Raw genomic sequence first — 72,089 nt, forward strand, 5'->3', positions numbered from 1 at the left:
TGCGCTGCCCGTGCACAGCCCGGGCCCCACAAAGATGACAAAGCATTCGCTGATCCCCTAAGTAAACCAGCTATTTCCCACCAGTATTTTTTCCTTTGTCTGTCATGAACTAAGTCAAAGCAATGCCGTTTCTTCGCAGGCTCCCCAGCTAAAATGCCTTTTCTTTCTTCCTATTTTCGCGAGAATGATCAAGAAGAAACCTTCCCATTTCCATAGCACCTGTGAATGAAGCTACAGGTTCACTTTGCACCACGCCAAAACATGTGGACGCTCCTTTCCAAAACATGCAGCCGATCTCTAAGCCTTGGTACTTCTGACCTTTCCCTTGTACAGGAAACAAGAGGCAAGGAGACGGAGAAGCGATAGAGCGGCGCTGGCCCTGCAGCACGGCGCTGTCATGCAAACTTCCAGCCCTTCCCCAGAATAACATATCTTGTGGGGGGAGCAGCTGGTGCATGGAAAGTTATGAACATAAACAGATGCTGCAAACAGATGCTCGAGTGCTCCAGCATACCTATCTAATTATTGTAGGCACCGAGAATAGCTCGTGCAGGGTGCAATGAGGCACGCAGGAGTTCCCCCTCCAAACGGCCACGCCGAAAAATGCCACAGATTCACCCGAAGGGGAAGCTTCTCCCGCGGAGTTTCGCGGAGCGGGGAGCCACGCATCGTTCCCCACTGCGGAGCGGGGTGGCCCTCGAGCGGCGACCCGGGAAGAGCTGCAGAAGAAAGAGGCTCCTTACCTGCCGCTGCCTTCCCAGGAGATGCGTGCGGGGCTCGGAGGGGTAAGATCCAGGAGCCGGGGGGGCGCAGCGAGCCAATCCCGGGTGCCCGCCGGCCGCACCGCTTGCAACTGAGCCACTCAATGAGCCGCGGCCCCTTTTTTTTGCGGGCTGCCATGTGATGTTTAATAGCGGCGCGGCCGTCCCCGCCCTCCGCGCTGCCCCGCGCCAATGGGAGGCGGGAGGCCGGGCCGCGCAGCGCGGCGGAGCGGAGCGGAGCGCCTCGCACGGAGCCGCCGCCGGAGCCGCAGCTCTCCCGGGCACCGCGGAGCCGCCGGGCCCCGAGCGCAGCCCGCGGCACCTGCCGCCCGCGCCCCCCTCGCCCCGCGCGCCCCCCGGGACCTGCTCGCTCCGGGTCTCTCGGGACAATAACAGGAAAAAAAAAAAAGAGTTTTATCCCTTTTGGGGACCACGCTCCCACTTTCTTTCTTTTTTGAACGGCACACGGTGCCTGGTCACAAAGAACTGAGAGCAACTTGCGCTATAAGCCACAGTCGAGCATTCTGCAACACGGCAATCACTTTTAACATTCTAAGACCCCTTCCAAAATAAGAGCTTCGATCCCCGAACTAAAGTCTCCTGAAGCAAGGCTGGAAGCAAGAGAGCTATTTGCCTGGCTGCAGTATCTGGGACCTGTCTCTTTGTTTCATGCATCACCTGTGGCAGCTCACTCAGTCCGCTGCCCGGCAGCTGTTAAGAACGGCAGAAATCAAAATGATTTTAGTAGCTTGTCCTCCCTGGAGTGGACACAGCCTAAGATATCTGACAAAGAAAACAAGCTTGAAATGTCTGGCCGAGAGCCTTGCAGGAACAAAAACAGCCTTGTAAGCATGCTACGAAGTTTGCCAAAGCCGGGCGCTGATGGACAGTGCAGGGGTGTTAGTTTCCGAGGCAGGTGTCCTCTGTGGCCGCTCTCCTGCTGCCCTTGGGAAGCTGAGTTCCTGAGCACTAACAGCTGAAACGCATCAGCCGGGCCCCGTGCATCGTGTTGGAAAAACATGAGCAAAGGTGGCCTGCCGAGTGCTGGGGGCTGCAGACCACACAAGGCTTTAGAAACAGGCAGAAGTGCCTTGAGTTGTACCCGGGATGAGGTGGCAGCCCTTGCAGCCTGCCGAGGACCGGCGCTGGGATCACTTGCGGGACAAGGGAGTGCCTTCTGCTTGCGAAATGCTGCGGGACAGAGTGGTCCAAGCAGCTCTGCTACTCTCCTTTGGGGAGCTCTCCTACCTTTACCAGCAACAGGGGGAACTGCAGCCACTAAGTGTGGCTTTTTAAGTTCCCTAAACTCTCCTCCATCCTACATTTGTGTTTCAGGTTTACCCTAGGACACGTAATGTTAGTACTCTTTAAATATTCACTGAAAATGCCCACATGCTCCCTTGTATTCTGGTTGCCACTGACCGTGGTTATGGTCATTTACAGTATTTGCCGAGTTCCCTATACTCTGAATGAGGAAGTGCTGCATTATTGCAGCAACAAATACAATGGCCAAGTGCAACTTGCCCAGTTTTGTGTGCTCAGGATGCGCAATCTTCTCTTCCCCCTCTCTATCATGTAAAGACAAGGTCTTGTATATGTTGAGCAATACAGCATGTTGGGCAATTGTATTATTTGTAAGTTATTCTTGGGTCATTCTGTTCTTTATGAATTGGAAGAAAAAGCACCAGTCAAGCATCAGTCCTATAATGCAGGTAAGTTTCCCATAAATTATAATTCTCGGAAAAAAAAATCCATTGAGAGAATGACTGCAATTATATTATTCATTTAATAAAATCAAGACTATCCATCCATAGGATCTGAAAGTCATAGAGACACATACTACACAGTTTCCACTACTACAGGGGAGGAAAAACTCATTCATTTCCTTAAATGTATGTGTCCTTTTTAGGAGCAGCTAAAACAGGAACAGTTTAACACATTTTGATAAAGTATGTGCTTGTGTGGATGCTTCTGTAATAAAGTAGAACTGAGATATGATATTACTAAGAGATGCTCTGCTGAGAATACATGCAATTTGCTGGAGGATGGTCTTGAAAATTCTCCTAAGATGTTACAGATTAACACGTGACCTGCTAGGCTCTTACTCAGTCTTTGCTCATGCAAACTGACTGATGAAAGACATCAGATCTACTGGATCCAGATATACCAGACCAAGTGATATGAAAGGCTTATTCACAGCAGAGCAGGCTTATGGGTCAAGCCATTTAGTATTTTGCACCAAAGAAAGGTTACAGCATACACATTGTGGGTACCTTACAGCTTTCTTAAAGTCCAAGCAGGGCTGCCCAGAAAGCTTTTCTTAGAATGAAATATTGATTATAAACTGTTTTCCAGAAAACTGTAATTATAACAGAGTGTTACAGTTGTCTGCATTAACTTCAGCAAGAGAAGTGCTTCCAAACTCCCCAAACAGGGAAGTTGAGTTGCAAGAGAAGTTTCTAAAAAACCCTTTCCTGTTGCAAGAAGCCAGGACAAAGAGGGCGCGAGAGATGAAAACTTAACCCTCAAGAGTGAGTAAAGGTTTGTTTTTCCTCTCTCAAAGAATAGTTTTCTAATTCAATGTGGTCTAGCTACTGTAGCATCTTCCTGGCTCCCTGTGTACCTCCTCAGTGAAGTATGAGAAGAGCGATTTGGGATGGTCTTAACTGAGGGACTTCCAAGGCAAAACCTCTTCCCTACAGAAGAAGCAGGGATAAGAAGGGATTGTGTAAAACCAGAACAATCTTGGTTTCAAACTCATATAGGAAGCATACAGAACACAGCCAGCAAAATAGCAGGACAGTGTTTCTCAGGTAACTTTTAGCCAGGCCACATCAGTGAAGACTTCTCTCCCTACGTTTTCTGCTTTCAAGCATCATTCTCACCTTTGCCCATCATGCAGGCACTCTTGCCTTCTGTCTTTGCAGATCTGCAGGTACCTGATGGCAGCAAACTTGATGGGAGCATTGCAGGCACCACACTTGCCAGCTGGGACCAAGGGGCTCCAGCCCTTGCCTTAATGCACAAGAGAAGTTATTAAATTGCTTTCTCTGCCTTGGCGGTGATATGACCTAATTATCAGATTGCATTAGTCTTCATCTCTTAAAGTGGCCAATCCTGGTTTGGTTCTCCAGATTTTATTGCCAGTTGAAAATAGCTTGATTCTATTGCATTTGCAAAGAAAAAGTGGCTTTTACTGGTAGCCATCGGTTTCCACAAGATGAGAAGAAATGCCATAAATACTATATTGTTGTTTTTCTTGATCTCACCATTTCCATGCATGTAAACTGGCAAAAGTTAGCCTTTCTTCTCTAACCATTAAGTCAACTGGAAAAAATCCATCAGGAAAAGGTGGTTTCACCATTCACACTAAACTCCTGGGGTTTAGACATTAACTGCATCTTTATAGGTCTAATGCTGGGCTCTCCAAGGGAAAATTAAGCCACATTTGCAGTAGAAGGACAGGATAAATCCAATGAAAATTCCACAAAGAGACAGTTACACATTTGATGAAAGACTTAAGAGAGCAAATAAATGTATTTTGTGCTTTGCAGGAAAATAGAATATACAGATGTGCAGCCAGTGACACAGTTATATTGTTCATATAAGGGGTGAAATATGACATAGGAAATTGAATTGTTTTATGTATCTGAGAACAGTGGAATTCACACACCATTCACATTTTTCTCCCTTTCCTTCTCAGATACTTTGTGTCTATAATCCTTGCGGAAGATTTCAGTCTGAGTCTTATTCTAAAATCAAATCTCCAGCCACTGACTATATTTTGAGATATTACTGTATATATCTTCAGCTTTTGCTACTGCAGATGCGGAAAGCAAGGTGAAGAATCTGGAAATAATAAATTATAATTAGTAATCCATAGCTAACAGCAACGGTTTATAACTGGCAATGCAAAAGCAACCCAGGAAGTTCTGCCAAAGAAAAAACTTATTTCCAACACTATATTCCTTGGGGTTAATTCTCAATAAATTAAGATGCCAGATTTCAGGCATCTTATTTTCTAGCTTTTAGACTTATTGAGATCTGACAAATACCTTCCGGTAGAAAGTGAGTGCAGTCAGATCCTAACAGATTTGAGTATTCTCTACAAGAGCAAAGGCACTAGAAAATTACTAGGAAGTTATTTAATGTAAACCTTGCACAGTCTTACTTTTCTAGAAGCGTTACTGTAGCAGGACCTGTATTAGCACTTAGTGATGCTGTCTCAAGAACTTTCATAATTTAAGGTTTATGGATAAGCTCTTTGGAAATGCAGCAAGCTTACTGCCTTTGATATGTAGTATATTTTGTGGTGTGGCAATATCCTTTATCACTGCTGATTCAGCCCTCCATCATCCTCCTCCGGTGATTTGTCCTTGATGGTAACACTGGGGAGTGTATGTTTGGGGTGTTCTCTTTAGCGTTCTCTGGACTCTGGAGCTTTTTAGCTGAACTGCTATTAGTGTAAAGGGGGAAAAACATTAAAACAACAACGACAACAACAAAAGTAGAGTTTGAAATTAGAAGTCCTGAGTCCAGAGAGGTCTCAAACTATTTATGGATGTGGTCTTATTCTCATTTACATTTAAATAGTACTGAGATTAATCAAGTATTTTAGTCCAAGTGATTAAACCTGCCTAAGCAAATAAATATTAATAAGGCCAACGTTTTCCTGTTAATCTCAGAGTTTATCTAATGATCTTCCATGACTCCCATTCTTTGTATATCTCAAGGGAAAGGGAGTTAATGGTTAATAAAAACTTGCCAGAGTGGTGAGAACATGCCCAAGGAGCTGACATCGGGAACCTAACAATTCCTGGAAGGAAAAGGGTTAAGAGCCAGCAATTCACACATACAAACACTATGACCACACTTTCATTCTCTTCCTTAGCACTTCAGTTTCTAGTGGTACTGGCCTGCCAGGTTTTCTAAGCCCAGGATAGGCTCATGCTCAGCTGAACAGAACAGGGTAAGAGCATCTTTGCATTTCTCTAGCTTGCAGACTCCTGATTGCCTGCAAACCATTTAAAGCAGGAGGCCTTTCAGGGGAGGAGATTTTCCTAGGTCCTGTGGTGATTCCTTGCTGTGGGCCAGTGAGACCAGTTACTTGCTTGAGAGCCCACAGCCAACTTTCAGATGCATCTGCAGCATCCTCTGCAGTCCAGAAGTGGTGGCTGGTGTCCATCCCTGCGCACAGGAATGGGAACTTCAGCCCTCTTCCTCAGGATTACCTAATTTTTACGCAGTTAATCCTTAGAGAAGGTTGATACCTATCCATGAAGCTGGAGAGCGCTGCAGGTAAAGATGTGTTTCTGGTCCACTTGTCTATCCCTGTACCATCCTACCCACCAAAAATACTCTCACGACAGCAAACCAGTTAGCAAAAAAAAAAAAAAAAAGAGCGGGGTGGGGGGTGGTAACTTACCTTTTGGTGTTCTGTGGGTAAGGAGGAAAGGGTAACCCTTACTCACCCACATTTCCCCCAGTTCCACTGCTGCCATAAGAGAAGGGATGCAGCAGGGATCTGCTTTGGCTCTGTGTGTTACCATAGGCGGGAATGTGGAAAATTTCCAACGGGAAAGGGAGTGTTGAGAGAGAATGAAAAGCAAATTGCAATAGAAACAGCTAGAAACCTTGTGCCTTTTTTAAGATGAATGTGAAGGATGTGCCTTTTCTGTGGCTCTCCCACTGACCCATTTGAATTACACAGCTCAGCCCACTGATGTGACTCAAGCTGGGCAGCTTCGCTCTCTTAGATGACATTTGGCAGTTCCTGAGAGAAGGGTGACGTGACCTATGTGGGCATAAAACACATCCTGCTTCCAACAGCAGAGCACTATACCCAGGAGTGATCGAGATAGCCTCTGTTTAAACCCTACATGGTTTCCTTGTGTTGCCATGCCTATATTGCATTTCTACCAAGGATCAGTTTATTATCACTGTACCTCATTACCTGTCAGTGCATCTGCTCTAGTGAAGACGCTATACATTTATAAACTCAGAAGCATCTGATTTGCATTAACGTTGCTAGATGCATAAATTATTGCTCCATTAATTTCCTCACATATTTTACCTTGTTGTATTAACTTAGATGCAAGTGTCTTCAGTGCTTTCTAGCAGTTTGTACCAGAATCTGAGAAATTGCCTGGAGTTCATGGCTGCAACGTAAACACTAATAGTGGAGGCTCTTTTTTTTTTTTTTTTTTTCTCTCCTGGAAAGCAAATAAACTTTGCTAAGGAGGGAAAAAAAAAAAAAAAAAGCATTAGATCATTGGCCATTGTAGAAGGAAAAACAGTTACATAATACTAAGCATTTTCCTGTCCCTACTTACATCAAACAGAAACCTCGGTCTTCAGGCTGGTAGCCCCTAATTCTCTGCATGGCAATGGAAGATGTGTTATACCCATCAGGCTAGCAGGGATGGGGGATGGATAACCTGGAGCTGGTACCTGGCAGCCTCAGCTCTACTGCCGGAGCTTCAGGAGCATCTGTGGTCCTGCACACCCGCATCCCGCATCCTGCATCCCACATCCACAGCTCAGGAAGCTCAGCTGGGCGCGGAGCACTCTGGGCAGTGAGCGGAGTCTCTCGCTGGCAAACAAAGGACATCCAGCCCCACATGTAGCTCCCGTGGGCTGGGAAAGGGAACAGAAAAATTAAATGAGCTGACACCTTCCTAAATTTCCCTCCGAACCTAAATTGAACATATGAGTAAAACCGAACCGAGCTCAAATTGTTGGCGAAATTTCCTGATATTGTTTGTGGCTGATGATTTGGAGCGGCTTTCCAAGGCGCACCCGCCGAAGGGCCACTGTCATTCGAGAAATCTGTCGTCAGAGCGGAAACAATCCTAAGCAAGAAAATGCCGCCGTTTCCTTTCTTCCGCTATCACGATCTCATGCTGCTTATTTGCTTTTCTGATGACATTTTGTGCCTCCGGGCTAAATTCTGCCTTTCACTTACGCAGATACACAGGGATTAAGATTTGTTCACTCACCCCTAGGCATCTTGAAATTCTGGCCAAACCATGCACCCTGTGTTCTGTTTCTGCCTGATTAGGGGGCATAAACCAAGGGGAAGGGGAGGCTCTTCTGGCTTTTATTCCAGCAAATGCCTCCCTGTGTGCTACACCATGGAGTCATGAGCCGTGCATTTCTGTGTAATCTCCCTAATACGTTAAAAGTTGGCCTCGATTCTCCAGTATTACTTGAGCCAATGCCCGAACCCTATCAAGCAATCCTGAGATGGAGGCTGGAGGGAAAAGGATTGCGCCGTTTCTCATCAAGTGTTAGAAAATCATTTGCAGTTATTGAAGTTATTGCAACCCGTGGGTGACATGTGGGACACCACCAGTCTGGGGACCTCCACAGGATTCACATTGCCGGGGACGGGTGCTGCAAGGAGCAGGGTCTCTGCGAGGGGGCCAGGCTCCCTCTGTCCCTCCTCTGCTTGGGGCTGGCTCAACACTGAAAGGCGCTTTGCGCTTTACCCTTGTGTCTCCTGACAGCACTGGGGACATAAGAACCCTTTGCGGCACAGAGTACAGGAGGACAATTCTTTTCTACCTGGGCAATTCTGGCCCCTAGAGACAAATGCCAGCAATGCCAGTCATTTCTGGGTGTTTTATCCAAAAAAAAAAATCCTTCCAATTTAGATATGTTAGAAATCACCAGAGGTGAATGTTTCAGAGGTGCATGTTGCAGAGAGCTGTTTGCTTTGCATTATTCACACTCGGCAAGCTTTGGCAGTTTGCTTCCCTGACCTTACTTTGATGTAAGTTTTTCAAGCTGAACTGGTTTGGATACCATGAATATCTGTTCTGAATCTCTGTTAGAAATTTCAATTGAACTTGAGTCTTTTTTGGAAGGTCCAGGGAGAAACAGAAGATTTCCAAGCATCTCTGTATGCTTGGAGGTGTCTTTCTCTCAGAGGAGAGAAGAGAAAACAAGCAGGCCTATTTGAGTAATTTAATCTGTATCAGGTAATTTACTACAAGGCAACACTTCAATATTCAGTGCCTATTATTTTACAGCATACAAGTATCCTTGACCTTGCTCTTTGCTAACCTCAGTTGCATTTCAAATAGCACTTGTAAGAAGAAGCCTCCCTAAGGAGCAGATCTGCAAGTCAAAATCATGACTTCCTTTGCTCAGAAAAGGATCCAGATCTGTGCATCAGTGCTGTGTCCCCTCCCTTTATGTGGTGAGGCTGTTCCAGCACTTTCATCATCTCTGGTAAAATTAGCGCTATAGTAATTACCCTCGGCCAAATATACAGCTGATGAACGTGCATGTATTTCAGAGGGAGGAGATTTGCAATGAAAAGGGAAGATTTTTTATTAATGTCCTGTTTTTTTAAAACTACCCCCAGGGGAGCAATGGTTCTGTTGCCCCTTGAACGGGCACTGGTACGTGCGGTTTTTCTTGCTTGAGCTTTGCACCCATTTTCCTGCGGACTGCTAATGCAAACTCAGGTTTTTCCAAATCACCCCTTCAGCGCAGACCGTATCAAGGGAGACCCCTTTTGCTCTCGTATCAGCTAGAGGTTTGTTGGAGGGTGTTGAGAAGTGGCTTGTGGCCTGGTGTGTACAAAGGTGTGTTGGGTTGCTGTTTTGTGGGCATTTCAGGAATAAACTGTGATTGAGGTCTAGATCTGTTGGTTCTTTTTTTTTATTGTTTTATCTAGTACCTCTGCCAAAAGAAGGATAAAATAGGAAGAAAGAGAAATGAGAGCCAGTGAGACATTGGTGGTTGCCAATGAGGAGTGACACTCCACTCTCCCAAATGAAACAAATGGCAAAGGATAGGGGCACGTTTGCCTATGGAAAAAGTGATCCTAGAGGAGAAGACATTTAATCAATGATGCACAGTGAGTAATTGCAGCAACTGCAACAAAGATCAGCAGATCTGCGTCCCAGCTCACATCCTACCATACCTCCGTCTGGAAACTGTCCTTTTGAAATTGGTGGGACCACATTTCCTCCGCATGAGTAAGGTCCTTGATTGAGGCTGACAAGGTTTTCCTCTGCAATCAAAAGGGTCTTTTTTGATTCTCACCTGGAGATCTGCCACAAGATCTACCCATTTATGCCTAAGCCCTATTTTCATGCTTGCTTTTGGGCACAGGAACCTTTCTGCCTACCACAATGATGTAAATATCAGTCAAAATTAATTGTAACACACCTAAAGGGTGACTCCACAAGGACAGCATGCTAGACATGTCCTGTAGGGTCATTTCAGTGAGTCACAGAGCACAGCAGTGGCATTGGGATGCACTGGGGACTGTCCCCCACCTCCTGATCTTCTGTACAGTGGTTACACAGAGGCCATCAGCTCCTACCAGCATGTGGGATAGGCAGGAATTGTGCTGAATGAACATCAGACCAAAAAATAGTCTGTCAGGCGAGTCTGGGAGACACCCTGTGATCAAAGATGGGGAAACACGAGGAACAAATTCAATGCCCGGTAGTCTCAGCCGACCAGCTGCCTGACACTTGTGGAGCTTCCTCCTCACGCTGCAGCAAAGGAGAGTCTGAGGAGAGGATGTGAAGAAGGATGATGATATAGATCGTTCAGCAGATGTTTAATTGGAGCTACTCCCATGCGTGAGAGAACGCACGAAGCTGCTCAATGGAAAATGTGCGTTCAGAAGTGGACATGGCACTGAATATGAGATAATTATTAAGGCATTTCTATTTTGGAGTCCTTCTGTGAATCTGTGTGTAGTTTTATATAATAAACTCTCGCATTGCCTTTCTACACGCACACACGCTCCCTGGTCCAAACAAACAAGCAGCTTTTTGCTTCTTGTCACTGATACCTCTTCAAGTAAGCATCTTTGGCTACAAATAGATCATTGCCCTATTTCAAAGGTTCCTAGTGGAGTGTGGCCAGGTTTGCCTGGCTATATATACCTACCCTGGCAAATCGAGCAACGTCCCAGCTTCTGCTTCTATATTTAAAGAGGAATGATATAGGATAAATCAGCCAGACTGAGCACATGTCAAATCAATTTTTACACCAAAACAATTTATTTTCCGAGTTTGATTTATTCTCCTGAGCCTAAAAGAGCACCTATAGAAAGTTCTAAATACGGCTCCCAGGGTTGCCTGGCATGGCCGGGCAGTCGCGGCTATTTGCTGAGAACAGGTTGTCCCTTCATGCTGTGGTTACAACTCCTCCTTTCCATGTGTCCTTTAGGAATGGTCAGGGAGTATACTAGGTGGGATGGAAGTGGAGTGCATCCGGTGCCTCCGGAGGGATTGCGACTGTCTGGCACGGCGCTGTGAAGCAGACGCCTGAACAAATGCCCGGCACAGAGCGGGGCTGTGCCCGAGGCCTCGGGAAATAGGGATGCGCTCCGGGTTTTCCTCGGCGGCCGCGCGTGGGGAGCGGGCGGGCGCGGAGGCTCCGCGGGAGGGCGGCGCGTCCGCCGGCGTCCGCCAGGTGGCGCCGCGGTGGCTGCGGCGGCGGCGCGCGGGCTCCGGGACGGGGCTGCGCGGCCGCCGCGGGGGCAGCGCCACGGAGCCCCCCGCGCTCGCCCGGGTGGAGGCAGCGAGTGGGGCTCCGTGAGGTCGGTGGTGCTGCTCGCTCCTGCTCCGAGCGACGGGATGCTTAACGCCTGCGCAACGTGGAAGCATCGCCAGAATCCTGCGTCAGGTCTGTGCATGTCACGGAATCACAGGGTAGCAGAAGGGTTGAGGTTGGAAGGGTCTCCTAGAAATTATCCAGCCCAACTTGCCTGCTCAAGCAGGGACATGTAGAGCATGTGGCACAGGATCATGTCCTGGGGTCTTTTGAGTATCTCCAATGTCCCAGATGTGGACGAAAATTTGGGAATGCCCCTAGGCCCGGGAATGTCACAGATGCTTCCGACAGTCCTACCTAACTTGACATGGTGGGGAAAAAATGCACAAAGCCAACATTGACTGGCAGGTGGCAAAAAAATTGCACATATGCAAAAAAAAAAAAAAGGAAAAAAAAAAACCTACAAGGTTTACAGGAATCAATGTGCCCCCAAAGCTCACAAAACTGAATTATTCAGTTCTTCACTGCCTGATGATGCCTGATCGGTTTTGTTTCAGCCATCTCCTCAACCAGCAGGACTGACCCCACAGAAAAGTTTAAATTCTGGAAGTAGCTCCAGCATTCCGGTTAGAGGTCGCAGGAAAATCTATGTTTTTCAGCCCAGATTAAGACTGTAATTGTTTCGTTCTTGTTTCATTTCATATTTCCTCTTGACTGCTTAGAAGCAAATTTGTTGTCAGATGCCTCCCTAAATGGGCCTCTTAGACCCGCCACAGTGACACCAACTCTATCTGCAGGTTTCCAGCTCAAAACCAGCAAAGACTTAAGAAATAAAAGGGCTGTAAGAAGCTTACCACCAAGTTTTTCTTCTACACACAAACAGTTCTGATACCTTAAATAATACCCACTATTTCTTGAAATTGGTATGGTTGTACAATTGTAATGCTTCATGATGGGTAAGCAGCTGAAGTCAGGTCTCCTGCCCAGTGTATAAAAATCAAAGAAAAAAACAAAATGGATTATACATTATGTCCCACTTCTGAACATCACCTTCACAGAAAATACACACTAAATGATATATGATAATGGGGAAGGAAACACCAGCTGCCTTAATGAATGGTGGTAGGCAGATCTGGGGAAAAAAAATAATCCCTTATTATATTCCCTTTGACATAAACTAACCTTGACCCAGAACAATAGTGCTACTTTCCAGGAGAAAATAACAGCAGCTGTAATCATGGTGCAGGAGACTAGTGCAAGCTGGTTTATATTTTTTCTTTGTTGTTAAAATTCTGATCCATATGGTCAGAGACTTACTTTTGGACTGGTGGGGGATTTCATCCCTGTCAGTGGGGATGGTTCAATGGTTAAGTCTGCTCTCCGGCTGTGAAGACTCATGTGTTATTACTTTTGCAAGGGTTCTGAGAGATTTGCTCGCTTTCCTTTGCATTGCACAGATCTGCAATGAGGATGGGTAAAGAAAATCCAAGTAAAAATCACTGCTATTCTCATCTAGAATAGCAGATGAGCGAGGATTTCTCCCTCCTATCTACCCAAAGCCCCTGGTTCACTCAGGGGATACTACATCAATGCACTGAAACAGCCTTCCCAGAGATCCTCTGGGCAAGGAGGATGCAAGAACCAGCTATACTAAAACTGCCTAAATGAGAGTTATGGAAGGAATCTCCACACTTTGTGAGTTTTTAAGTCCCTTCCACACCTCTGTCCATGCCTGCCTTCTCTCCCTGCACTATTAAAGATCCTCCAGCAGACAAGGCAATTGCAGTTACATTATGCAAGTTCTGGTACAAGCACCATGCAGAAGTGTCTGCATGTGGAGGGGAGCCTCAGGAACTCATGTGTAACTGAGATTTGTGAATGGCTTGTTCCTCAAAACAAACAGGCCATGCTTAAGAAGCATCCATTTAGAGAATATATTTTTAACTTTGTGGTTTTGCTCGTAACTCGGCCTCTTTTCATATCAAAGGACCGCTCTGCAACTCACCAATCTTTCCCTGACCTCTCAGTGCACAAGATATGGAAGTAAAATGTGTTCTCACATGGTATGTGATAGTAGCTCGTTCTTTATTTCTGTGTCTTTATTCATAAAATTGCAATGTGTGCATTGCTATACATTATTATTCATAATTCTTTATACTGTGATAAATGTAATTAAAATATCAGAGATACACAGGAAAATCCAGACTGGTTGAGAGCAGTGGTTCACCTAATATCCTGTCTCCAGCATCGGCTGGTATCAGATGCTACAGATAAAAGTAGAAGAAACCATATAGTAGCCTGTTACGAATTAACATGCCCAGGAGAGAAGTTTCTTCCTGACCCTCATCAGTTAGTGGTTGACTTATACGCCAAAGCATACATTACTATACATGCTCACATATTTATGTGCATCTATACCAAGAAGCATATGACCATACTCTGATTCTAACTCCTGGTACTTTCACTTACAGGAAAGTCATTCTAAGGAAAGAATTTTATTCACCACAAGAGGCTCGCACGAGATATACTGGGGAGAGAGGTTAGTAGAAGCTAAGTTCACAGCTTAGTAGAGAAACTACCTTTGCAAACAGCAGTTGAAATATTCCCATTTTTAAAAAATGTTTGAGAGATTTTGAGTGCTTATCTCAGTACTATCTCATACCTCTAAGTAGCATTATCTATGTAATTAAGAAAATACTTATGCATGTTACTATTTGTAGAGTGAGCTAATTAAGTAGATTTCATTTTATGCATTTTTTTTCCCTGAAAATCATAGGATCATTGTTGAAAACATGGTTGGAAAGTTCATGGTAGGATTGACTCTTCCTGTATCATTCCTGACGGCTGGTTTTCAACTGGCTCTTAAAAGCCATCACCAATATCTCAACCCCTTTCCAGAGACCTAGGCCACTGCTCTTCCACCTTCCTGAACCCAGTTTTTCGTAACGTCTAACTAAACTTTTTGGCTTCAGTTTAAACCCACTTCCTGTCCTACTCACCACATATAGGGAACAGACTGTCCCTTGAGTTTCTTTTTGTGTGTGTGTGTATTTGAAGATTGTTTCTCATCTCCTCTGTCTTCTCTTCTTTGGACTCAAGCACCTACAGCTATTTCAAAACTTCCTCACTTTCTAGATCTTGGGATTTTATTCTGTGTGGTGGCCAACATCCAATAATGCCAACAGGCCAAGATCCTGAAAAGATACTTCGAAGTGTGGAAGGATTACATGTTGTGATGATTATATTCTATTTTATACATCCTGTATGGTGTTTTTTGCAACACCACATAATTATGGAGTGCTTTATACATTTTCCTACTAAATTCTTTCCCATTTTTTTTCTTCAGATCATTTCCCCATTGTTTGGCAGCCCTGAAAACCAGGATACCTCCAGGATGAGAGGTTTTCTTCTGTCAGTTATTGACAGATGTTGCTAACGATTCAGCATATTATATAGGATAATTAAGGAGTCCAGGAATAATCACTTACCCTCAGGCTTGTTAATATGGTTGGTTTTACTTAAAGGGCTTAGATATGATCCATAATACAAGTGCTAGCAAAAATGAAATGCAAGATACATTTTTTTAAAAAAATGCAGCAAGGCTCAGAAAAAAAAATCAGCATGCCATTTTTCTTCATTATACATGAGTAATTAGTAAAAACTTTGTCACTCAGAATGATGAGATAGACTCATCTGACCCAATTTAGCACTCTAAAAATTAAAAGTTAGCCAACATTTCCACACCAGTCATCCTATCTCCTTCAACTATTAATAGAGATGGATGGACATTTCCAGGATCAGTCCAGCCTACTGCCTTGAGCTCTCTCAACACCCATATTAGAATGGGATGAGCTCTACTGTGAAGACAAAAAGACTGCCAATAACTAGAGATCCTTGACCAGTAAATAGACACTTAGCTTCTTAGTGGATAAATCACAGTTTAGGCAAAAGATCAGAGGTAATTATTTCTATGTTATCATGATAACTAAAACATGATTCAAATTAACCATAATCATCAGTACAAAGGCATGATAAAATATTATATATTAGATAACAACAGAAATGTGCAGAGTGTGGAACTTCCATGTCATAGGCAACTTCAAAATACTGACATTTAGTCTTTTTTCAAATTGAGCTGGCAGCTGAAATATGTTGAATTTCTCTGTGAAGGATCATTTTTGCAAAATCACTTAAGGTAAATTAAAATCTTTCTTTTTGACAAATCCATATTGTTTGGTCTCCAGATTGATCTTTCTTTCTTTGTAAAGAAGCATAATATACCAAAATAAAAGCAAGACTGACATTCTGAAATGAAAAGACATTTTGAGTCAAAGTCCTGGAAAGCTCATTCTGAAATCAGGCTGTTCTTCCTGTTTGAACCTGGTTTTGCTGATTTTGAGTTTGAACTTGAGGTCCTTTTTTGATTTCTGAAGGATGCAAATGAGCAGGTTTGGCCATCAGAGCCATGAAACAAAATCTTCATGCAGACCCGAGCCATCTGACATACCACATACCTCAAACTGCCGAGGGAGGGGCAGTTCTGGGAATGGCTCGGAACCAGGAAATTAGAAAAACTCTCCAGGATCCAACTGTGGAGCCGACAGGACTGGGAAGGGTGTGAGCAGGTTTCTGAGCTATCCAGTAATACTGGGCTCAGTTTTCATGCCAGTTTACTTCCTCCCATAATGAAGAGCCCACAGATTTCCTAGTATAATCCCTGGCTTTATTTGGCTTGCTAGAGAGGTGCCTTTGTCATGGAAGAGCAATCGTTCACTCTGATGCTGGGAGAGTTTCAGAGACTCCTAGAGCAACTGGGATCTGGGCTTCCAAATAAACTAGACAGCTTCGAGAAATCTGACCTACGGGGCACACTATATTGTTTTTGTTCCCTGACTAGATCATTATCGCTGTCTTGGCATGTCCAACATTGGTCCCTGTGGGGTAGTAAAGAGTTGAGAATGAGTTTGCTCAACTACAGTAGCTGTCTAGTCAACCCAGGGCAAGCTGTTTTACTGTGCCAATGCTAATCTGTTACTGATACCCACACTAAACAGTATGGAGCTCATTCAAGCAGCTGAGCTCCGTATTGCAATGTAGGCATGCTGTCAGAGTGAGGTTTATAATATAAATACTTGTGCATATGTTCATTGTTTATATTCTAAAAGCTATGCTGCATGAAGTTTGGAAGTGATTTTAAATGTAGTGAAAAGCTAGATTTGGGATTCCAGTGACAGTCTACTTAAGGTCACAGCTGCTTTCTGATAAGAAACTTCTGCAGAAGGCTCCTTGACAGCTACCACTGGGTCTTCTGGATCTTCACAACTGGTGATGAGGGCAACTGCGCTAAATGACTTTTGGTTTGTGCTAAATGACTTGATCTCCACTGCTGACGTCTCTGTTTCTCTTTCCTGTGCATTCTCAGTTCTGTTCCATTCTTGTTCCTTCCGATCTAGTTGCTTGGCACTGCAGTAAGGAGCATAAACTTCTGTGGTTTCTTCAAACTGTAAGCAATCCACTTTATAGTATTTTTTCTTTACATGCAAGACGTCGTTAAACCTGTGACCCCAAAGAATCTCTCTGGGAACATATGAGCTTCTTGACTGATGTGAGGTTCCTGTTGAATCACCTGTGTAGACAAACGTAACCAAGATTTCAAAATTATCCTTGGCCAGAGCTTTCCGGTCTAGACCGTACAAGGGGCTCTCGCTATCGATTTCATGTACAACTGTCACAGGAGTAACAAGTATGATTTGGTCATTTAGCAACTTCAAGTCCTTGTATTCCATAGTCATTCTGCCTTCCTTGTCTTCCCGGTAGCGCAGGAGCTGAGCACGCACGGAGCCCTCAACCATGTGATTTGGCCGGAAATCACCAATGCGCCACATGAGGCAAAATTTGTCATCCCTTAAGCCTACTACAGCATAGTAGCTGAAACGAATGGTTTGAGCTCTTTTGCGAGCTGTGGCCATTTTAGCCAAGGCTGCTCCAATTATGAATGTATCAATGATGCAGCTTAATACTGACTGTAGGATAACCATGAGGATGGCAACAGAGCACTCTTCTGTAACACAGCGGTAACCATAACCAATGGTCGTTTGGGTTTCAAGTGAGAATAAGAATGCTCCTGTGAAGCTGTGAACATTTGCAACACAGGGAGTTATTTCTTCACCATCGAATAAATCTCCATGTTGGATTGCTATCAGCCAGAAGACTAGTCCAAAAAACAGCCAAGAAAGAACGTAGGACAATGAGAATATCACAAACATATGGCGCCACTTGATGTCCACTAATGTGGTAAATATGTCTACTACGTAGCTCTCCCATTCCCCAAAGATGTGTTTAAAGTATACATTGCAGCTGCCATCCTTGTGTAGAAATCTCTTCTGCAATCTTTTCATCTCCTTTTCAGGCCTTTTTTGACATGAGCCTTGATAACTGAGCTTATTTCCTTTTGTGTTTACGGGCTGGTAGCAACCACTCTGTTCAGTTGTCTTTTTCATATCTGCCTCGTAACATCAGTTCACCAAACACATGTGATCCCAGTAGCTATTTGTTTTCCCTGTTCGTTGGAAATCTATAAAATAAAAGAAAAATGTTATTTTTGTTTTAATTTCCTACGCTGGGACTCTGGAACACCTACATTAAATACATCCACTGTGTAGCAATTTTTTGAAGAATACAGACTCCGACATTAATTATACAAAATAACTTAAAATTCAGAAACCTGGAAACATAAGGCAGCTAGAAATACAACTTAGCTAGAAATTTCCAGATCTGTCTTAAAACTTGGTGAAAGATGAAAACAGAGATCAGAAACCTTTGTGGTGACCCTACTCTATGCATCTCTTCTAATGTTTTGGAGAAATAGCATTCAAATCAGGATGGGCTCTCAAGAACACTCATAGGAATGCATGTACCTCCTTAAGGTAGACAACATGTTGGAGATAATTATTGGTCTGTTGTATGTTTGTTTTTTTTCTTACATTAGAAGGAATGCCTAAAAAAAATCTCCATTTTGCTGTAAGACTTCAGTGGCATGGGCAAGCAAATTCTTTAATGTGTCTTTACCAGAAAATGAAATAACCACACAACCATTCATCATTATTTGCACTTCAGTCTGTCCAGAAAAACCTGATCATGGAATTGAACTTTACTGGGCTAGTGCTAGAGACACATATTTGTTCAATTTGTAGAAACATATTTACATTTCAAATGAGAAAGAAACCTCGCTGAAGTCCTGGAAACCATCACAGATCATTCCCTAAGACAACAACAAAAAAAATCTGGCCACCACAAAGTATTCACATTTTTATTAATGACTTTGACAAAAACATTCAGTATGTTAATGAGATTTGTGGATGACACAAATTTAGGAAGTGATGTAAATTAGGAGATTCCTCTGTCAGAAAGTAAAAATGCATGCCTTTGCAGATGGTAGCTATGTGATTTTCAGTGGTACAAAGTGCCAGGCTATACATTTGGCGACTAGTAACAAGAAATTATGCTAGAAACTGATACCTCCACCAACTAGAACCAAATAAAAGAGGCAAGACTTTGTAGAAGAAATCAGTTACTGCTTGCTTATGATTTTCTGGTGGGATACGGCACTGAAAAAAGTAAATTCCTTTTCCCAGCAAGTCTCCAGACCATCATACATCACAACAGCTACCGCACAAAACACTGTCAAATCAGCAGAGTGGCAGATACTCTTTTATGGGTACTGTTGCAGGAAAAGAATCACTTGACCTCACAAAATTTTAAGTTTTCAATGGAAAATAGAAAGCGCTTTCCACATTTTTAAGGTGGTTTCAGCTGAAAAAAGGTTCACATGCAGGTTTACAGAGAAGCCAATGTATTCATGGAAAATGAATTTAGGAAAACCTCTCCCAGTGGTTGTCTTTTTCCTCAGCTCTTCATTCATTTTGCCTGAGCATAAACGACTGCACACACTTTAGGGGAGAAGAGAGGCAGGCCCAGAGTGTAATATATATTGGATGGACTAGATTAACAGACCAAGAACTCCTCTTCCATCCAAGGAACAATGACAGGCATGCACAGACACTATTCCAAAAACACTTAAAAGCCAAACATAGTTTCCATTTCTTTTTTCTTTTCTCTCTCTCTCTTTTTTTTTTTTAAGTACAGAAATGAATGTGACATATGGTGTTGTAGCCTCAGAATGTGGCCTTCATTAAAAAACACAACATTAATGTTTCCAAAAATACTTCTTGGAATACAGACTTTGGAAACATTCATATGACTTGCTTTACTCATGGCTTTAAACAAACACTGGAGCCTAGTTCATTGAAGACTCTTGACCTAACATTTATAAGTCTTATATAACAACAAACAAAACCTGGAAACTACTGAGTTATTTTTTTAAGAACCTCATAATGTGAGGTGTGAAAATGAAGCAAATTGTAATGAGGAGCCAATATAACCTTAAATAAAAAACACATTTAGGCTTATAATGTTTTTATTATTGACGGATTCAAACTTTCATCCCTTGAAAATACTCACAAACATCCTGGGACTCTAAAAGGGACAAAATAACTCCCAAATGAAAGCTACTGACTTGATTCCACTCTCTACTGCTGCGATCAGCAAATCATTATATTTCAAAAATGGTGTTTTGTTGGCATGATCTTTAAGTGTTGTTGTTGCTGGCAGCAATCATACACACTGTCACACATGCAGCTATGCGGAAAAGTTCACTTTGACTTTCGGTAGTCTCTGATGTGCCCGAGACAGAAATTTGATGCAACTGTAAAGTATCTTGCACCAGGAACTCTGACCCTATTTATGTTGTCCTCCATAGCACAGGTAATAGTAATATATATATATTTATGCTCATGACTATCTGTGCTGGGTTTTTGGCTGGTATAAATGAAGCCACGCAGTAGGATAATGGGTAGGACTTTGCAAAACAGTTAATTGCATGTCTATAATAAGAAAGGGAATATGAGTAGAGATTCCCAAACCTGCACCAAATATTCTAGCTCTAGAGCTGGATGGAGTAGTACAGAATCAGTGCAGGGCAGCACTAACACATGTATATATTGCTCTTAGGGACTGAGTTAATCTCTCTGTGTGTTGGAAATTGAATTGCTCAGAGCCACTTGGCACAGCATAGTGGAGACATGCCCCAAATGACCTAAGATCCCAAATGTGCTTGAAATTCTTAGGAAATAGCCTCCTGAGTCAATCAAAACCATCTAAAAATGTTGCCCAGTATTTTGGGTGTGCTTTAAAATGAGCCAAATTTGAACTTTTCCAGGCTACTTTTTAAAGTCCCCGGAGCAAAATAATAATTATGTGTCATAATTAATAACTCTTTTACATCGTCTGATGTTGCTCAGGACATTTTTGAAGTATAAAAGAACCTCCCTCAATATTTCTTAATTATGTAAGTCAGTGTTATGTTCCACACTTCATTCATGGGGATAATAAGAAGACACGTGATTTTCCTCTTTCAGAGGCGAGGTGGTGAGGATAGAAAGTCAGATGTTCATTGCTCAGTCTACTGAAACTGCAGAACAGTCTGAAGATGATTATTATTACCAAATCTTAAACAGACCTAGGAACCTAAGTCTTAGAGACATTTCACAGTCTTGTTTTTCAAAATGGACAAAATATTTTACACAACTTTAAGAAACCAGTATGAATTGCATTAGAGGTCCTGCTACCTGGTAAAGGTTAGCAAAGGGAGTGGGGGAGGATTTTAAAACATTTTCTGCTCACTAAAGCTCATGGATCAGTTGCTGTAAATGATTCTCAGATGTTGCCAAGAAGTGTTTTCACCTTCCTCTAACACTAGGACACAAAGCCTTGCTTATTTTTGCTTTTACTTTCTATGGAGTTGTTGTTGTTTCTGGGCATGTATGCACACATCATGGACCTCCTCTAGCACTTTGTTCAGTTCTTTAGAGCAGGAAGTGTGATGAAATTTACAGTACTGCTAATCTTTCTTATCTTTCACCCCCACCAAAATAAAAACTTATCAGATCTAAAAATGGAGCAGTAAAGCTAGGCAGGATAGAAGTGAGATAGAGAAGTCTCAGCATACCACAAATGGTTCAGAATTCCTCCCAAAGCATATAGGTATCAGTCTCAGACTTCTGAAAATCAGCAAGATATTATAAATTATCTGACCCAAGGGTAGAATATTGCTGTGTTGGTTACGGAAACATCTTCTTGGGATCAGCATACTGGCCACCAAAACTGGTATCTGTGAAAATCAACCTCCAGCTAGATATGAGAGGTAAGTAATATTTGCATATTTAGAAGGGATTAAAGCAGTGCAGTGGTTGAATTAGCAACTAAAGCAGTATCTACATATACCCAGTGAAGAGGTACTAGAAAGGAAACAGCAGAAGCAAGCCTTTCTACTGTATTTATTATTTTTATCTAGTCCCTCCTGGATAAAGTAGCTGCAGCAGCAGAACTTGAACTCTGATTTTCTTCAACTTGCTCAGAACAGCAGTGATGTAGAAGTATCTAGTTTTATCTTTTAAAGGCTTTCAGTAAATTCATTTTCCAATTTAATTCCAAATTAATTATGGCATTTTGAGTTTAGGGCTCACTATCTTATAAGCTTAATTCTCCTATTGCACCTTAACCTAATACCTTCTGAGTTGTTGTTACACCCATTTTATGACTCTATTTTCCCATTATGCAAACAAGTAGGGGTGAATTTTTGTTCAGTGACAACTTCAGTCAACAGCCTCTTTGTAAAACATTAAACAAAACAATGTGAACATCTTGGTTCCAGAATAATTCTGTTCTGAGAAGGAGATTAAATCAAAAGGAAAACAACTTGAATCCTCCAAATGAAATTGGGTATTCTCACTCCAGCCCCCCACCCCGAGCACAGCACACGCTAGCATTGGTTTAGCAGTCACCTCAGTTTCCTGCTGCATTTTGGAAACGGTCTGAAAGATTTCCAGTTTTAGTCATTGTTGTGTAACCCTGAAAAACTTTCAATTCAGAGACCAGAAATGTGATGAGCTGTAGCCTTCTGAGCTGCCTTGGAATTGACTCAAATGCTTGTTCCTTAAAAAAAAAAAAATCCCCACAAAATCTAAATAAACCTATTGCAGGATAGCATTGAAGCACTTCCTTCCTTCTTTCCTTCCTTCCTTTCACTGTTCTTCTTTGGAAAGGGATCTAGCTTCTCATAATACTTATGGCCAGTCCTTTCTGCTCCGCTCCATACTGCTCTGAAATGTGCTCCCCAGAGCAGGCTTGGAACACATCCCAATTCACCATTTTTCTGTCTCCTGCCCATGTCCTACAGAGGTGTTGGCCAACAGTTTCCAACAGGAAGGCTTCAGGACATACAAGACTTTTAAATTTGCTGCCTGTGTGGATTGCAAGTCTCATTCTTAGCCTGTAAGAGGTAGAGATCATTATGGTGCTAAAGCTTTTATGCATCTTCTTTGGAAGCATAAAAAAGCTCAGTGATTTCTCAGTTTAGAAAGTATCTGATGTTTTCGTTCTCTAACAAATCAAGCTGGAAAACACCTGAAAGTCTCACCATTAACACAATTTTATGTGACAAGTATTTCTTTTACTTCTAATGCCCAGCATCCCATTTCAGGTATCCACAAATGATAAAGGGACATCTCTATAACGGGAAGAGGAATGAAAAATCACCCAAATCAAATGCATCTGGGAAGCAGAGATGTAGTAGAGGGCTCACACAGAAGAACCTGACCAGAAACACTTTCCCATCGCTATGTGTTTCTGTGCTGACTTTAGCAGGAGTGGGATCACACCTCAGTTGGCAGTTTTGATCACAGAATCTTCTTAGGTCCATAATAAATAAAAAACTCCAAATAAAGAAATAAAAGTCTTGTTTTATTTCTTTATTTGAAGATTGAACAATCTTTGAATAGGCTAGGCTCAGGGCTGGATAAAAAGGCTATTTCCTGGATTCCATATTCAAAACCTCAACACAGAGAGAAGACTTAAAGTATCAATATAAAAGTGTTTATTAAACATTTTAGAAGACAGACATAAATAGCACAGAGCAGCAGACACTTGCGCAGATTTTAAAGCCATGCAAGAGTGCTGTAATCTACATTGGAAAAACTCACAGTAACAGATATATTGACATTTAATTCATCTAAGTGAAACCAGATCTCCTTAAAAAAAAAAAAAGGGGGGGGGGGGGGGGGAAAGGAAAGAAGAGATTTGGCACCTGACCTCAGGGAGAACAGGCTCTGAACCTGTTGCTGCTGGTGAAGGCTGGTGACCAAGTTCAGGGCCACAGGACAGATTCAAAGTGAACCAGCCCCCTGCTTACAACTCTCTGTCTTGCTAAACTCTCGAAATCTGTAGAAACCTGAAAATGTCTACTTTAATTTATTTGCACTGTATGCACTGCTTGGTTTTAGCCAGGAACAGGCAGTGGAAACACTGAAATACCATGAGAAATGGAAAGTGCTGGCAACTTGAAACTCTCAATTTTGGGCCTCGCTGCCATTCTTTGTCTCAGACAATTTGGCAGGGGTGCAGATGCAGAGCCGCTCACTCACAGGACTCTCTTCCTCCTCTTAACCCTTTCAGGAAGGAGTGGATCAGCAAGCGGATAGAGCTCCCAGCAGCTTCTATGAGGCATAGGTGTATATGAGGTATATGCATTTTCATATTGAGCTGGGAGCACCAAAGAGCCTTTATGTTTTGTCGGGCCTCTGGAGCCTTAGTATATAAAGAAAATCTAGCTGGCAGCACTCTTCCAGACTCAAAAACCTAGCAGCTACGCAAATATGGGTCAACTACAAAGATGCACTTGCTATCCAGTGTTTTTCCTGTGGAAAACCTCACCTTCTCTAACCTCATAGGAGAAAACCCCCGGGCTTTAGTGAGTACAAGTGCTAGTGATAAGGAAGGTTTCCTCCTCCCTCTCTTCCAGACACTCTGAGGCTTGAGCCGAGGAAGGCTCATTGTAGTAATTCTGCGCATTTCTGCAGTGGGGTTTCTCCACATGTTGAGCCTGATGGGTTACAATCAGTCTGCAGAGGCAAAGAAAAACTCTTTGAGGAACTTTTCCACCAGACCTTGTTGGCAGGGAACAGCAGAACAGTTTGTTGCAGCTCTTAATAGACATGACGTAATATAATTTTGCATTCAACAATAGGTAAATGGCAGGTCATGAACAATGATCGAGTCAGATTAGATAATGCTGAGCACTTTCGGATAAAAGGGCCAACACCCTCCACTCTCTTATTTGCAGCAATTCAGTGTTGTATGTTTTCTCAAAACACAACAGGTTGTTCATAATGTATGTTTTGGGGGAAGGCAGGGGGTTTTGTTCTATGTCACATTGCACAGCATTGCTCCCGAGGAAGAAAGCAGACTCCTTTTTTATCCTGTTTTCTGGAGCACACTGTAAACCAAATACCCAGTGAAGGGCACTGTGACATAAGAACACGGAGTCTTCTCTTTGCATTTAGGCTTTTTATTCAAAAAATTATAGCAAAAGAATTGCTAGGTAAGGAAATGCATGGGAGTATAAAGTCACCTCCTACACTTCAGTGTGCTCCAGTGCTCCCCTGTGCCACTACAGTTGTGTCCACGTGTGCACGTGTGAGTGCACACATCCAAAAAACAACTGAGAGAAGAAGAGGTGACGTGGCCTTATCCAAAGCATTATGTGAAGATCAGAGAACCCTCATGTTGCCTGTGCAAGTTTTCATCCTGCCAATTCAGCTTTGACAATGGAAAGACTTGTGTTGGTGTCAATGGATTTTGGATCAGCTGCCTTGCTATTGTATTTCACATAAGGAGCAGAATAGAACAGAATCATAAGTTAACAGCATGAGTGAGCTCTGCTCAACAGATGAGTGAAGTAAGATATGACTAAGAAGCATGAGGATCTTCATTTCTTTCTTTCTTTATTTATTTAATTTACTTTTCACCCCTACTACAAAGTTCACCACAAGGTAGATTGACAGCAGTTATTAACTTCTAAGGGTTGTGTGGTGCAGAAGGCAACACTTGCCAGGTTCTGCTGATCTCAACCTCGGGCCGCTGACCTGAGCCTGAATTGTATTATAATTCCCTGAAGCTGTCACATCTCACCTAATAAAATATCTCAAATGCCAATACGATCAGTAAAGTCTTTAAATTTTCAAAATCAAAGTAGGGTAGAACAGTGAAAATGTCATCTTATACTACTTTTATACTGCTTCCTTAGAAATGAGAGAAGGAAAAAAAATTCAAAGCAAAACAGGTAAATAAAATGAATACCATCCACCCTGTCTTTTTTTTTTTTTTTTTTTTTTTTAACCAAATACTACCAAAAAAATCTGTTGCCTCAGGATTTCCAGACTGATTTCCAAATCAAAGAGTTTGAGATAAGTTTTGGCTAAGGATCAAATCAAACAATATATCAGTACTTTTTTTTTTTTTCTCAATAAAAGCATGACGAAATTCTGTGACTGATATTAACACATGTAGTCAGACAAACCCGCAATCAAATACTTTGCTTTAAGAAGCCAGTTTACCAATCATGACTAGAGTCAGAAATGATTATTTTTCTTTCTAAGCAGCCTTGTATGACTCTGCTTTCATGTATGAATATGGATACGGCTGTAGTCCCCTTTGGAAACGTCTCAATAGGATTTTCTGCATGGGGCACTCAATTTGACTATCACAGTCAGGTCTGCACAGTTTAAAAAACTTTTTCACAATGGAGTAAATTTTGAATTTTAACAACTCGTCATAATTTTATCCTCCTTGCCATTGTTTTATTCCTTATTTGATTTCTAATGACTACTAGGAATATTTGATTTCATTTCCCAACATTTTCTACTACTATTTTCTGCTTTATTTCTTTACTCATGTTTCAACCTCTGCTTATCAAACTTGCATTTACCAGACTGATTTGTCAATAAATTTCTGATGACTCCTTCCATGCATTCCCCATGGAAAGAGTCTCTCAGTCACATGCATTTCTTTTCTTCAACTTCTAAAAGACTTCAGAGAAGTCCCAGGTGAGAGGTGGGATGAAGATAGTCTGAACTAGTCTAAGAAAAACACTCACGCATCTGTTTAACTATAAGGACATAATAAGAGTGAGCTAAAGCCTGTTTCCAAGCTTCCTGAGACCAGAGCCAGAGAGGTAAAATACCTGCTGAAGGCTTTGCAATGAACCACCAGAGGAATGCAGCAAACTGGTTTCTCAAACCCAACATAATGAATCTATTCAACCAGGAAATCCCTCAGATATGTCAGTGAAAGATAATACAGTGTTTTCTACACAAAATATCAAAGTGTTTGCAATAGTGGCAGAGCTTATTTAAAAATAAATAAATCAAAGTTGCCTCTAGAAAAAAAAAAAAAAAGTGAGTTTAGTTTTTTTTGTAAGATTTCCTTTTCCAGTGATTTGCACAGAGGCTGAGTACGCCTCCCTTGATGCCCATGTCCTAAGTTTCTATGGTATGGTTGATCTTTGCTTGGAAAAGTTTCACTCAGCCATACCACCAAATGGGTGAGATACTTATGGGAGGTTCAGCTCATTCCAAGATGTTTGCCATGAACCTGCTGAGACAGCCACGTTTTTCCTGTTTTACTTCCCAAAGGCAAACACTACGAATAAGTGAGCAGATCTTATCAAGATGATGTTAAGCAAAATACAGCAAATAAAAATCTGTTACATTACAAATGTCAACACTTGTGAGAAAAAAAAAATCTAAATGCAATAGAGTTGATTTTATTGCCAAAGTAATTCTCAAGGATTGTTTTGGGAAACAACTTCTCTGTTTTTCCTTATAGGTGCAATGGACCTATGAAAATAATTGCTCTCTATATTTTGCTAAACATTAACTTTACAAGAGTACTGTCAGCAAAGACTGCAACCTGCCACTGAACTATCTGCGAGACTAAAGAGAAATTCACTCTCTGTTTTGAAATTTACTTTGAATATCTCTCTGACTCCCTCCAAATTAGCTGGGAGCCAGATGAATGATTAGTCAACAAATTTAAACTCAAAAGTGATATGCTCAGAGCCTGAGTGATTTTTTATCTTGTGTCTCAGTAGGTCTTAATTTGTTTTTTTCTTGTCTCCACAGATGAAGAGTCTTTCTGACACTCAGCTAGAATCACTCAAAAGATCTGCAAATCACGAGGTGGTTAATTAAACTTCAAATGGCTTTCAAGGCCTGAGAAGCTCCAAATCGTATGAGCTTAGCTTGGTGCCATACCAGTGCTATACCACGTTCTTTTTACGCTAAAAAGATATTTGTGGAATTGAGACTGAAAAAAAAAATAGTGTTTCCCATAGAAGAAACAAACCATCCGACTTGGGTCTGTTAGTCTGGAGGCAGTTGAAATGATGACTGTGTTCAGAAGGAAAAGTACAGATTAAGCGGACTAGGAAGTAAACTGGAAGACAGCCAGAAAGCCTGTAACAAGGGGAAGGCAATTTGAAAACAGTAATGTCACAAAACATCCTGAGGAAAGAAGCAAGCATGAATCTTCAGTGCATAGGAATGCTAGAAAGATGAAGTTATCTCCCAGCTAACTGCCAGCACAAACATCATTTAAGCAGCTTGACAGCTGTGTAGCAATTAGGAGATGGACTTGTGTTTAAAGGCAGAAGTGGCAAGTGGGTTCCAACAACACTATGATGCATGTTGATATTTATGACATTACACCATTGATTTGGTCTTCGAGTGTTTTTCAAATCAGAATTTGAGATCTCTTTGTTCTTCTGTGTAAAATGCAACTTTGAGGTCATTCCTCTTCTCACACACCCTTGGCTGTTTATGAACATCCTCGCAAAGCTCAAAGTCCACTTCCCATGGCCGAGGACACCAAGCAGGTTGTGTCATTGTCTGGCTCAGTTGTTCTTTGTAACCACATAATAATTGCAAAGAGAGGAATGCTCAGTGGCTTGAAGCTTTATTGTTGTAAATGACTTCTATCATCAGCAAAAGGATATGCATGGTGCAGACATATGATTGAAGAGGATCTGCTTTTCGCATTAAAGGAAAATGAAGGACAATGACACCTATCTGTTTGAAAGGAAAATTGGTAGAAGGTACAGGGAGGCACCAGCCTACAATGAATGTCAAAGGCCATTTCTGCTACCTTGTCATCGAAACAGATGGCTTTATACCTCTGTGGGTAACAGAAGCCCCATACTGACATCCCAAAGACAGCCAAGTCAGTCTTCGTTTCTTACGGATTGGGCATAGAGAGGAAGGTTTTTGGCACCCTAATCTGACATCTCCTTAATGCTGAAGGCAGAAACACTCCCTACTCTCATCTCATGCTTTGTTTCTCTTAGCAACTCTCTGGGATCTTGCACAGTAAGAGGATCCTTATTGTAGTGGCAGTTGGAAAAATGTCAGCAAAAGGGATGAAATATTGCCCCATGCTCTTGCCATGCTGAACAGGGACACTTTTCTTCCAGTATTAGTTTAGATTCTAATTCTGCAAGATCCTGAGCATCAGTATACACTGTCAGGTTTATGAACATTAATAACCATCCTAGAAATCATTGGAAATTATGTTGTAAATTTAAAGTAAAGCAAATACTAAAGTTCTCCAACCCTCTTGGACCATAGTACTCAGCACCCTGCAGAAATGAGCCTTTAGTTCTTAGAAGCATTTATTCTGACCAGAATAAACCCATTCATTAGAGCTTTTTGCAGAGAGGTTGAATTTCACTCACTTGGAAGATATTATTTCTAACCTCCTGAGACATACAGCCTCTTTGGTTGATTTGGAAAACAACATGATTAATGGTATTTTACAAGTTTTTCCACTAAACAGATTTCAGTTAAAGGCTGTCACAAACTAAAGAATTTGCAGGAATAGCGTCTATCTGATGACATAGTGGCAATAAATCCTATTGTACTGGATTACGTTTTTAGCCATTAAAATGCTTTGACCTATTGTCATCCAAGTAGAACCACATTCCACTCGCTGCTCAAAAGGTTCTGATTTCACTCTTGATTGTTACCAGGGCAACTGCACCTCAGTCCAAAACTCTGTTGCCCCAGTCTTTGAACTTGATTTGAACAGGTTCATGTAGATAAAATGGAGCGCTAATTATTTATTTCTACTGAAAAGATCTGAATCAAATCTTTTTGAGATCTGAGCAACAGAAACCCATAGAAATTAAGGGATGTTTGTTTTTGCATGAGGCACCAATTTTCTCATTTCTATTGGGAATAGTTAGCTGGGGTGACAAAATGCCATGAAAAGACTAAAAATCTTGGTCTAGCCAAAATAAGAGTTCACTAAAATCTCACCACAAACCACTCCTGGAAAGAGTTCTCCCTCACTAGTGGAAAACTAAAAGGATATTCATTAATAGTGAAGCAGCTGGTTAAGACTTGTGAGTGGAAATAGAAATGTTTGAATTCTCCCACTGAGACTGCTGGTGGAAAGTAGGCTGTGTTTTATGGCATTTACTTTTATATGTATTAAGTGAATACCTCAGTTGTTCAGATTTGCCTCCATTCGAGCTATCTTGGAGTGGGAATGCCAGTTATATCACGTGTACATTCACCCATAGCTGCTAAAGATCAGCATTTCTTGGAAAGCAAAATGGGCCATCTGGCTATGTCCGAAATCTGGTCAGTAAAATAAGCCTGATCACTGCTAGGATGAAAGCTTGCAGAACAGGCCGTGAGACGATGCTGGTACTGCAATATAAAACCAATTCCCTTACAATGATATACACAAAATTATCTGTCATTTTGAAAATATTTTGAGATGCAACATTAGAAAAAAAAAAATGGGGAGCCCTTGCTTCAGGAATGGAGATGCCTTCAGTTCTTATGTGCAGAAAATTTCCAGGTAGCTTTACTCTTTTGTCCTAATGAGTCTTCATTTCACATTTTGTAGTGTTTGCTGGAGTGTGGGAAAACTTGTCTGAAAATGACTATTCAATTTAATTGCTACAGTGCTGATTTTGATCAAATGTTAATTCTTAGATCTTCTCAGGCGAGTATCGACCTCCCAACCTACCATATTGACAGCAAAAAGAAACAAAAAATTCAATGCTTCCTCAATTGAATCCTTCCACAGGAAATTAAGGGCTGAAAGTCTTTCCACTGTTCCAATTCTCCAGTCCAGAGTGTCACCACAAATAACATTTGAGTAGCTGAATCAGTCTTCCCTGTCTGCAGTCTTAAGGCAGGACTTCTAACTCCTTTAGAAAGAGGAACCAGTGTTACTATTATGAAAGCTAAAAAAGAATAGTTCCTCATATAAAGTAGCACAATGTCTTTTAGGGTTACAGCATTCCTTCCTAGCTGACAGGAAGGAGAACTAATCTTCTACAATATCGGAAGAAGAGATGAAGAATCAGATCAAGCTGCTATCCCAATTGCAAAAGCAAATAGAAAAGAGTTTTCTGAATTTGTCTTTCTTTTCTTTTTCTCACTTGTTTGTATTTGTTGTCTCATATTTTCATTGCACAGTAAGTTAATGGTATCAGATATACTCATTACCAAAACGAGGCTCATAGTGATAACAGTAATGGCAAGAACAGTAATTAGTAAAAGAAAGAACAAGGTATCAAGCATGCTAGGGAACTTTATTCATGCCAGAGAATATTGGCTTGGGTGAATTAGAAGCATCTCTAGAAACTTTTTCTGGGCTGGAAGTGTTCTCTAACTTCTACTCAGAAGGAACACTCAGAACTTCTTGTGGCAGAGGAATTTCTCAAAGATTTCAACACTTTTGTCTGGTAACAATTCCTTTGCAGAAGTTCATTTCTTTAGAAACAGAGCTTCCTAAAGGAATGACTTGCGCATCTAACCCTGTTCTTTCCCCCTCCAGAAAGAAAGGATATAGAAATCTTGGCAAGACCTTAAATTGTATTTCTGATACTTCTGCTTTTACTACCGAATCATTATGGCTGCACTAATGAAACCCATCTAAAACAGAGCTTGCCTTAACATAAAATGGATCTTAGTGAGTTTGCAGTTGGTTAACTCTGCTTGATCGATTGGCATTCCTAAGTAGTGCTAAAACATTTCTTAGCACGTTACCATAATCTTGCTTTTGACAGGACCTGGATTAATCATTTTATCCATTGCACGTCTGGCTGACTGAGCGGCAGCAGCCTTGGTGCACCCATCCATTCACACCCTTTCAAAAGCACTACTGAACCATGGACACCAGAATGTTTGTACCTGCTTGTCTGCTCCCATTTTAAAAACGCCTGTCAATATTATAGAATGAGTCAGGTACATGCCCCAGGCTTTCTTTACACAGGTTTAAATCATCTAAATAAAAAGAGACCAAAGAAGAGGAAAAAAAAAAAGGCAAAAGAAAGATGCAAATATGCTGTAAGGGCAGCTGGTAAAGTCTCTGCAGATTGTAAGAGCTAAAAGACATTTCCTCCTTTCCTTCTTTTCAGTGACTGATTTCTGTTATTGTAGCCGGCAGCAGGAATGTTTACCCCCACCAGAACTGAAGCATTCACTTCCTCTTCTCCATCTACGTCTCCTTAGGTCACTTGAGAAAGCACTTCCCTCTGCACTCTGACTTTAGCAGGAAAGCATTTAATAATATTCCAAAGAGCACTTTCTATAAAGCAGATTCTTTTGTGCCCAATTAAAAGCTTATAGTCTCACACTGTGTCACCATCCCTTTGGGGCAATGAGTCAGGGGTAATAAGAAATACCAGCTGAGAGTTCCCAGGAGACCAGACTACCAGAACAAAGGCGGGTGATGCAAGGCAGCACATTGCAAACTTCTTTATAATAGCGGGCAGACCATCTCTCCCACCAGAGCTGTGACCTTGACCACCTGCCTTTCTTCTGCAAGTTGGGAACGCTATTGAGGCCACTGCCGCAAAGTTCCCCAGGAAAGAGCTTCCTTTGGACACTACAACATAGGCACAAGTATTTCAAGAAGTTTAACAACAACTCATAGAATCTAGTATTATGTAATCAGCCCCCCAGCGAGTGCATTACAAACCTTGCGATGAGCAACATGCCTGTGTTGTCCTTTTCTGACACCTTTCAACTTTGTTCCACTCATTTGTTTGGTGTTATTAGATAGCTATATCCAAGAGACAGCAGGAGTGAGAACCTTAAATATATGGCAAGGAAAGGAAATCCTATCCATCAATTTGCCTTCTAAGCAACCTACCTGGAGCCTTGACAATTTAGAAACACAACACAGAGTCTTCAGAGCAGTTTGAAATTTTGTTTGGGATTTCGAAAGATAGAAGTAGGGGTATCTCTAAGGTGGATGAATATATTTATTCCTTTCTTACTTTTGTTTGCATATTTTCATGGCATACTAGGATTCAGCATCTCTCAGCAGATACATATACCTATACCTTATACACACACAGGTATGCACACAGACACATTTATGCAGCTCCAGACACTCACAGCTAACAAAACTGTGTCTTTCCTATGTTCCAGGTCTTTGCTGCCAGGCCCCTCTCTGCTACAAGAGTTCCAACAATTTGGTTGCCTAGACCAGACTCGTAAGGCAAAATTTGGGACAGTGATTCTTCTGACTCATGTTCATTTCAGCCAACATTTCTCACAGTCTGTAACCCTCAATTTCCTCTGGTATGAACTGAAAGTACCTCAACTGTTCTGGTCTCCTAACTCAAGAATTCATGTGGTCAGTCTTGCTGCACCTTAGCTTTGCTCCTCCTCTGGTAGTGGCCAGTTGGACAAACCCCCCCCCAGGAATGGACAGACAGGAACGGAGGAACATAAGAATTGCCAAACTGGATCAGATCCACTGTCTGACTAGTCCTGTATGGTGCCTCCACCAGTGGCTAAAACCAACCAGAAGATGCAAGAGCCCTGCAACAGGCAGCTCTGGAAGAGTTTCTCTCCTCATACATGTTCTTAACCTAATCTTCAGTAATTAGAGGCAGGCTCAAGCATTGAAACTGCAAGGCTTAATATCCTTCCCAAAGCAGATATTTATATAGACATGACTGTTAATACTGCAGCTCTGCCTATTTTTAATATTCAAGTGAACATGAACTCTCCTTCTGAATTCCAGTGCAATAGAGGACTCTTTTTTCCAAACAATAATTAACAAGCTGCCAGGTTACAACTCAAAACACACTTCCACTTGAATAAGATAAACTATTTATCCCTGTTCAGGTTGTTTAGGTAGTTTAAAACTAAGGTAACAGAATTTCTATTTACATATATACACACAGAGCAACACAAGTGAGGAAACAAGAAACAGTGAGTTACCTTAATGTCTGCTGCGATCTAAAAGAATCCCTCTTTCATCCCCTCTTTTCCTTTTCTCTGTCTCTCTCCCTCTCTCTTTCTCTTGCATGGCTGGACTGACAGGTTGGCAGGGCTGAGAACGGCAGGTTGGGTTTGTTTTTTTAGGCACAACTCCTCCCCTCTCAAAGAGGGAAAAAAAATGCAAGACTGTTTGGGAAAAGTTCACAGAAAATCCCATCCTTTCAGCACATTAGAGCTGATGAGAAATATACTGCACCTGGGAACCCAGTGAGTTCAAAATTTTTGCTGAAGGTATTCCTTGCAGTAAATTTGAAGCAACTAGAGCAATTATACTAGCAACTAATTTGACCCCAAATCTATTTTATTTAGGTCCACCTCTATCTCATAACTGATGCAACAGCTAATTATATCCCCTTTTCAGGTAGCCTTCATAGGTGGAGGTGAAGCCTTCAGGCAGGAGGTGTTGGTAAAAGTAGAAAGGGTTATTTACATGCAATACTAATGTCTCTTCGCTTTGGAGCTTATCCTGGCACCCCACAAGCAGTGTGTACAATGAAAGACACCATTTTTTCTTCCCAAATCCTCTGTTAATGCTGCCTTCACCTTCAATAAAAATCAGGTTCTTTTAAGCTTTTGTCCTATTCCATTATCTGACTTTGCTGCATGGAGAGCAGCTGTTTTTCTGTCACTGTCACCTAAAATGTGGTAGCAATCCCTGCCAGTTCACTCAAAAATAAAGCTAGGAAATGTCTCTGGCAGACCACAGTGTCCACAATGTGAGATGGTGCAATATGGGCCATATAGAGCAACAGTCTCAGGTGTGTATCAGATTACTCGACACTTCTTCCTATCTGTAATCAATTGAAAGAACAGAAAGGCCAGTTTCTTTTGTGCTTTAATGGTTTTAGCTTTTTTTAAAGGTGGCAGCTTTGCAGAAATATGTAATTTTGCTGTCCTGTCCTCTGCAGAGCAGCTGTCTCTTCCTCATTCCACAGTTTGCAGTGAACAAGCAGACTAGTACCAATTATCTGCATAAATGTGCATCACAAACTCCTTGAATAGCATCCATATCTGCACTGGGTCAGATTTGCAGCTGGTTTATAACAATGGAGCTTCTTAGACTTCATCTACCTGCGTCACCACGGTTCACGCGACCGCATTCAGCAGGCTGATGAGCAACAGCTCAGCAAAATCACAAGTGTTCCAGGACTGGTGAAAGAAATAGCAAGTACAATTTAACATTATGGTGAATGAGATTATAAGCGAATGGACTGGGTATCACACAAAATCAGTATCATATTATATACAGTATTGTCCTTTTCCATCTCTCACCAGCTAAGCTATCCCAATATTGGCTATTCTGCGGGAAAGAATGTCCCCATTTATTCCAAGGTTGCTTTCCAGTCCAGTCATCAGTTGCATTTTCAGAATGCATTTTCTTTCTGTTCCCTTGTATCAGTTCTCAGGCACAATCAGCTCCCTCTTTAAGATTTCCAGGGAGATAACACAAATGCTCAGAAGGTTTTTCTGCCAGTGGAACAGGCCAACTGAATGCAGACAAAACTGGTCACAGCCAGCACCGAAGTTCAGTGATCATGAATCATAGCTGATGAGTGGCTGCATGAAGTGGGAAACTGTTCTTAAGGTTACAACAAGGTAACAGTCTTCATGTTTCTGCTTTAATTTCTAATACAGATGAGATGAGGATAATACTGTATTAGCATTAAGCATGTCCATAATTCACCGGTCTTAGTATTACAGTATCAAAGGTAGATTTACTAGTAGAGGGCTCCAGCTGTAGCTTGCTTTGGCACTCCTAAAGAATATTTGCAATCCTCTCTGTGCAGCATTATGGGGCCAGAGATCCGGATCCTTCCGAAGATTTGCAGCATGCGTAATTCCCAAGTGAGGCAGGGGAGGTCCAAGGATATTGATTGTCTCTTCTGACCCCTGTTGCCTGCCCCATGGTGCCAGAAGCTCAGTCTTAGGGTCCGTACCATGCTCCTGCTTTATCTCTTTGTTTATCGATGCCTCGTGGGTTGAGTGGTGCTGGGGTCCTCGAGGGGAAAGAAGCTGAATGGCACTGCAGAGAGGGAAAATGCGCCAATCTTCTACATTTTCCTGCTCAATCTTAGTCCAACCTGCACGCCTGAAGTGGGACACGTGTTCGTGGGGACTAACTACCTCATTTTGCTAGGCTGAGTCCCCTGCACAAAGACTACATATGAGCTAAGAGCTGGGCCATAGTTCTTAGCAAACAGAGCTGCCATGAGAGCTTAAAATCAGTCAATAAATGCACTTCAATTAAGTACTACAGTGAGGTCAGATTTCTTGTTTTTCCTGTTTAACTAGTGAGTTTCAATACAGTCTAATAATGAGCCCTCAGAGCACAGCTTATTACACATCAGAAAGGTTGCAAAATTGTGCACAACTTCAGTTTATTATAGTCATTTAGTTAACACTCCCTTTGAAAAAAAAAGAGGAAAGAACATGTCTCATAAACTAGGAACCTAATCCAAAACTCTTTGATGCCAGTGATAATATTCCCATGGCTCTAAATGGGCTAAGGATTAATACAATTAATGTAATAAATATCAGATTTTCAAATACTGCTAGTGATTTTAGATTACTGTTTCCCACTGATTTGCAATTGGATCTCATATGCGCTGCTCCTCTGTGCTGTTTTGAAAACATCTTCCTCCATGCAAACAAGCGGCCTTTGTTTTTCAGGTTCCTTGGGCAGGTAAGTCTGAGCAGATACTAATCACCCTAGAGCCATCTATGTATCACAAAGGGATAAAGAAAAAAAAGAAACTTTTTAATTCCCGTCTTTTATACTTAGGAATATGGGTCACACAAGCAAGATCGTAGGGGTCATTGATCTATGTCCATTGCCTCAAACCCCAATAGCTTTTAACCTCATAATCCAGGGTTTTTTTTTTTTTTTTTTTTTTTTTAGATTATCTGGAATCTGTTGCTCCAAATTTCCACCCAGTCAAAGCTCAATCTTTCTTTTTATTATCTTTAAAACGCAGACACATAAAGTTTGACAAAGAGATGGAATTTACTTTCAGAAAAGAGCAGCAAATTGGCCAAGGTAAGCTGTTTACTGTGGTTACATTTTGGTGATCCCATGGAAGTCAGTCCAGAAATTCTCACTAAAATTAGTGGACATAAACAGGAGAGAAGCTCTACACATGCCACAGATCCTTTGATAACTCTAAAAGGATATTCACCCTATTGGGGGATACAGCAGGGCTCTAGCCATTTCACAAGTGCTATTGCACAGGGAGAATATTTCAGTCTGGGGACTGAATAATTCACCAAGAAATCAGCTGGCCAGTGTGGAAATAATTTTAAATGAACTGAGCCCTTAGGTATTAAATTTAACTGGATCTCTGGGGAAGGATGTGGATTATTACAGCTGAATAGAGCCCTTATTTATCAGATGGAAAAGGTTAATGTCATTTCCTTTCCTTTCCTCTATAGTTTTTTCTTACCACATCACCATTTATGGATAGCATAAGGTACAGACAGTGTAAGAACATGTGCTTGATTGTTCAAATGACCAGAGCTGTTACTTTAATGGGGGTGTGGAGGGGAGGAGGGTTTCTTCTAGTTTCCTGGGGGGAATTACAGGGCAGGGAAAACATAAAACACCAAAGAAAGGAAATGGGCTTGTGGAACACCTGGTCTTTGATTTGACATCCAACAGTACCTAACTGAATGAGGGAATTTCTGCATTCTCATCTACTGCATGTATGTAATAAGAACGAGGATCCAAGTAATCCAATATCCTTATTTCATACTTTATGTAGAAAGAGATCATTAAGAAAGGTCATTTTTAAAATTCCTTAATGAAGTTTAAATGCAGTTAAATTAAGCCCTCTAATAAGGAGCCTATAGTTCTAATTTGCCTCTGGAGTCTGAAAATCTGTTGACCTAAAGATAAATATCTGAGTAGTTCAGCTATCTATTACATGTTTTACTAATGATGTCAACAAGGCAATTCTAATACCATTTACGGAGACAATTTCCATGGCAATAAGACTGAAAAGAGTGAATGACTAGACTAAGAGAAGAAAAGCCTCTTTGTAGTAGAAAGCTCAAAAGACTAAGTCTATTTCCCTGTCTCCAGTACAGTATGCTCCTAGGCAAGTCACTTAGGGATATCCGCTGATCTCCTATTGAAGGACCAAAGATGGACCTAAAGCACTCAGTCTGGCATCAGATAGAACGTGATGTTCCCAATTTCTGACTTCTGAGCACTTGGGAATTTGGGGATGCTACATGCTGGTTCTCTGTACAGTCAAAGGAGAAAGACAAGTATGGTATTTCAGGTACGCTTTGAAGTACAGGTCTTTTTTCTTAATGTCTACAGGGGTTGTATTCAGATGGCTTAACAAAAGTGCCATGCATATTTCTCCTTTTTCATAGCATGGATAATAGATGGTTTTAATCCTTACCACACTCTTGTTTCTAGAGCCATCTGTAGAACCTAACTCCATGCTAAGCACCCAAAGAAGACACACAAATACAGATGTCAGTCTGTAAACATGCAGAGCTATGGGATGTGAAATTGCTTCCTGGCTCACAGGTCCAGCTGCTCCTCTTCTCCCAGAAAATCCAGACCAAAGGGACAATCAGGGTCAGGACCTCTATGTGCGTTTGCCGGATGATTCAGAGGAAACCTTTCTGCCAAGCTTCTCATTTGTGTAACAGAATCAATAGCATTACCCTATCTTGCAGAGGTGTCTTGAGGACAAACAATTAATATTTGTGAGCAGTGATGTATTACTGCAATGAGGATAGCTAATTCCAGCTCTGAATGAAATGAGGAGAAAGATGCCCATTGATTTATAGGGTATTTAGAATGATCTCTTATTAATTCTACATTAGCCACCAAACAGCCATTTTAGGATAACAGTGAATAACTATTAATACTTGTGCAGTTAAACAAACAGCATCTAAGTTACAATGGAGTAAATTAATGTATGTATCTAAGACAACCACAATGTGACTATTGAGTTGGCTTCATGAAGTGGCTATCTGCAGAATATGAAAAGAAGTACTTGTAAAAGCTGAGTGCATTTAGTCTGGTTTATTCCTTACCTATAAAGGAATAGCTTTCCTGGACAACCAAACAAGATATTGCAGCAAACAGTCTTTCATAAAAAGCCAACCTTGACTTTGTCATAATTGCTATGTAAATATAATCCCACTCATTAATTAAATGCTATTCTCCTGGGCTGGAACATTATAAATGTTCATTGAGATGGAATCCCTGTCAATTCAGTTTGCTAACGCAGAATTCATGTGCATTAGTCTTGGAAAAGAGAATGTGATTGCTTGAATAAATTCAGGCACTACCTTCTGCAACCCTGTATCAGTTGACACACATCAGTCTGCAATATGGATTCAGAAATATGTTGCCATGGAAATCCTAAATATTCAGTTCTTGGCAGAAGAACTCAAATGGGATACCTGATAAATAGAAATAGCCTGGCCCTTAGCAGTTGCATGGTCAGCCCCTAGGTCTTACGATATTACTGAGAATCAGTATGTCATTTTTTTCCCAAAGTACAAGAAGAAGCAAAAGACTTAATTTTCACTAACATTTGCATTTCTAGATCCATCAGTGAGTCAGGAAATCCTTCCCACAGCTTCTCACTGCATAAGTACAGGCTCTCCAGTAGAGTTACATTATTTACTGGATCCAGCCAGTTCCATAGGCCAGAGGGTAATTTTTAATGGTCTCTGACCACTTAGGTATTGCTACTCAGCAGTAGCTCATGCACTCAAGATGACCTATGCTTTCTGACCCGGTACACCAACCACATGGGGCCAGCCAGTGTCTGACCCCTTATTTTATGGTTATTATCTTGTGTGACTGAACATTCTTAATAATTCGGCATGCTTCTACAGCAGTGCTGTTTCCAAAGCACGGCCACAAACTTTACAACTTAAATTACAACCCATAAATAGATTTCCCTCTCGGGCAGAACACAGCAGCTGTTTAACAACACATAACATCCCCCTGCAGCAGTTTAGCATAAGAAGTAATGTGTCATACCTAATTAAGCCGTAAGCAATTGGGGCTGGAGCCCGACTCTGTTCATGCCATTAAAGCCACACAGCAAACCATGGCTGGTGGCTGTGAGCCCTACAGTAATACATAAAATGTCACTGGACTGGAGAAATTGTGTTCTGCGGAGGAAACCGAGCAGGATTTTGGGAGCAGGAGTGTTGTTTTTGACAACTTGCTTCTAGAAGGTGCTGCAGGCACACTTTGTAAGCCTCGTTTTTACTCCTCGCTTGCAGAATGCAGTGCTATCCATTCAGCACCACAGCGGCCCCGCCGTGGACCTCGTTCTTCCACCACAGAAAGAAGAGGGAGAGATGGGGGGAAAAGAAAGCCTTTTTCTCATTTGAGGTTTCATATGATATTGCCCTAGAAAACAAATTAACCTAAAAGGATTTTCTCAATTTGATCTAAGGGCAAAAGACAAGGTGTAAGTTTCTGAATGTTGAAAATATGCCAAAGCCCCAAACAAGTCATTTCTTCTTCTGAATCTTTATTCTATTGTATTTATTTCTTCGTTTATTTCTAACACTTTTCATCAGCACTGAAACAACAGAGAGAAAAGGTTCTTTTTGATTTTAGATTAATTTTGATTCTCTAAAATTTATTTTCAGTAAAATGCTGCACTCTCCCCTCTTCTCAGAGAACCTTTCCAGAAGAGCTTTTAAGCCGCAGTTCCAAACAAAGACCTACACAGTGTTATATACTTAAATCATATTGACAGGTGGCCAGAAGAAACATTGAAAAGAAATGCTGCTGCTTCTATTGAGAGGGAAAATTTCTAAAAATTGGTAGAAGAGTTTACTTTTTTAAAAAAAGTGTTTCTCTTCCTGCAATAGAGTGCTTCGTTTCTATTTGGCAACATCCATGCCATTGTGCTGAACAAAGCGGAGAATTATGCACAGCAGATTCCGAATTAAAAAAATCTGCATCAAGAAGGGCTTCGAATAGGAGCCATAAAAATATTCTTATTGGACAAACCTCTCTCACACCATGTACACATATGGATGTTCCAAAGCAAAGCATTTTTGATTAGACCATCCAATATTTCTGTACATTACAGAACATAATCTTGAGGATATATCATGTTTTCTTAGGTGTTTCATGCTTTGACCCAAAATGAGGAATTCCACTCCAGGCAGTTCTGCAAAGCTCAGAGATCTTACCCATCTCTGACAGCTCGGCAAGAACTGAATTGCAAGAAGAGGAGCAAAGACAAGAGATACAATATCATTTGAGCCAACAGCTACTAAGTCGGGTGAAGAATTTGTACTGACCAAATTAATAAAAAGAAAGAAAAACCTTGCACTAGAAAACTTTGGTATTTTCTCCAGGTCACATATGGTCTCAGGAATAACGATTAAAATGAAAAAAAAAAAATCCTCATTGACCAGAAATAAAAGACAGTGAGCAGCTTTAAGTAGAGAATGCCGTATGTCAACCCCTCACACCCCTAGTAAAGCTGCATTTTATCGTGCGCTGTAAGTCCTTAAGCACATTGTAAAAGTAGGGCAAATCCTCTTTTGGAATTTATTGACTTGAAAAAATGAAATGTAACATAATTCCACTTATTTTAACATCATTAGTTTCTGAAAAAGAAACTAATCATATCAGGGAATAGTGTGATCATTATTTTTATCATTATCACTGCATTTTAACACTTGATACATTGCTGCTAGCCTGTCGATTCTTTCGCTGTAGAGTTTATATGGTGGGTTAGAGGCACCTGAAGAGCTGGAGTGAATCACAGAAAGGAGTTATTTCTTTGCACTTCTTTTTCTAGCAAAGTCTAATCTATTTATAGCATAAGCCACAGTGCCTGGGTGGAGCAGGGGTGCTTGAGAAGGATATTTTCTCTGCTTTCTATGTGTACATCTGTGAAGCAAGTCAAGGTGAAAAGACAACAAAATTGAACTTTAATATCATCCATTTTGGTATAGGGCCAGAATGTTTTCGATTTTGGTATAAACAAGAGCAAAACACTTTTGGCATTGCACTGTTAAAAATAAAATAATAATAAAATAAAGAACACTCTCTCACCATCCTACAGAGACCAAAGCCTTGCTGTGAGAGGATTCTTGCTGCTGGCTCTTTTACAGCAGAATATCCAAGTTAACTCAGGCAGTTAACTCAAGTTTACCCACTCCTAATATAGACAATATTCACTTCCCATTTCCTGCTTTCTCTCTGGAAAAGCTCACAAATAAGGTTATCCACTTTTACCATTTCACCAGTTCTGAAGCTGAGCAGAGGCAGCTCTATTGGCCCAAGTAATTAGCCAGGAGAAGACTATGAAGATCCCTTCCCCTGATGGTCCTTTCCAATGTGTTTGCTTTCTCACAGAGGCAGCGTCCTTCAAATCCTGTAAGAATTGTGGTCCATTGGTTCCTTGGCTCTCCATAAAGCCCTTCATCTTCAAAGCACTTCAGCTTTTCATATCAAGGTCTTTATTTGCATTTAGTAGTGCCTAGAACAAGCTAGGCAAATATGTTTAAAGTCCAGCATTCACTTTGTCAAATTGCCAGGTTGAAAAAAAAAAAAATCAGCCAATGGAAAGGAATCCATGGACCCTTAACAATCATTAAAATCCTGACAAAAAGAAGGAAAATTCAGCAAATTCATCCTCTACTGATCTGGGTCACCTTCGAACAGACACAACGTTCTTTATCTACTTGCCAATTCCCCCATTCTTTTAGAGAATTGCTTTATGTTTTGTTGTATTTGCTTTGTTTGTTTATCTCTCAATTTTTCAGTGAACTGCAAAATCTGAATTCAGTCATTGTAGAAACATGTTCAGAGCTTCACAATTGACTTCCTACATATTTCATAACCAAGGTGCCAGTTGCAGTGAGTCTCTTGAAATTAATGCAACTTCTCATTGACTTTTTTCTTGTGATTTGGATTTTCATGCTCACTTGGAGCAACATTCTGACATTCTTCTAATAGGTATTAATTTATTCCACTAAGTAATTTCAATATTTTTTGATGGGAGCAAATGACAGAAACTAGCTGAGCAGCAGATGCTTCCACAGAAGTGTAGAGGGGAGATTGTATTCAGGTCTTCTTAAAGGAAGTATTGAGGCTGAGACACTGTTTACTTAAACTGTAGCATGAAGCTCGTACCTCACTTAGAGGATTTAATTGGAAACATAGCCCTTCTGTTGCTCCATTACATCAGATTATTATTTTGGTGTGAACCAACACTTGAAGATGTTGGAAGTGGAAACAATTTGGTTCTTCTTTTACTGATGTTTGCATAATACATTCCTACTAAAATGTTATCATTTATAAATAATGTATTATATTTATCTAACATTGATAATACAATCAAAGACAATGCAACGAACTTTTCAAACCTTTAAGAATTTGTTTTAACTTCTTTTGATCTTCATTCAGACTCCCTTTGATACATTACTTAGGCTAAAGTGCAATTAAATAATTTTCCATGTATATTTATGTCACAGCAAATGAAAACAGAGTTGAGCGAGTGAAACTTTCTCTCTAGAGTACAATTTCAAGCCACTGCATTGCAAACACATATTTAACATTAGTTTAAAAGAAGTATTCATACTGTATTGACCCAGTAATCAGAACAATTGTGGTACAAGTGTCCTAGTTGCTTTTGTAAAAAGTGACAGTGTAAGCAGAGAAAAAAATCAAGGATGGAGCAGAATGTACCCAAAGCAATGGCACATTAATTTACAGGAGCTTAGCGAACCAACTGATGTAAATTCACATCTTGATCCCCAGGGAGAAGAGGAGGCAGAGCTTTCCAGACCTGAACAGTACAGAAAATTAAGAGGAATATAATAGCTACAAAGATAAGACTTCCAGTCTGAAGAACAGAGCAATGGAAAGGAGTGAGCTTGTATCTGGGTTTATGTTAACAACTGAAATGATTTACTGTGCATATTCTTATACTGTGCATAGAGGTACTTATTCAGTTTGTGTCATATCAGGATGAATCAACCAGATGTATCTAGTGATTTAGTTTAAAAAAGACACAGTAAGAGAACACTTCTGATATTGACAGGTTGTTCTGCCCTAATGAAAAAAAGCAAACACAGAAATGTGTAGCTGCTCTCCAATGTATAAGTATGGAAACAATATAAAAGCTACTTTACCTTTGTTCATGCCTCCATAAGGAAGTTATTTCAAGGGTCCTTTTGTTTCTTCTGCGCCAGCAGCTGTGCAACTGTAAAGAAAAACAGGGGTCGGGTTAATAATAAAGAAAGGTAGAAGCCATAGACTGCACAGAACCAAGTTAAACATTTACCCCAGGTTGTTCCTGAGAGCAGCCTCTGAGGGTCTGCCCTGCTAACTGCTGGCATCTTGAGAAACAGGGGACGGCCAATGTGCTGCCTGCCCGGTGACTTCCCTGTCTGCAGCTCAGGCGCACTCAGCAGAAAGCTGGAGTCACCTCTGCCCATCTAGGCAAGGATTTCAACAACAAGAAGCAGGAAATTCCCCCCTGTAAAAAAAGAAAAGAAAAGAAAAGAAAAGAAAAGAAAAGAAAAGAAAAGAAAAGAAAAGAAAAGAAAAGAAAAGAAAAGAAAAGAAAAGAAAAGAAAAGAAAAGAAAAGAAAAGAAAAGAAAAGAAAAGAAAAGAAAAGAAAAGAAAAGAAAAGAAGGCCCCTCGAAATTATTCAAGAGGCACTTTAAATATTTGCACATAGGTTTGGCTTGGAATTACCCAGTAAAATACTTCAGAATAAACAGGATTGTGTTTATACTTACCTTCTGTTTCGTTCCGATTTTTTTTTCTACAGAAAGACTTTTGTTTCGATATGAGCCTGAGAACAAGGTTAAGTCTTCCAGTTTGCACAAGAAGGGCAGTCGTCTTTTCTGTCAGAGGTTTGGATAGCACGTAGCATTGCGTGTCAGTGCACCCAGGTGAGAACCAGGGAGTAATGCTGCCTTCTCCATACTCAGGGCCTCTGCTGCTGCGGGACCTTTCCAAAAGCCTACAAGACATCTCATTTTGCTTTTCAGAACATGACCTTTGGGCTGTTCATTTAGGCTTTTATGGATGAACTTAGGCTATCTGAGTTTCTAGACACGATTCTGTCCCCTATAAGGTGAGGAGCAGAGTGTCATCCCACCCAGAAACTCAGCCCTTTCTGAACATTACACTCTGAACCTCCCTTTGAGGCTCTTTCAGCTATCTAGGGCCCTGAGGATGGGATTTTATAAAGTACCTATGTAGCATAGGTACTTTAGCATAGGTGACCAAGTGGCTTGAAGAACTTGGTGACCAATCTCACCCTATTCTGTGTGTGAGTCAATGACAGTTCTGTCCTCCAGATCCAGACTCCAGGAAGTGAGGGCCTAGGCTGTGACTCAGAAGAGACGAGTGCAATTCCTAGCTCTACTACTAAACTCTACTCCTAAGAAGCTATACGACTTAAGGGCAAAATTCCCTTTGTCTGTCTGATCTATTTAGACTATGGTCTCTTTGAGGTAAAACTAGTCTTTCAGTGGATATTTGTACAGCACCTAATACAATGGAAATCCAGTCTCAGCTTGGTAGTTCTGTAATACAAATTAATAACAATAACTAGACTTGACTGCCTGACAAAAAAGCAAATAGTTTGGAAAAAGCTGTCTTAAATCTTTCTATTCCACTTCCCCAGACCAAAAAAAAAATCTACAAATGTTATTTCTTTTGGCAGCTGAAACATAATCCTACCTTGGTTAGCATAACAGAGAGAACAGGAAGCATTGTGAAGGAATTTTTCATTCCCTGGGACGTCTTTGATCCCCCTCCCCTCCCTTTTCCTATCAGGTAATTTTCAAATCTTGATATTTCCAGTTAGTCTAAGTATCTTCTTGTTTTGTCTACTTCGGTCAAGCATTATTTAACTTCCATTTCATGGATGAAAAACTGGTCTGCGTTTAGTCTTTGGTGTTGTATAAGTCAGAACCTGAGAACTTCAGAATCCCAGAAGGGAATACAGCTAAAATTCACAGCCTGTGCTCGTGGAAAACCAATCATTACTTTGCTTTAATGCAGACAAGGTGCATTCATACATTATATAAATGCTAAACAAATCATTTAATCATTTTCTGTTGCGGCCATCACTTTTTGTCACTTGGAGTTAGTGCCTCAGTTCAGTTTTCCAACATATGGAGGAACTTTTTTTCCCCATTATACATCTTGATTTACGCTCATCTAAAATGTGCAAAGCTCAAAACAAATTAATGTCTGTTTAGTATCTGGAGCTCTAAAAGAATGTGTTGACCCTTATTCCAATCCCACATGGAATGCAAGTCTCCATCTTATGTGGGCAAGCTTTTGACAATAAAACAAGTAATAATTAAAATATGCATGACTCTCAAAGGGCTTAATTACCACACATTGCTGAGTGCAGCCTCATGCTTGTAAGAAAGAGAAGTCTTAGCACTACAAAGCAGGAGATGACAACACTTGCAAGATAAAAATGAAAACAAAATCATGTTGGAATGGATAATATAACCCCCCTTTAGCCTGTAGATTAATGTCCCTATCATACAAGCTGGAGCTTCAGTAGCATGTGCAAAACACACTCTTTGGAACCGAAGCAGCTGCATGTGTGCTGTGTTTTTTTTATTTATTTATTGACTGGGCTCATCCTACTTTTAACCAATCAGTTTTCCTTGCCTGATTATCATGGACTGCTATGTTTCTTTTTAGCCTTGGTTTGCTCAGGTGGTCCCTGTTGTTCATTTTTGTTGTCTTCTTTGTTTCAGTTCCCATCTGCCTCCTTTGCACCTTCAGGTTACCGGTCAGAAGTTCTTTAGAAGCTGATGGGAGCAAGGCCAATAGCATGCTATAGAAATTACTCTGCGTGTTCAAGCAGTGCCACGAGTGTTTCATAGCTTCTCCTGTTCAAATAGATTCTTTTGTGGCAGCGATGGTGTTAGCTGCAGCAGTGACAAAGCGTCTGTCATCTGTTAGGTAGTAGATGTCATCTGCCGTCTACAGCAACGCAAGTTGGAAAATATCTTTTCCCTAGAAGAGATTTTGCTCTTGGTTAAGAAAGTACAGTCCTATAGCTCTGCATATGCCACCTTGTAATAATAATAGGCAATCCCATTTTATAGGTAGGAAATGAAAGAGGACCAAAGACTGCGGTTGACATAATCCTACTTCATTCAAAAAAAAAAAAAATCAAGCAAACTATTACACAAATGTAAATTTCAGTTAACTTACTATTTTTTTCTTCACATTCACAGATCTTGGTTTCAGGAGGTTACTATTCTCATAATTGTTATTGGAATAATTTAATGCAGCAATATTGACTTTTATGACAAGGTTCCTCAGTAGCAGGAGAAGCCTTACCCATATATACTTGTCCTTTACTAAATATTTTGATAAACCCACTATATCTTTTTTTTTTTCCCTAGGCCATAATACAGTTAGCACTTTCTGCTAACTATTCTGCATGCTTCAAATTCTCTCATAGAATGACTCATAGTGCTTCTGTTTAGCCATAAATGAAGAACCACTGCTTGCAAATAATGTAAACTAATCAACAGTGGTTTTGCCATTGATTCCTTTATTTGCAAAGCTGTACATAATTGTGAACCACTGAACCAGATACTGATTTGCTCACATAATTTTTACTACTCACTACAACACAGTTAAGCCTGAATGACTCCAACAGAACTGAAGTTAGAATCAAATCTTTTGTGTCTTTTTTCCTCCTTTCTCCTCTTTCCTCAGTGATGAACAGCATTGCTCTTTCCATCTCTTCTTTGGGAAAAGGTATAATAAAAACTACAAAAAGTGACTGGAAGGCAAAGTAAATATACATTTTCCCTCCTCTTTATGGTTTGAAGTTGTGAAAATCAAGGAACACTTTTATTGTTATTCCATGTTATAATAACCTGCACATGGAGGTAGATTCTAGGCCATTATTGACTTCACTGGTCCTGAAACCAGGACATTGCTCAGAGCTCCATTTACAAAATGTATATACCACTGCTCTGCACTCTTGCTCCTGGCTATTTATAACTCTCCAGTGCCTCGAAGCAAACATCTGGGGAATGAGTTAGGGACTCAATGGCGCTCTCAGGACTCAATGGCACTATGCTTTTCTTTTCCATTTTTTCCCTTTTAAAATTGAATTCTTTTCAGCATTAGCCTAATAAAACAGGCAAACAGAAAGAGACAGTACAAAGGCAGTCGATTCGATACCACCGGCCTGATTGTGCTCACTTGTCACCACCTACAAGCACCGCCACTGCAGAGATGCATGGCCTAAATAGGAGCCGGTGCCTCCAGGGTCAATGTGCACTGGCAATGCACCATCCTTTAAGTGTGTGTAATGGGCCATGCCCAGCAATGACCCACCTTTTTTTTGTTTGTCAAGCCCCTCCAGGGTGGTGTTTGCAGAAGGGGCTTAAGCAGGCGGGAACTATTCTTGGCTTTGCCCATGGCCTACTGCCTCATCTACCTGTGCAAGAGCCAAGGACAAGTCAGTCCCATTCATATTTATCTAGCAGAGTGGGAAAAGAAATTACAGACTGAGAGTTCCAGTGCTATAAGGAAAGGAGGAGGCACTTATCCCAGTGCAGACAGAGGCATTTTGATGTAGTTGGTCTTCAAAAAAAAAAAAAAATTCTTCCCCTAATAAAGGGTTCATGTGCAACCTCCTTGGAAACTCCAACACAGGTCTCCCAATACAGACCTCTCCTTGAGCTTTCCAGTCTTTACACCAACATTTAAGGCAGCTGTATTAGGCTCCTGAATCTCCTAAAAGCCAGTTAAAGGTTCTGCGAGTATGAGATGAGAGCCCTGAGGGGACATTCTGGCATTTTGAGTCAAAGTAAAATCATCTCCAGACTCCGGCAGTTCTTCTTCAGGTTTGAGGAAGTTGAGGGGTGGAGGGGTCAGAGCCACAACACAGACAAAGGGCATGCTCTCAGTGATATAGTGGGGTTTTTTTGTTGTTGTTGTTTTGTGTGTTTTTTTTTTTTTTTTTTGAGGGTTGAGCCTTTATAGGAATTACTGACAATTCTGAAAACAGCCAACTTCACATTATTGCAACACTGGAGAACATGGTGATTTGACCACTTCCTTTCATCCCTTTCCTCTCCTTTCCAACAGAATTTAAGAGCAAAATTGTGAGGAAAAAAAAGAGAATTTGAGAAGGTCCTTGGAAAATAAAAACTATTGGCATGACTGTGCAGATAATAAGACTTAATGACTTTTATTTCCAATTTTATCTTTGTGCTTTCTTATGGAAACAGTCTATTTTGGGGTGACGGTTCTTCATTATTAAAAAAATAACAGAACAATCAGTGGAATGAAACTGGAATGGCAAACTCTGCTGCATTGTCAGATCATCTTATGCAACATTTCCAGTAGCTTTAATGAGTTGTAGGCATGTTTTTTCTTGCCTGTGTGCCTTCCTGGCCTTCAAAGTGCCAGTATAGGAATTGTTATTTTGAAAAGCAACGCAATAAAATTTTATTAGACAGAACAGGCTGGTTCTGTCCTGGTATGGACCAATTATTGTGCAGAAGAGGGGAAGTGACATGCCAAGCACAATAAGGAATGAAGCGCTGGAATGTGATGTTGGTGTTTTTCTTCAATTGATTCTTCACCTTGGAGAAAGGATTTTACTTCACAGGAAACACTTTCCTCTTACTCACTGACAGCTGGGAAATAATAGAGCTGTTCATCAAATGGTCATCATAAAAGACAAAAATAGTTCTGTCCCCTTGCAACAGCCCCTCTGCAATCCTATCTATAGTCCTAGGAAAGACCTCTTTAATCATCTCATCCACTCCCCTGCCAAGACAGGATTGTTTTTGGTGCCACAGTTTTTAATGCTTTGGTTAAGTTAGTTTCAGATGTTCCAAGGGATGCAGTTTGTATCATTCTTTTTACTATTGCTATCTTGACCATTTATTTCCTTGACTTCATCCCATTAATTATAGCTGTGTTTCACATACCCTGCTAAAGAATCCCTTTCCAATGCTGACATTATGGTTGGTAAAGCAAGGAGTGCAAGCTAACAATATCCTTGTACTTTTATGAATCAGTCCCTCCAGCTCAAAGTCATTATTGTTGGTCATTTCTGAAAGTGGTCCTTTGGGTTGGTATCATTTTATATGGCATTACCAAGAACTAATTGCTCTCATGTCTTTACAAATAGTTGCTGAGAGCTGTTTTGGCTTGTTTTGCATAGATTCTTTCTCTTACTCTTCATCATATCTATAGCATGAGAAATGATATATATTTTTAAATTTCTCTTCCTTAGTGAATAATGTTAGACTAAACAAGCAGCCTTGAGGCCTCAGATCACATGACTGCAACCAAATCTTTTGTGTCCTCATTTGCCCAGATAGAATTTTTTATTTACCTACTATGAAAAGGTAACTTTGAGTAGCTATATTCATTTTTATAAGTGCTAATAAATGCTGGTTACATAATACATCATGACCTGCAGGTTTCTAGTTGTGATTGCAATACATTCTTGAAAATTTATTTTTAGCTAAAGATTTTTTTTACATGAGGGTACAGGACAGCCCTATGACTTTCCTGCGAACGCAGGTGGCTTGAGGACAGTGTAGCACTGTAGCAGCTTTCAGGTGCCCTTACAATGAATTCTTGGCTCTTTGTGTGTTTAACACGAAGTGAGGGCATCTTTCTTGGCCTGAAAATCTAAGCAGGCCACAGCACATAGAGTCACCTTTGTAAGGGATACCTTGTGGATGTATTTCTAGAGACTCGACTTCATACCTGAGTGTTTTACATAAAAATATCTTGGGACTTTTTCAGACCTTTAAGGTGGGAAAATACAAAACAAAACTTTAACAAGTGTCACTAAAAAAGTGAGCAAGAATTTCTTGGAGACTTAAAGAAGGCCAAAACCACAGATTCCAAAAGCTCTTAAGCTTTCCCAAAATGTAGCTCCTAATCTGAATATAACATCTGTCTTTCTAATGAACTGAACTAAAGCTTGACCTTCAACACCAGTGAACTTTGTAGGAGTTCAGTTTCCTATCCAAAGTGGGGTTTTCTCTCCGATGAACAGTTCCAGGAAATCAAGAAATGTGTGCATTGATAAATCCAAATCCACCAGCAGTACTTCTGAGTGTTCTGTATGCAAGCTATTTGATGCCAAAATGCTATATTCAGCTACCTCCAGATGATATCTATTTAGTGAACAGACATGTGTGAGACCTCATACACCTAAAAAAATTAAACATAGTGGAAACTATTTGAAGAATTGCAGGTGAGGCATTTCATTGTGCCCAGGGGTATTTATGACCTGGTTTTAATAATGAAGATGGTGTTTTCACAAGGTCACTACCAGCATTCAAATCTGTACTCAGAAAGGTGTCTAGCAAATAGGGTGAAGGAAAAATACATACAAATAGTGTGGTATTATTCATAAAGTGGATAATGTAATCTGTCTACATGCAAACCAAAGGGATACTTACTTAAGGATCAAAGGAATACTGCACCCACAATGGATATAATATCTTTCAGGACAATGGGAGATCATGCCAGAAAAAATCCTCAGGATTCAGATTTGTTCATCTCCACGACCTTAGAGATGCTTGAGATGTCACTCAGGATGACTGGACCTGGATGTGGTGTTCAGGATAGGTCTGGGGAGAAAAATTGTGCTACTGAGCATCCCTTGTGTACCTCCAGCAACACACAGGAAGGAAAGGTATGCAGTTAGAATAAAATATTTATTTTAGCAGATACTAAGTGATCTAAGAAGATAATAATGTGAAAAAGTCGGTTTGCTGTTGCTAAGCCATTTAGCAAGTATTATGATTTAAGCCTACCATATGTCATGGACACCACTGAATGGGAAAACAATGCACAGTTGTGCCTCTTTCAGCCTTGAAATAGCAATCTTCTCTGCCACCAATTAACTGTATAAATATCCCGAGGTGGGAAAAATGACTAACTCATTATCCATGAATCAGAAAAGAAGTTTACCAGCTGCATTGTTTCCTACTCTTCAGCTAAGCTGTTGTTAATAAGAGATACTGCAAGCTAATGAAGCAAGGAAAGTGGCAGTGAAGATTCCTTCATCAGTAGCTCTGGAGGCAGCTGCCTAATGATCATGTTGTACCTGTGTTAATGATACACAGTCAATAACCCACTGGTTATTGCACAATAAGACAGACAAGGCTGTGCATTGCTAGGGGATTATTGCACGCCTCAGAGAGCTGAAGTCAGACGGCCTTTGGCCTCCCAGAACCACCCAATGCTTTCAATAATCACCAGTGCTCTGCTCCCTGTTGTGTCTTTTGCAGTCAAATGGAAAACACATTTTCACTTCAAACTAATCCCCATTAAAGATCTCTGGAACCATGCAAACTCTTGAGCTGATTCTAATAAAGAAAGAACATATTTAGAAGTAAATTAGTCTTGTAACTCAGGCACTTTAATATCATTCTGTGAAAACCACTGCTGTGTAGCTGTGATTAGCTGCTTCCCAAATGCTTTCTTGTTCCTAAGTGACAACATTTCCCTCCAGCTCAACAGATGATCCAGAATTTCTGTAAGCAGGTTGAGTATTACCTGCATTGTTATAGGATTTTCAGCCCTGTGAAATTATGTGACATTATGCTTTTAAGTGAAAGGGAGAGTCAATTCTGTACAAGCATGATAGCGCAAAGCAGGGAACCCTACCTTACTCCCCCATCCACTGCTTATCAAACACCTTGAATCCCAATAGTCAGTTATGATTTCTCTTAGGACAGTCAGCTAAATATTATAAATTAGATCCTCAGTTTGGGTAGCTTTATATAGAGTAAGTTATCCATAAATGTTCAGATTATAAGTCCATTCAGATTTAAGGTAAATAACATTTTCCATGGCCACTTTCAATATTGCATTGGTGTCACCTGAGCAGATGGTACTCATTGGCCTGTCACATCCAGCCACCAGCAACATCCTCTGCTCCAGAAAGGTGAAACATTTCTGTGATAGACCTTGCCAAAGTTTTACTGTTCTTTGGGGAAATAAATTTCTTCCTGACCCCTACAATGATCAATTCATGCAGTAAACCCAAAACATTTTCAGATCACTGTCTCCAGCTGTGGAGTTTGCTCACTTTGGAACATGGTGCAAAACCCATCTTTCTAGCCAAGCATTGTTTTGAACATCACTTGTTTGGGCTGGCCTTGTTTAGGGTTGGGGTTTTCTTTTGTTGTTTTCCTGATTTAAGGACTTCACATGGAAAATTGCTTTGTGAGCTCTCTGTTGTGCTCCCTTTTGGACTAACGTGTTGCTTATTTTTAATTCTCTATTCTGTCCTCTGGTCTCTGTGCACTGGTTACATCCAGCAATCATTTCAGATGTGCAAATGTCTTAACAGCCTATTCAAAAGCCCACTGAGGCTTTTTGTTTTCTTCCATAGACTTTAATCAGGCCATCAGTAAATAACCAGGAAATTTTAGTTATTTTAACCTTTGTCTTACCTCTCTCCTTTTTTGCACTGAGTTTCATGCTTGCGTGTGTTACCTTGAACCTGTATCTACAGTTGCAGATTCTTCAGTTGAGGCTCATGCCTTTAGCTTCTCTCTGTAGTTTTTACACATTTTGATGTATTAGTTCTATCCAGCTTAAATGGTTTGGAATCAGATTTGTTGTTTAAATGAAAATGTTGCCAGTTCTCATTATGGTCCCCAGGTCTTTGCAGAAAAGCTATTAAGAATGCAAAAAGGAAATCTCTCGGGGGGTTACATTATTTCTTCCCTTGCTGTGTGATGGGATGCTTTCGCTCAAGCTCGGGAGATGCACAGTGCATCCCCACCATTCCCCACATATTTCCCTGCGGATGTGCCACTGCTACCTGAGGAGGATTAGTGGACTGATCCTGCAAGCTGGGAAAGTTGCAACCGAAGGAAAAGAACAGGAGAAGGCAGAGCTCGGTTTGACTCGTCTGCCCTTTTTGCCCTTGAGGGTTGGCACCGCTCCCCCGCGGCTCCGGGGGGGACGGCTTGTGTTTTCTGTACCTCTACACAGTGTACTTTTCCACTGATTCAGACAGCAAGTTGCATTCTGTCCCATGTTTTGTAGCATATCAGTGCCAGATATTTTACAGGCTCTTCATTCATCGTTTTAAATACGGAAATGGATTATAATTTGTCATGTTACCTTCAGACGGTGTTTGGCTTCTCCAGGGGCAAAGAAAAGTGCTTTTATTGTTCTAGGCAATCTTCTGTGGGAAAAAAAAATAAAAAAAGAAATCCATCTCTCAAAAGTCTACAAGGAACAAAGTCTTTCCTTTGCAGTGAATAAATTCAGCTACTCAATGTTATACCCTGCAGCTACACTGAGGCCAGTTACTTGGTATTTAATGGCTTTTATAATGGTCTTAGCTTGAACAAAAATAGCTAGCAAATAATAGTTAAAAATCAAACAGCCATTAAAGTCCGTTCCTGACAAGATGTAACACTCTGCTGGTAATGGACTTTCCCCCACAAGGACACATTTGTTAAAGGAAAATGTTGGAAATTTTTGGCCAGGTGACAGTGGAGCAAAGGAGGGAGCAAATTCTAAAGTTCTTCGGAAGCAGCATCCAGTCTGCACATCTCAGCAGCCTTGATGATGAGGAGGGGAAACTTGCTCGTTGCAAAAATTGTTCACAAATCATCTTTATTTAACACATTCATGCATATTAGTTAAGTATAACTGCTGGAGGGCATTTACAACAGGCATGTTCAAATAGTAATATGAACCACATAATGTTTTTTAACCTGGTAGCACCATGCAATAGGTGTCAGGAAAACGGAACATGATTGGAAAATAACCATATTTTTAACAATCTGAAATATTTCTTTGTTTTTTTTTTCTTCTTTTCACTTAATTGTGATCCACAGGGGAATTAAGTGTGTTATTGGACAATCCTTGGACATTTTTTTACACTGAGTTTCAAACACAAGGCAAAAGTATTGCTTATGAGTGATTTTCTAGCAGTAGATTGATCTTCTTACCATCTTGAAGGATTGTGTGAGTCATGCATAAGAGTTTCTTACAATTAGGACCTGGGACAAAATACTCTTAATACAAATACAAATGTTGCAATCAATACAAATACAAATAAGACAAAAAGTCTTAATACTTTAATACACAATACTACTTAAAAATCTAGAAATAATGTTGAAAAGTCAATTGTGAACAACAACAAAAAGCCTCTAGTGGATATTGAAGCCTAGAGGTCTGCTCACTGGTGCTCTAATGCAACAGTAATATTCTGGATTCCTTGTTGTGTCAAGAAGAGAAATCTGAGCCAGAAAGGTTCAAGGGCCTAAATGTCACTGTTCTCCAAGATGACAGGTAGACCTGGTCTAGCAAACATTGTACCCAGAATGTGGGACAAGAATCCCAATTCCTGAATCTGTTCAAGGAGACAGAAGCGCCTGCACTGCACTCGGCGTGGGGTGAAGAAGTGCCTCGTTTTGGGACATTAAGGTTTTGAGGAAGCGGACTTTTTGCATCAGTTGATTGAACATGTTGATTCTTGGTTTGCTGCTGGAGGTACTCCAGGTTCTTCCGAGTGTGTAAACATCCTGTGTACAAACTTACCTGAATGGGCTTGCACACGCACTCCTCCCATCAATGCACAGAGGGATTTCATTTATGAGATCTCACCTAAAATGCCAATACAAAGACACATCCGAGAGGTGATAATATTCAGGAAATTCCATCGGAACAAAACCCCCCAGCATTCGGAAGATCTTTCCAGCTGTCAGAAAGCACCAATGTGTTAAGTGCACAGAGTGCTGGAGGCAGTAGGAATGAAGCACATGTTATGTACTACATCATATCACTGTTCCTATGATCAGATGCAAGTGCAAATAACACAAGCAACTTCTTTTAAAATTCCAATAACAGAAGAGGGAGAAAAGAAGAAGACGAAGAAGACGAAGAAGACGAAGAAGAAGAAGAAGAAGAAGAAGAAGAAGAAGAAGAAGAAGAAGAAGAAGAAGAAGAAGAAGAAGAAGAAGAAGGAGAAGGAGAAGGAGAAGGAGAAGGAGAAGGAGAAGAAGAAGAAGAAGAAGAAGAAGGAGAAGAAGAAGAAGAAGAAGGAGAAGAAGAAGAAGAAGAATTATACTTTTTTTTTTTCTAATTAGATGCAGGTGCTAGAAAGAATGCCCTAGAGCTGGTCTTTATGTGGTATTTGCAAACTCTCCCTCTTAAATGAGCAATTGGAATGGTGAGGAGAAAGTCATTAAACCTCCTGACATTCCCCTGCATTGGTAATAAATGTACTCTCAGTGTTGGTGTTTCCTTGGTATTTTTTATGAACTTTTAAAAGATTTTCATTCATTGCTCTTGCAGTTCTAGTCTATCTGCCCAGGTCAGAGAGTCTGGATTTTTTTTCATGACATGCCATTTCTTTTTTTTAAGTGCTCAGCAACTGCCTGTGCAGAGCATGAACCTGCAGTCTGCTGGTTCAGCATCATGGTACCCGAGAAAAAATGCTGCAGGCTTTTGTGCATGTGAGCTCCAAACGTGCCATGTATATCATCTGCCAACATTGATCTAACTGTGGCATTAATCAGGCTCTCTTTCCCAAATTGGCCTAAGTGTTAGAACAAAAGCTAAGATCTCCTTTTTCTCATATTAGCGTATGTGTTCAACATTACCTAAAGGAAGCTGAAGGTTTCCTTTTAAAATGGAATCTTGTAATGGGTCTTCTTTTGCACTGATGGCATCTGAGTTTTAGCAAAACTGAATGATGTGGCTTCCTGACGCTATTTAGCATTAGTGTTTATGAGGGACAGTCTTTCTGGACATCAGATACTAGCAGCCATTTACCTGCTTCTTCATTTATTTGATTTTACTTCTCTCAACACTGCTTGACCCAAAGGCACTGTGCATACACTTAACCATTTAGCAAAACATTGGTAAAGGTCTGATCTCATCAGGCTGCCCTTTCTGCCTTTTTTCCCCTCTATTCCATGTTGCCTATATTGCATTCTTACAAGTAATGAACAGTAATAAAAACATCTGGTGTGGCTTTATGCATTTTGTTTCAAGTCAGCTGAAGGAATACAGATAAAATTCAGCCGTAAAAGACCACACTCACGCTTTTTGTTTCTCCTCCCAAGATAACTTTCAACTTCCCCATGATGAAGTGTATGTTAAAAGAAGAGGGAGAAACCTTCATTCTCACCTATAAAAGTTGCAGCTGTTTTCCTGTTTTTATAGAAAGCAGCAGGCAGATTTACTATAAAGGAGTAAATGCTGTACAGCGAAGTACTGTTCACCTGGAGAGATGATGTCAGAACCATAAATAACACTGCCAGAATACAGATATGTCCTTAAAGGCCCATTAAAAATAATGTGAAAAGGAAGTGAAAAATAGGCAAGCGAGTGAGCTATGCACAGCATGTACATGCTAAACATCGGTTTAATTTTCATTTGGTCTGAAGCGCAGGAACAGATGGAACTTCTAACAGCACAAAGAAACATAACAATCCTGATAAAGTTGGATTTGCAACCTTTCGGGGACAATTTAGAAGCAGACTAACTGGCACTGGGTGCAAGCACAGTTTGGAGGAAATGGCTAGTGTTCCTATTAGAGTTTCTCTGTGTAACCGTGGACTCCTTTCTGTCTATGATTTCCTGCAAAGTGACTTAGAAGCTCCAGCACAATATTCAAGCACAATATTTGCTGAAAAAATGAAAAAAATGCTTATTTTACTTTTTTTTTCTTGATAAGAGTGTGAAAAATCTGAAGAATGAGATCTGAAGGGTCAATCTAGTACCTAAAGTCAGGGAGTGGATAAGAGATGCATCTTTTAAAATAATAGATTAATAACTGCTCTAGGACAAAATCAGGAATTTGTTTTCAAAAAATGGTATGTTTTGGATGAAGTCAATACACTTCTAAAATGAGGTTCATTAATAAGGATGACTATAGAAAAATATCACAAGAATTTAGAGAGAAAAATCAATAAAATTAAGATGCAAAATGAGCGTCAGCAAATGAACCATACCAGAGTTAGTAGTAAGACAATCCAAAAAAGTTTCAGAAATATCACAAAAAATGAGGAAAAGAAAATACATGTGACAGGCTGAAATGGCCACTGTTTAGGGTTTTAGTGAGCTTTCTTGGGCAAGCAAGCTGAAGCAAGTTCTCAGCAATTATTAATTACTTTCATAGTCTCATGGAATATTTGTGAGATCCCAAGGGAAATGAGAAGAGCGAAGAGATCATAAAAAGGAGGAAAAGATGGACTTGAGAAGCCGTGGATCTATTGAACAGAATTGGTACCAGAAAATAGATAGAAATGAATTATTAAGCAATCAGTGTTTAAGCACCCATGGGGATGATAAAGTAAGAAGAAGCAGAAAAGATAGATTTATCAAAAAATTAGGTTAGTGCCATCTCATTTCTTAAATAACGTTAAAGTATGCTGCAAGGAGAACTTGACTTTTGCAGAATTTCAAACCCAAGGTTTCTGCAGTGCCCTCTAGGCTCACTTGGGAAATAGACTCTTAATAAAATTTTACATGGGGAGGTAGGGGACAACTGTGAGCAGCTGACTGAAAATCATAAAAAAAAAAAAAAACACTTTCTAAGAGAAGAGTAAGAGTTTAGGCTGGACCTGTCAAGGTCTGTACTCATCCTATCCTGCAGAGCCTTTTGTGGGACAAACTGACAGTTCAAAAGCAGTTTAAGAAATTAGATTTTTTTTTTTTTATCACAGAGGAACAGTTAGAGTAAAAGGCACCCACTTATGTAAATCCAGGTGCTGCTAAAAGCACATGAGCAAACACTACCTTTCTTTGCTCTTCTACAGTCCAGTGAAAATTTCAGTTTTTGGAATCAGATGTTGCCTCTCAGCTTGCAAGGTGCTGTAGATTCTGGTGGACATGGGTTGTCCTTTGGAGCTCAATTGACCATTCCTACATTTCCCAAGAAAGCATTTCAAAGGTTTCAATAGTTACTTGTAGAAGAATGCATCCCTTTCCTGCAGCTATCTTGTATTTGATGGTCCATACCATATAATAAAGAAAATAGCATCAAAAATTATCATGGTTCAGAAAAAAAAGACATTGTTTTCCAATTATAAGAAAAAAAATAGCAGTAGTACGACAACAGTAATACTTTCCTGTCTATGAATATCTTCTCTGATGCATTTTACGACTGGATTCATCTTTTTCCTGTAGTCATAATCACATCTTCCTCTTCTCTTTTCTATCTGATACATAGGTAGCAAAAATTCTTGCTGTTACAATTTAAATTTTGACAGTATGTGCCGGTAATTTTCCATCTCACTTGTATTACTGAGGCCCCTGCAACTGTGTGTTCTTCTCATCTGATAGTTCTCCTCCAGCAACCACATTTCAACCCCAGCTTTTTAATATGCCTGAGATCATTCATAAAAATTTTAAATCAAATTAGTCCAAAGACTTATCTTGGAGACAGGAGGAACTACTCAGCTGCATTCTAGTCTCACAGGTATTACTATCTTCCTTTGACCCAAGCACCTTCTGTTTCTTAAATAATTCTTTACCTTCTTTAGTTTAGTGAATGTCTCTGCATGTGGCAAGTAGGTTTGCATCACTATATTTTGCTTGTCAGAAAGATATATTTAAACTTTCTGTTATAGATTCTTTAATGAAATAGAAGGGCAGGCTCACAAAACCATCCCTGTCTTTCCTCCATCTGTCCCACCACGGACCCTGCCCAACATGACTGGAGCTGCTCTTGTCTCCTCTTCTTGCAGAGCCAGCCTGCATCTCCTCTGGTATCTGCAGCTCTGGCAAGAGCGGGTGCTTAGACAAGTATGAAAGGAAAAACAGCAGGGAAGGAGGGAAGGGACGGGGTAAAACCAGCAGCGTAGTCAGAGGAGGTAAGTTCTCCAAACATGGATTCCAAATGGCATCATCATTTCATTCTTGTGGTTTTAGCTTGAAAATGCTTGCATTTGCACTCTGAAGAGAACAGCTGTATACCAAATGCTCCAAGTGCCTCAAATTAGCAACCCAAGAGCACCCATCAGAAGAGAACAGTTCTGCTGGCACTCGAGAACATCAGGCTTTTATGACATGTCATTCTTCACTCTGTCCTCATTCAACCTCGCATTGTTTCCCAGGCAGGGCATATCTTCTGAATTAGAGCGAGAGTCGTTATTGAGAAAATATGGAGACAGGAGTGATTGTATTAGCTTGTGTAACCTTTGCTTTTATTAGCTCTTGCACCTTTAACATGAACAGTGACATCATTTTCTGCTAAGGTAATAGAGCATCGAGGCAGAAAGAGGAGGAATCTTCAGTGCTTATTTGGCAGCTTTTTGTTGTATATTAGATATGAGCTTTTTAGTGAGGGGAATAATGGGAAAACCACATCCAAAACATTATTGCAACCGTGGCTCAAATGATTTCAGTGAAGATTTGGGCTCTAAGTCTCCTCCTGACAGTTAAGTTTCTAGATAATGACAACTGTGTTAGAAATTGAATCTTTTCTTATCATGGCAGTAGCAGTTTTGTGAGCCAAAAAGATAGTCCAGTAATCATAATACATATAGCAAGCTGCATTTCCCAAATGTTCAGCCAAAAGCACCAAGTGCTTTCCAGAATCTTGTTTCCATGGAAATACGTCATTTGCAGGCAAAGCATTGGTCTTACAAGAGTAAACTGAAGGGAAACACTTGCATGTGTGAACTTATTGGCATTATCAAGGTGGTCAGGATGGGATGCCAAGGTCGCAAGGGAAAAGGGAATTCGGGACTTCTTATTCTTACTCAGAATTCTTATGCTTTTGTTTGGTTTAAGCGTTTGTATGGTTTTCGTTGTTGTTGTTTTCTTCTAAACATAAATGGAAAAATGACCTTTTCCTTTGGGAAAGAGAGACAGATTCTCTAGTGGTAAAAATAGGGTTTTGTTTATTTAAATCACATAATTTTCAGTAGAGCAGAATGAGCTGACACTTGTAATTGACATGTGTTTATTATAGAAAATGTTCCTAGAAAATCTGAAAACCTTCTCAGTGCTTTTAAGCACACCTTCCTTTCCTTCTGACAGACATCCTGTAAGCTCGAAGTTCCTTTACTATTCCATAATGCTGCTCTAGAGCAATCACTCTCTCTCAGATTGAACCCTACTCAGCTCTTATGAAAGTCATGTAACTCTAAGGAAAATAAAAGTGGTCAGCTCAAGCCCTCTTACAATATGATGAATTCCAGTTAGCTTAAAAAAATCTGCTGAATTTCTATTTGGAGAATCATTATCTATGTATGTTCTTAATCTGCTAAATTTGTAGTCTCTTGTGCTTTGCACAAGGTATTAGAAAACTCCTTTTCTATGGAAGGGACTTAAAGGAACTATATAATATCATGAATAAGTCTTGTCTCATAGTAAGGATTTTCATGATTTGGTTAGTTTTATATAATCTTCCCTTTCTCATTTCCGAATTTTGCTGCCACCAAGTTAGTGGAGAGAGAATCCATTTTAATATTATAATTGAAAGTGAGTAGGATGCAACTTTGGTATGTTCAACACTTTCAGTCTTCCTGTCTTCATTGCCAAAAGCCTCTGCGCCAAATCAAAAGAGACAAAGACTGTGCATTATAAAACTCTATAATTCAGATTGATTTTTTTTGTGGGTTAACTGCAAAATCTGTTTTTGCAAATGCAAATCCAAAAGTGCTCTTTCTTCTTTGTTCACAGATTCTTCAGAATATAAAACCATTGTAACCAGCTAATTTGTGTTCTGCAAAACATAGACCAGTGAACTTTACCCAGTAATTTCTGAACTGAGTTAGAATCCAGCTACATCTTACAGAAACACAGGCAATCTGGATTTAAGGGTAGATTCATTTCTCATGTATTTCTCAGTATTTATGAGTATTTGTACAAGCAGGTGTTCCTTGTACAAGTGCCAAAAAGTATTTCTTAAGATATTTACTTGCAGCAAATATTTCCATTTCTTCAGTTAGTGCTTTTAGTCACACAGCAGGTAAGTCACTGATGTAAGTGGATGATTTCATTCACTTTAAACTTGAGCTGCTCACACTTGAATCAGAAACTTCTTAGAAAAAAATGAAGCTGTTTCAGAATGGTGGCTTTATTAGCCAGAATGTTGACAGCACTTCAGGCACTTCAGCCTTTCATCAGCTTTTTAAGAAAGGTATCTGTCATAATCACTCAAAAAAAGAGGAAAGAGAAAACAACTGCCTCAGCTGCATCTGGGAGCCTGTTAGCCAAACCAAAGAAAAATAATAGGCTTCCCTACCTTCCTGCCCAGTGCTCTGCCCATGTCGCAGCATGATGTCCGCACATTGCATGCCATCGTTGTGTCTACACAGACATGTTCCCTCTCTTCTTCACCATACAGCCAGCAAGGAAGTGAGGGGAAGCCCCTCATGCATTGCAGAAATTATAAATCAGACTCTGAAGCACCCTCAGTGGATGCTATATATATATAGCATATAGCATATATATAGCAGCCCAGGCTGTTCATCTGTCTCTCTTTGGAGTTTTAACTTTTTAGACTCCATATGAGTAATGTAATGTGGATGTGAGGAAACTAGAGAGGTTGTCGAGGGATTCCCTGGAACCCCAAACCAGATCATCTCCTGAACAGATAAGCAGCAAGCTGATTTTAGCAGTTTGCTGTGGCTGACCTTGCACACTCACACTGACATAGCCAGGTAAACTGTTGGGAAATTTGCTTGGAAGTGCAAACAGGAGACTTCTGGTTTTGTTTTCCTTATGCTGTGACCGGTTTTAACACAATAAGCTTTTTCCCAGTTTTCTTAGAAAATCAGGAAGAGACAAATCAGAGAAAGAAAAGAGAACAAATATATTGCTCTACCCTGAAAAATATCACTGCTGAGTAAAGACTGTTATTAGTGCAGCAAGGGAGGTATGTTGGGTTAGAAGCTGAGTTCTCAGGTGGCAAGAAATTTCTGTGAGAAATAAATTTACCCACATATCAGTGCTGGCAAGCAGACAAGGATTCCTAGTAATCAACTGTTGTGTGGTCATGTTTGCTTCTGTCCTTGGTCCTTTCCCCAAGGTGAAGAGGATAGATAAGTATAATTTATTTTTCCCTCGCGTGGAAGTCTCTTGGCTGCCCTACAGTCTCCTTGTGGCCAGCAGCAGTCACGCACGTGCAGACCCGTGACATTCCCAGGTGAGCTGTAGGGGCTGGCTGCAAACTGAGTGCTTCCAGCACTGCCACCTCCATCTGGAGCTGCAGCATCCTCCTTCTGCAAACCACATGCTCCTGAGCCATCATCAGTGACTACTGCCTCGAATGATTTTCCTTTCTCTACCTGTAAAATTCAGGTTGTTTCCAGAGCTAGGTTGCTCCATCCCCATGCAAGGCTACAATGGGATCACTGTTCTGCCCTGGAGCATCCCTTGCTCCTCTTGCTCCTCAGCTGATCAGCTCTTTCTCTCTGTAGGCACTTAAATAGGAAGGTGACTCTGTTGGAAGCATCGTTGTAAAGGGCAATTGGGGATTATGGTTTGTTCCTAACATGATTTAGCATCCTGTGCCACCTTCCTGTCCCTGTTGAAAATACGCATTCCTGTTTTCCTCCCTTTGCCTAAATCATGCTTTCTGAGCTTCATTCTCAACTGATGGATCTCTGCTTATCCAGATCAGTGTAGACTAAGCGGGATTATAAAATCAGATTTATCCTAGGCCATAATACTACAGTTCCAAGGAACACTCCCAGTGGCTGTGAGGTGCTTAATCTTTTAGATTAAATAGAAAGATCTATGGCTTTAAACTGCTGTTTTGCGTCATGTCCTAAAAGCAGCTTTATGAACTGGTTGGGAAATATTAAAAAGAGTTAGTGATGAAAAAATTGTTTCTGATAGCGGATGCTGCACACAAAAAAAGGGGGAGTGAAAGCACTGATCTTTGTCAGTCTACTTTGATTTTAACTCCCCTTTTTCTCCCATATTAGTCAGACTTACACATATGATGCAGGCAGCAGTGCTTTCATGAATGACCGAGTATTTCCTGAAAACATGGAAAGAGAAAAGGCAAACACTAGGATATTCCCTAGTAACTTAAGGGCATGCTCTTTTCTTGACACTGCTCAGTTTAATGTTTAGATGCAGCCCTGTGCTGCATTGCACTGTGCTGAAAGATGCCTTTTAAAGATAAAAGTCAAGCAGAAAACTAAAAATAATTAAAGAAACCAGGTATGCACCTTCAATTAATTCTTCCCTACAAGCCTGATCCTGGCTGCAGAATATGGGTTCATTTTTGCCTTTGCTAACCCAGATCATCAGGGCAGCTGTGAAAAGTGTCCAGGTAGGAGCAGTCCACAAATGATTTTCCTAGTGATTATGTGCTAAAAAAAGAAACAATTGAGAGAAAAACAGTTCCATAAATTTGTTTATAGAACATTCAGTCACCATGAATCATGGTATAAATAAACCGGGTGGTAGGTTTCAGAGTTTCTTCACTGCGTCGCTACAGTAGCTTGTGACGGACCTTGGTTACAGGAGTTTTATGATGATTATGAGAAATTGTTTTTGTTCCTATCACCCTCTTTTTACTCCTTACTCCCAGTTACACTAGGCTTTTGCCCATAAATTTTATCCCTCACCTCATGGAAAATTTTTGACTGAGAAAAAAAATCGGTTATGTTGAAAAATCAAAAATGTCCAGCCAAAACCAACGTTTTCATTGTTTGGCTGAAAATGAGAAGTTTGCCATTTTAAGCTTAGTTTTTGGTTTGGAGCCAAAAATTTTTTGCTTTTTGCCCGAAAAGTCTCCAATAAAAATTCCCAGTTTTCCAGAGGCACAGACACTTGTTTCTACATCAACAAGAGAAAAAAAAGTTAAATACCTAATTGCTCTCCAAAAGTAGTTTAGACAAAACCAGCTCTGTAGAAAAGTCTTTTTTTCTTAGTGAGTTTTATAAGTGACTTTTCTTAGTGACTATTAAATATTTAATGAAATACATTTTGGTTTGCCTTTTGCTCATATGAACATGGCTGTGTGAAGGGGGAATATATGCTCGCCAGAAAGTCTAATGATGAGAACAGAAAGGATGCCATGCAATTTAAATGTTGGACCACCACTAAGAAAATCCTTATTCGGTCTGTGTCATGTGTGCAGCAAATCCCAAACAGTGTGCAATTCAGTATTCATGCGGAATAGTATTGGAGAAGATCCCTGGAGCTGTTGTGGTTGTCAAAGCACCACAGCTTCTATAACATTGCCATGTTGACCCTGATTTCTGGAAACTGTGGTATGAACTCAAGCAAGATGTTATGGGCAGAGCTGAAAAATGCTAGATCTTGTTCATAGATGTGCATTGATATTGCATTAGGAAATGGGATGTAGCTCACTGCCATTACTGAAGTGACTCTTCAGCCATGACAAAGTATTAAATCAGTTAAGCTGTTTGTTTCTCACATCGTATCAAGGATGGATAAAGAAAGCAAGGAGAGGGAGCTGTTTATAATTCACAGCACTGCATGTTAGCGGGCCCACAGGAAACCATCCTGTGTATCCAGGTGCACCTTCTACTATTGCCTTTCTACGTACAGACGGTGTGCACTTTTGTTTCCAAGGAGTTGTGGTTTTGTGGCAGAGCTGAAATAATATCTAAAACACTGTATGAGTGTTTTGAAAGGGGAAGGTGAAGATACGAGCTGCAAAAATGTACTGCTGCTCCTTGATACCTTGTGGATACCTTGCTGCTGAACTCCAGAAGCTATTGTAGTTTGAGTAATATTGACCTAAGACAAAGAGAAATCGCAAAGCAAGCACTGTTAATAGAATGAAATGGTAGGAGTTGGGCAGAGAGTAAATGATGATTAATAAATACTCTAGGAATCCAGGCTATTTACTCCAAAGCAGAGGAAGTCTCTCCAAATAGCTTTCAAGTGGTCTTTTTGCTGCCCTGTATGTTTGAAAGTACATTTCTTATTCAGCTACTTTTAATGGTTACCAGTCACAGTGACTTCTATGGGACAGTATTTCAATATAGTTTTTAGCTACTATAAGGACACGCATAGGAGTCACTAGGATAGAGTGTGACGTACCAAACAGACTGAGCATCCCATGTCTGCGAAACCTTTGCTGCTCGTCAGCCATAGGGGAACTTGTTATGAGATGCAGAAAGTAATGAACAAACTAAGGAATAATTATATACAACAAGAGAGCTCCAAAAGGAGCATTCCCCCAGTTCTGTCTGGAATCCCCAATATTTTGACGGGAACTGAATAGTCCCTGGCAAGATCTTAAAGCTGGCATTTTTGAATACAGATAGCCCAAGAAATTGTGTCTCTCATCCTGGATTTCAGATACATTTTGGTGAAACTTCTGTCAGGAAAGTAAAACAAGGCAAATCATATTGTTGACTTTAGCTGGCTTATTCTAATGATTTCCATAGAGCAATTTCCAAATGCATCAACATCCTGTACAACAGTAGACCAAAAATGATAATGATTTTCTTAAGAAGAAGCAGAGACCTATCTTTGTTACCATCCACAGAAAAAAATGGCCAGTATCATGATCGCTGTTGGCTTGTAATTTGTACGTGTTTCCACTGTTTCAAGCACCATGCTGTTTTGCTCGGCTAATGCTGGAGGTGAATATTTCCTCCGTGAAGGGAGTTGATGCACATAAACAACAGAACTAGATTACTGATGACGAGAAAACTTGAGTCGTTTGTGAGCAGCCCTGTAAAATATAGTGACACAAGCGGTATCCTAACAGTAAACTTTTAGGTTTAAGATTGCTGGTCTTGAGTAATTTCTAGTTCCTGAGTAAAAGCAGATATGATAAATAGTGATTTCATTTAAGTTTCAGGTTTACTGTTTTTATTTGAGTTTTTAAGGATAAGTTTAGTGATTTGTTTGATAATCATACTGGCATATTTTCCAAGTTGCTTGTTTATTAATATTTTAATGATTATCATATATTTTCAATTTGAAGAAAACATGAATGGACCAGAGAGAAAACTGAAAAGAAGTACCGACAAATAGTTGTTCCCTGGTATGGGCAGGACACCCGTTCCAAGTATCATTGTTAGGCACTCTGGTGCAGGAGAGCTTTATTAAATGTGATATGGATCCCATAGAAGAAAATCAAAAGTGACCCCCCCCGCCATTTCCGCTTCTGAAATACCCTGAGATGTGAATGCCTCCAGATCAGGCTATTCAGACTGGCTCTTTTGGAGTAAGGTGAATCTCCCATTTTAACAAGTAATTTCCTATTAGTCTCTGAAATAAACACTTCCATTGAGAGTTTAGAAAAATCTATCATCTTAAATCATCTTAAATCTAGTATCATAAGTATTGCCAGTTTTACTAGTTTTTGTTTTGTCTTTGAAAACTGCATGTGACCCTATATATCTAAGGTTAATCTAATCATGAGATTAATCATAAAGGTAACAATCTCTCTCACCTGCATTGGATTATTTTCATTCTGTACTGTTTTGCTTTGCTCTCATTTTTTCAACCCCTGAACCTCATACATGTTCTTTATACAAGTTCTTCTTTAAAGCCTGGTGGATTTCATTGCCAGGAGGGGTTTTCTTCCTTTCTTTTTCTTTCCACAAGAAAAATAGAGTGTTTTATGCTTTCCGCTTTTTACTATGAGTCAAATCCTTACATGGTGTAAATCAGGTTCCACTTGAGGTAAGAACTGTCTACTTCCATTTATAACAGTGCAGAAAATCACCTATTGAATTCAGTCTTTTTCACCAATTAGGATAACTTATAAGCATTTCCTATTCTCTTTTCTTTCATGGGTAAAAACTGGTTTTATATGTATAACTCCTAGGGTGATAATAGCAGGGAGTAGTTTTACTGCACACATATAACTTTTCCTTAGGCCAAGAAAAGCAACCACAGTGTTTCATCTACTCCCAGCAAAAATTAAAAAGGATTAAAAAAAAATGTAAGTGATGGGGACAGAATGTGGTGGGAGAAGAGAAGCAGAAACATGCAAATTAACAGACATGAAGGATAGAGAAAACACTGCAACTTGTTTGTCCTCTATTCTAGATGTTTTTGAACTCTCTCAAATTAAACTTTCAAATAAAACATCGAATTTTTCAGTCTTCTTCTCCCCTACAGCTTCATGGGACAAAAATCAAAGGATGAAAAATAGAAGCATGAGTGTTTAATCTGCATGTTACTTCAAGTGACATTCAAAGCTCAGTTTCCTAGCTACTTGGCTGTAGGGCAGAACAGCAGCATATTTGTTCATGAGACACCCTTATTCAGGAAAGCTCATAACCTTAGCACTAATAATATAAATGTGGAGGACCAGCATTTGTTGAGATGCTTTCTGAATATGGTCCTTAATCTAGAAGAGAAAGTAGGAAAGAAAGAAGGTTTCTGTGAGAGAGAGACCAGAAGGGTCTCTGGGTTTTGGAATTCTCTCTGAGGCATTTTGTAGGATTAAAGCTGTGAAAAAATCATAAATTTATGTATTTTCTACAAAAATACTGTTTAGAACGAAAATGGGTTTTCAAACGCATTGCACATTTCACTCACATGTTGTACTCTCTCCTGTGCCATAATCGACTGAGTCTATCATTCCATCGTGGAAAAGAATTGGGTTTACCAACCATAATGTGTAATATTTCAGTGGTTAATATGTTAAAAAATTTTAATGTTAACTTACATATGTGGCCAACTTACAAAGTACATAAACTTCTTAAATCCTGTTAAAACACTGGAATTTGTTGGTCCTTGTCAATGGTGCCGACAAATCCTATGGATTACAACATTCCTTTACCTGTAGGATTACTTCTTCTCTTAATTGTGTTGTATGAGCCTGTTGAAGACCATGCACATATTTGTGTATACATGAGGAAGATACCACATGTACATATAGAGAGGATTTAAGTTGTATGTTTGAAAGAAAGTAAAGTAGATACTTTACATAAACCTGCCTCTTCCTAAAAGGCTGAGCTATTTTAACAGTGCATTCCACCAAAATGAATAATATTTGGCTTTTGGAGGCAGATTTTTCTGTGGTTACAACCTCTTTTGCACATCATAAAAATCCAACCCCATCCTCTTGCTTTTCTTTCATTAAAAAAATAAACTTTAAAAATAATGTATTTGTCATATGTGTGCTTGAGTCTCAAATAGTGTGATTTATAGGTCTATCTTCAAAATATATACACTAATTAGGAAAATAATCAGGAATATGACACCATGAAGATGAAGTCTTTGGCTTTTGAGGAGTGGGTCATGGCAGAGTGCTACTTAGGAGTTGCTTGCCCAACAGCAAGTTTCTGTGAGGTATCTTGGTTAGGAGGTGCCAAATGTAGAGGTAGCTTATGAGTCCTAACTCTGAACTGGAAACCCAAGTTTGCGGGTGTCATCACTGAGTTGAACTGACAGGAAAGCATCCTGCATTCACGTAGGAGTGTCGTGGTTAGCTTCTATTTCTAGGATAGGTAAAAGTAGACTCCTAAATCCTGAATCCTCCCATGTTTTAGAGTGTGAAGTACATGAGCAATTTGTGGCTTACCTCCCGTTGCAGACTGAGATGTCATTATCACCTTCAATTAGTTGACCAGATTCTGTTTGCAGTTCTACCACCATAAATCCTAAGCTGATCCTGAAAAATAAAAAAAATAAACAAACGGTGCTGAAAGAATCTAGCCCAGCATAAACATATTTGTCCCTTGAGTTAACAGTGCAAGTTCAACTCTTCAGGTGGCGTGGATGTCTCTAGTCTTGTCCGAGACATTGAGTTATTCCTCTACACAGGCAAGTAGTCAGAATCAGGCTGGGCAAGACTTCTTGATAGAAGGGGAAACTGCTTGAGAAGGGAGTCAATGGCACCATGTCATTTCAACTGTTTGAATTGTTTTGCCAAAATGACAGGAGAAATCTGTTAAAAAAAGATTTTAATTGTAAGTCATTTCAGCTTTCCCTGTAGGAAAACAAGGAAGGGGCAAACACAATGGCTAAAGAACATGAAAAGATCCCAAAGCTTAAGAATGTTCCAAGAAAAATACATTCTCATTCTAAAATAGTGAGCCATGGAAATATGATTTGCACTACATTTGTGCTGTTGTTGGTTGCAAAAGTCAGCAAAGCTTCTGTGATATCCAGTGTAGAAATTTTTCTTTGGGGTGGAGGCAGGAGGAGTGAAACATCTGAAGTAGAGGCTTTCTACCCATTTCCCAGAGAGCTCAGATACTGCCTTCAAGCTCTGACATTCTCCTGCCACAAAGGATATATTTGCATAGCTCATTTACAGGGTGAATGAGAAGGCTAAAGTGGCAAATTAGATATTGATAACTTCCAGAAGACTTTCTGGGACTGCTGCGTTATTCCACTCGTCTGAAAAATTGACAAACATTTGCTGCAAAGTTGTTCTGTTTTTGGCAAAAAAGTATGGCTCCAAATGAATTAACTTTCAAAAATTATATTTAAAGATGTTTTATTAGTCTGTTGGATATCTCTCCAGGTCTTGCCAGAATCATCATGTTGAAAGACTCTAGACAGTTATAATAAAAGCAGCATTATTTTTAATTGTTTCCTGTCAGCATTATCAGGTGTGAGCAAAGGACTTTGGAAAAGCACTTTTCAGTGCTTAAATCTACATCCCTCAAGTTCCTTAGTCCCCATTTGGAATCCCTGATGATGGTGTCAGCAGGGAGGGATTTGGACAACATGTAGGAATTTGTGCTAAATGGAAATGCTCTTTAATCAGCAAATGTCCATCTACCTAAGACAACACTGCTGGAGTAATGTAATCCCATGTCCAATGTGATCCCAAACAAGTCTTTGCTAACCCATACTGTCATTAGAATATTTTAAAACTGATCAGGAGAAGGGAAAGAGTGCCTTTTCTTGTTTTGCTTCTCTTTGTTGGTTTGCCTTTTTTTTTTTTTTTATCAAGGATATGTTTTTCGTAAAAGAAGGGAATGATCCAAGCCTAGACTATTAGTAGACATATTGGCAGAATAGGTTATTATGGGAGGAAACTAAGGTTATCTTGATTAATACAGGATTTTGCTCAGGCAATGTATCAGTTAAACCAGTCATGAAATTACAAAGTGTTTTTTTTTTTTCTTTTTGTGAAACTTTTCAGCTACCAGTGTTTCCCATGCACAAAATAAAATCAATTTTCCAGTTTTGCAGTCATAAAAATTCCAAACAGCAGTAGATTTCCCACCACCACCAGGAGAGAAGAAAAAGGAAGAACTTTGAAAGAATTGTGAGCTAGTGCCCCAAAATAAATTTCTACAAAGGCCATTTATATTCAGGGAAAAATGCCAGTGCAGAATTTTCAGCCATCCTTGGTCTCCACACCTTGTATGATTCCCCAAATTACTTGGTGCTGTTCCTGATGTTGCTTACCGTGAGGTAAACCTACACTAATTCCTCCAAAGTCTGTGATTTTACTGTGTGCTCAAGATCAGCGTTGACCACAGAATATGCACAGATGCTGCTAATGCCTTCTTAGTCATTTTCATGAACTAATATTTTGCTAAGCAATGTTAGCATCGCACTGCCGAGCTGTCTGAGACAGAGAAGTGCCTTTTCTGACAGTGTGTGGCAAGCCTTTTCAATGCTTGGTTTAATTCCATTCAGGCTCTAAACCAGAGAACCAAACCAAAAACAGAAAAGAAAAAGAAGGAAAAAATCCTTTCTGATTTTCAACATAAAGCTAGGATTACCACCAAAGAACAATAAAAATTCTTTTATTACCAACAACAGGAAGAGCAAAGGAAAAAAAAAAACCCACAGGAAATCTTTGTTATAATTTTTCCATAACAAATAAGGTCTTTTCTGGTCATGTTTGGCCTTTCTTCTTCTCTTTTTTTTTGCATAAAATTGTATCTGTTTAGGAAAAAAAATCATATTTAGAATAAAAACAAAACTGCAGAGGAAAAAGCATAGCACTTATTAAAGAACTGGACATCATAACCAATCTATTAAATAGCAGTATTCTGAGAGGAAAGTAATTTATACATAAAAGGACGGAAATGAAAGATTGCGCGAGTTCCCGAGCCCATTGTTGAGGCAGTAAAAGCAGAGAAAGCTCCCACTATCTACAGCCGCTGAAGTCATAGAGCTGCAGGAACCCGTGCTAGAGGTTCCCAGGACAAGATCCTTGTGAGAGCAGAAAAAAATGCCCATGATTTTCCTTCTTGCTTATCTAGCTCCCCAGCTTGAGCGTGGGGAACCAAGGACAATACACTTAGAGCATCAGTGGGATGTGTTTGAGCAGCACCCAAGACCAGCTGGGGTCCAATGGTTTGGGCCACTTACATAATGGTGTTTCATGATGGTTCGTGCGAGAGTCTAAGTGGTCAAAGGTTCTTATTTTGTTTTGAAGTTTGGTGCTCAGAAAGCATAATTTAACCTATTGAGCAAAATTAAAAATGCGGTCTCCGTGGTTGGATTTCCAAATGTAAATACTCCTTTTATTTAGAACAAAATGATTGTATTGTAATTTCTTTTAGGATATGGCTAGGTTTCATTTTTGATTTTCATTTTCTCATATATTTTGTGGATTTGGGGTCTAAACAAATGACAGGGTGCTAGCAATGACTTGAAAGAGCTTTAAAAGATAT

At 40.2% G+C, this 72,089-nt stretch overlaps 2 protein-coding genes across 2 annotated transcripts in view; both read right to left on the bottom strand.

Annotated features, from left to right (window-relative positions):
• Positions 1 to 866, bottom strand: part of KCNJ2 (potassium inwardly rectifying channel subfamily J member 2) — a 7,239-nt gene extending 6,373 nt beyond the window's left edge. Inside the window, exon 1 of the mRNA XM_088537596.1 lies at positions 744 to 866. The gene's annotated coding sequence lies outside the window, so the exon portion shown is untranslated. The remainder of the gene's footprint in view (positions 1 to 743) is intronic.
• Positions 867 to 16,097: 15,231 nt separating this feature from the next.
• KCNJ16 (potassium inwardly rectifying channel subfamily J member 16) lies at positions 16,098 to 43,787 on the bottom strand. Its single transcript, XM_088537244.1, has 2 exons — positions 43,700 to 43,787; positions 16,098 to 17,862 (listed from the first exon to the last, which is right to left on the bottom strand). Exon 2 carries the CDS (start codon positions 17,786 to 17,788, stop codon positions 16,499 to 16,501), a length of 1,290 nt encoding a protein of 429 aa, XP_088393370.1. The 5' UTR covers positions 17,789 to 17,862; positions 43,700 to 43,787; the 3' UTR covers positions 16,098 to 16,498.
• Between the last annotated feature and the right edge of the window lie 28,302 nt (positions 43,788 to 72,089).

The sequence above is a fragment of the Tinamus guttatus genome, unplaced genomic scaffold (genome assembly GCF_059628265.1).
Source record: "Tinamus guttatus ecotype Peru unplaced genomic scaffold, ASM5962826v1 Tinamus_guttatus_pri_ptg000045l, whole genome shotgun sequence".
Taxonomy (NCBI): domain Eukaryota; kingdom Metazoa; phylum Chordata; class Aves; order Tinamiformes; family Tinamidae; genus Tinamus; species Tinamus guttatus.

Excerpts from the sequence above, each read along its gene's own strand:
- KCNJ16 (XM_088537244.1), bottom strand. The coding sequence starts at position 17,788 with ATGAAAAAGACAACTGAACAGAGTGGTTGCTACCAGCCCGTAAACACA.